The sequence below is a fragment of the Micromys minutus genome, assembly GCF_963924665.1.
Source record: "Micromys minutus genome assembly, chromosome: 28".
NCBI lineage: Eukaryota > Metazoa > Chordata > Mammalia > Rodentia > Muridae > Micromys > Micromys minutus.
In genome coordinates this window covers 6,447,806-6,519,894 of record NC_137963.1, presented here as the reverse complement: position 1 = coordinate 6,519,894, position 72,089 = coordinate 6,447,806, and positions in this window count along the sequence as shown.

The following is a 72,089-nucleotide window of genomic DNA, read 5'->3' as shown; positions in this document are numbered from 1 at the left end:
AAACAAGAATGAATTGTATTAGGGCGGGGAGCTAGAGAGGAAGCAGAAGGAACTGGAAGTGAGGACCATGAAGAAAATCTACCAATAAAATCTTATGCCACTAAAATGGGTGAGCATAACTTGCAGAAGAGCAAAGTGAATGTAAGAGGAAGCACACGACTTCATTCAAAAACTAGAGCTCCAAGACAGGACTTGAATTAATTTCTGCTCTGCTCTATTCCACCCATCTTAATAAAAAATGATTGGAAGTTCTGAATTTTTGTTTTTTTAATAAAATTTTATGTCTATTAGAGATAAGCAATGATAACCTACAAGTCATAAATAAATATCCATGTGGATTTGATGAGCAATATAGTCATGAAGGTCATGTGGGTGGGATGTAAAGGAGAAATTAAAGGTAAATCAGCAAGGCAGGAGCATTCTTTAAAAGTGCTTTTAAAATTGAGCTTTTAAAAGTATTTTCTCCAGTGATTCATCTGGACAATAGTTTAACATTGGGTGAAGAGAGCCAATGAAGAAGCAGCTAGGAGTCTTAAAAAAGAACATTTTATTGAGCTCTATACATGCCACTGGAATTCCTTACTTGAGAGAAAAGGGGAAAGGACTTAAAAACCATGCCTGAAAATGAATGACAGATACATACAGTTTACTCTCTCCATGGTCTCTGATTAAAATATCTGCTTGCCTCTGACAGCAAGTTAAGAGAAAAGTCGGAATCTGCAACAATTTATTTCTTTTGTCATTATTTTTATTGGATATTTTGTGTATTTATATTTCAAATGTTACCCCCATTCCCCTCTGTCCCATCCCCACAGGAGCCTTGCCCAGTTTCTATGAAGATGCTCCTACCCCCAATCACCTCAGCACACTGGCATTCCCCTAGACTGGAGAAACGAATGTTCACGGGAGGAAGGGCATCTTCTATTGATGCCAGTTAATGCCATCCTCTGCTACGTATGCAGCTGGAGCCATGGGTCCCTCTGTGTGTGCTCATTGGTTGGTGGTTTAGTCCACGGGACTTCTGAGGGATTCAGTTGGTTGATATTTTTCTTCCTATTGTTGCAGACTCCTTTTGCTCCTTCTGTCCTTTCTCTAGCTCCCCCATTGGGGTCCCCATGCTCAGTAGGTTGGTTAGCTGCAAGCATCTTCATCTGTATCAGTAAGGCTCTGGCAGATCCTCTCAGGAGACATCTATATCAGGCTCCTGTCAGCAAGTACCCCTTGGCATCAGCCATAGTGGTGGTGTTTGGTTGCTGTGTATGGGATAGACCCCAGGTAGGGATGTCTCTAGATGACCTTTTCTTCAGTGCCTGCCCCACACTTTGTTCCTGTATTTCCTCCCATGAGTATTTTGTTCTCCCTTCTAAGAAGAACTATAGGATCCACATTTTGGTTTTCTGACTTCTTGAGCTTCATAATGTCTGTGAATTGTTTATTGGGCATTCTGAGCCTTTTGTCTCATATGCTTTTTTTTAATTGAACAACTTTATTTTAAAAAACAAAGATAAATATACAGATTTTAAGCATTTTTGCATAAAAGTATACAACTACATTTTTGTCATTACTTGTTTTTTTTTTTTAAAGTTTGATAATGTGCACGAAGATCTTACTAGTTACAATGAACATAAAGTACATGTAAAACAAGATGTAACCTGGAATTAGTCAAAGTTTTCTTGGTGTGCAAAGATTAAGCATAATGGTTTTTCATTTCTTTTTTTAAAAATTTTTGGCCTTTGTTTTGTCTTGAACTTCATATAGTCTGTAAGTTGTTTCTGGGGTGTTCTGAGCTTTCTGGGGTTAGTATCCCATTATCAGTGACTGCATATTATGTCTGTTCTTTTGTGACTGGGTTATCTCACTCAAGATGATATTCTCTAGATGCATCCATTTTCTTAAGAATTTCATTAATCCATTGTTTCTGATAGCTGAGTAGTATTCCATTGTGTAAATATACCACAATTTTTGCATCCATTCATCTACTGAAGGGCATCTGGGTTCTTTCCAGCTTCTGGCTATTATAAATAGAGCCGCTATGAACATTGTGGTGCATATATTTTTGTTGTGTATTAAAGTGTCTCTGGGGTATATGCCCAGAAGTGGAATAGCTGGGTCTTCAGGTAGTACTATGTCCAATTTTCTGAGGTATCGCCAGACTGATTTCCAGAGTGGTTGTATTAGTTTGCAACCCCACCAACAGTGGAGAAATGTTCCTCTTTCTCTGCAGCCTCGCCAGCGTCTGCTGTCATCTGAGTTTTGGATCTTGGCCAATCTGACTGGTGTGAGGTGGAATCTCAGGGTTGTTTTGATTTACATTTCCCTGATGGCTAGGGATGTCATGGCTCATATGCTTTCACGCATGAGTGCACACTGTGCTTGTTTTTTTCTGTAACTGGGTTACATAATTCAAGATGGTATTTTCTAGTTTCATCCATTTGCCTAGGAATTTCATATAGTCACTGTTTTTAATAGCTGTGTAGTATTCCATCATGTAAATGTACCACATTTTCTGTATCCATTCTTTTATTTCAAGGACTGAGTATCAATATTTTCAGAATTGACATGGAACTCTTTACCTCTGGAAAGTCTCTAAACAGCTTCTGTAAACCTTCAATACACACAGTCTCACTGTTCCCATCTTTATGGAGGCCACCAAGATTCATCTTGCTGCATATACTTTTCTTGTTTATGTATATTAACATTAGAAGCCCATGCTTTCCTGCTCTGTTTTAAAATACACTGTGATTCAGAAAACCATTATCTGCCCATACTTTATTATATTTGGATTTTCTTCATGTATTTTGTCTGTTCTACTTGTTCATATATGTTTCATATTACACTGGTCTAATTTGGATTCTATTTTTTTTGTTTTTTTATTTATGTTGGTCTATGTTTTTCTTTCCCAATAAACAATCTTCTAAATGTTAAATGCTCAATAACTATTGGAGAAATAAAAAAGCGACATTAATGTTCTTATATAATGTTGCAGAGATTATGTTAGAGAATCATTAAGAAATGATATTAGCAACCAACTTGTTTAAATATCCCCCTTGAAGGACTTTGTGGATTAGAGGAAATCATATACTATCAGGAAAGTCAAGGAAAGTGAGTTAGAGTGAGGCACTTATATGTATCTTTGTTTTCTCATTTACATACCAAGGGATTGATTAAATTTCTCAGGCCAGCTACTCTTAGGCAAGATTATATGATTAGGGTTGTGACCAGCTGAGTGTACATGAAACTGTTATGTTTCAAGTTTATATTGTAACAACTATTTCAACTTTAAATGTAACAGTCAAAGGAATATTTATTCTTTTCTGTCACATTTTAAAATATAACATATTCCATACATTGCAGATGGGGGTTAAAGATTCTGCATCAGCTCAGATTAAAAGGGAAATGAATAAGAGATGGTTGCTATAGGGAGGCACCTAACTTGCAATGATATTTTTTTCCTATGAAGAAAATAACTTTTTGTTATATCCGTTGGTAAGAAGCTGAGATCGAAACAGTTTATTCCTTCAGTAAAACCTCTGTTATTTTGATTAATGAAAGCACTATAGAAGATATCATCTTTCATGTAGTCAAATTTATAGCCCATATCTTGACACAAGCTTGAGGATTATCACAGAGCATTTATAAGTAAAAATATCTTCCAAGGCCTGGAAACCTGCGCGATAAGTTTGTAGATTTACAGGAGGAAAGAGATACATAACTTTCACAAATGGACATTATTTATTTTCTTCTATGACTTTAGGATGGCATATGAAGTGAATGGAAGCTATTAGAAAGGTTGATGAATTAGACCATTCCTAACAGTAATTCATCTTGGAATAATATAAATTCACAAGGGTTTCCTATCTATTTTTTACCCACCACGAGGTTAGGCCTGGGATGAGATGCCAAAGCAACAGAGGTTATGCTTTCTAGTCTGCTGACAGCTATGATCACCACTGTATATAAAAGCTAGACATTTCTTATTAGTTATGAGGATTTTAGTAATGTTAAGGTAATGGAATCCTTGGAATTCTAGAGAATTCTAAGAATTATTTCTGTAGATGATTGTGCTATCTTGACCTTGAAGAATGTGGAGGCCTTCACATTCTTAAACAATTTATTGGACTGATTAAGAACTAGATTAATAACTATTCAATTTGTCAATTTGTCAACAACATTCTACATACTCTTTTCTAAATTTCAGGAAACAGGCCCAGAAATCTTAAATATGCATTTAAATCACAAAACAGAAAAAGTTATAATAACACAGACTTCTTTCCTGTAAAATATTAAGCATGGTTTTGAGGTAGAGAGATGGAACATGAGTTGTTGAAATCTAATGGTGATTTAGAGTAACTCTATTTTCCAGCTGATATTTATTATTTTTATTTTTTGTCTAGTTTTAGAGAAATAATTTTATAGTCTATAAGTACATTTAAGTAATGTGGCTTTTCACATATTCATTTTTCTAAGTGAGTAAACTCTGTATTTTCCAAATATTAGTGCACATTTCAGTTTTTTATTTACGTAAATATAAAGTTAGATTGTAATAAGCAGAAATATTCCAAATTTATCCAAATAGACCCACAGTCTTCCTGGGCTGATTACCCTCAGGTACTGGGAACATGAATGATCTTTAACAGAAACCTAAATAGTCACTTGTAGAATTCAAGAATATTCCAGGCACACATTTTCATGTTATATAGATTGAGCCTTTAACTATTAGTCAAGGAAATCATATGGCATGTTCAAATGGTTAACTGAAGATAATTTAATTTAAAAGCTTTTGCAGATCTAATGGTATAAAGTACCTTTTCAAAGATAGCAGAATTTAGTTTTATGATTATACCACTGTCACTTTTGACATTCAGTGGCAATTAAAAGGAACAGTAGAGCCAGAAATGATGGGATCTAAAGCTTTATCGACATAACAGCTCCTCAGAGAAATCAAACTCTAGTCATGAAAATATATGGACCTGTTAAGTTAAGTAGCCAAAATAAGTAAGCAAGTAAAGAAAGAAAGAAAGAAAGAAAGAAAGAAAGAAAGAAAGAAAGAAAGAAAGAAAGAAAGGAAGGAAGGAAGGAAGGAAGGAAGGAAGGAAGGAAGGAAGGAAGGAAGGAAGGAAGAAAGAAAGAGAAAGAGAAAGAAAGAAAGAAAGATAAAAGGAAGAGAAAAACATAAGACATTCTGTAGATGGAATTAAAGTTGAAGACCTTGTATTAAAATAGGGTCATTATTACTAATTATCAATATAGATCTATCCAATAACCAAGCTTCTTAAGGTAGAGTATGTTTTCTCTGCTTTTGTCAGAAAAAAATGTGATGAAGGAGGGTAGGTCAAAGAGCATTGATATAATACTGCTGGCTTTGAAGCTGGAGAGGGACCTTAGCAAAAGAATGTGGAAAATTTTAGAATCTGGAAGTGGCAAGGAGATTCTATTTTACCTTCAGTAGTCTGAAGTGTACCTGTGCCAACACTGAAATTTCAATTACTGAGAATTGTATCAATTACAAACTGTGAGGCAGGTAATTTACCTTGTTAAAATGTCTGGTGTTAATAGTAGTTTGTAGGAAATGATCTTATGTAATGGGCTACTCAATAGGACCTGTGATCTTATACAAAACCTGTAGGCCACTGACCAACAATATTCTGTCTCTGGCTTTCTAAGGTGCTCACAGGGTTTTCCATGAACTAAACTCAATATCTGAAAGTGTAAGGAAGGACTAAACTGAGTAATGTAATTTTTAACTATTAATTTTCAATGTTTAGAATCTGGCTGACATGAGTGGAGAGTACATATATGGTAAAAAGAAATGTCCCACCATACCTGTCAAATTTGAAGGTGAAAGTTTCAATTGGGTATGGGTTAAATTCATTATTATAGTAGGAAAAATGTGAGGAATTTTGCCAAGCACCTTGCTGCAGGCATCATGCTGGATTAATTTAATATATTTTTATCAAATAGTCAGGGACAGATGTGTAAATGTATTCACTTGGTCATATCAATCAATTTAAACCATCACTCAACCAATCTATTTGAAAGATTTGCTATTCATTAGGTACAAATAAACAAGTGTGAGAGTTAGGATACAGAATATATGGGCACAACTTTGGCTCTGAAAGAATCTGAATTATGCAGGAAACTGCTAGAATTGAATATGATTGAAATCCAGGTGTCTATAACCATTTACAGTTCATCTACGCAGGCTGTTTGCATGTGTTTGTGAAGGGAAGGTAGTCAGGAGAATAAACACCGTGTTCACAGAATAGTGTATTTAAGTTGGCCTTACAATGTGTGGAGTTAGAGCCTTAGGAACGAAACAGCATCAAAGAAGGAAAAAATGAGATTAGCAAATGGAAGTCTGGAAGCTTTGGCATTTAGAGAAAGTAAGAAGTTCTCCATGGAACACAGGGTACATGGGGTATATGATACAATGGGGTGAGCGTTGAGACATTACACCGTAAGGCAGATTATAGTCCTCAAAATCTCTCTCTCTCTCTCTCTCTCTCTCTCTCTCTCTCTCTCTCTCTCTCTCTCTCTCTCTCTCTCTCTCTCACTCCCTCTCTTTCTGTCTGTCTGTCTGTCTGTCTGTCTCTCTCTCACACTCACTCTCTCTCTCTCTCTCTCTCTCTCTCTCTCTCTCTCTCTCTCTTGTGTGTGTGTGTGTGTGTGTGTGTGTGTGTGTTGCTTGTAGGACAATAAATGATAAAAGAAAACCCCTTCACCCAGCCAGATCATGTGCCCTGTGCATCCTTCCTAGGGTTTAGTACAATGACAGTACTTCTTGCCCCAAGTCAAAGAAATTTCTTTGCAACAGATGGAAAGCCTTACAGAAAACCACAAGCAATCAATTTACAGAGTTGTGCAAGCCAGTTCAAAGGGTAGATCTACAACACAGTTCCAGCACATAAAGCTCTGGTTCACTGTGAAAAAAGTATGGAAGCACCATAAGAGCCAGAGGAACAGAGCTTGCTATGTGATTTTTGTCTGGTGAGTATGTCAGAAGCAACATGATTGTTTGGCACTAAGTACACAAAGACAGCAAAAACAGACAAGCCAAAGGGAAAGGAGGCATAGCCACAAGGCTGAAAATTTATACAAAAGAGAATAATACCTTGGTTTGTGGTTTTTAACTCAGATTTGGAATATTTACAATCTTCAATTATATATGTATATATGTGCAATTTTATGTGCCTTGCTTCTATTCATGTACCATCTTTCTGCTCACACATACTTACATTATTGCTTTCCAATTATTATGATCTGAGAATGAATGAAAATATCTTCTTAAGGTTTTATAGCATTTTCAGGTGCTATGTTAATCAAGTGTTCTTGGAAGACTTTATGCATTCCCTTGCTTATCAGGATCTTGACTCCCTTCCATGGTATGCACATTTTAAAAAACTTGTTACTATTCTTGGGGTAGGATCTTTTCTCTTTCAAGTTTACATTTGTAATTCCTGCTGACTTTAACCCAGATGAGGTTACTGGCCACATCTGTCAAAACAATAGCACTATTTTTATTAATTATTTACATATTTCAGAGAAACTTCCATGGGCTCTGTGATGTCTAATAGATTTTCCAGCCATTACTTAAGTCAGAGAAAATGGTACTAGGTGTTCTCCAACCTTCAGCTTTATTGACTTGAGACAGACACTAGTGCTGGATTAGCCTGACTGTCTTCCCTAAGCAAAGATATTAGGCAGAAGTTGCTTTGGATCTGCTGAGAGCCAAGGGCACACCTCACTTTTTAAGAGCAAACATGTTCTGATCATCATGCGATGAGTAAAATATCACTTTATTTAAAATAAAAATGGCATGTTTGTCAATTCATATTTCAGATGGCAAGATATAAGGAAGTATTTTAGAATTTGTATTCTTTGATATGTTTGTTACTAATATTTCCTTTTACATTTTTAATACTCTGGAAACTTTATACACTATATTTTGATTATATTATTTCACCTCCCCAGCTGCCCACTGATTACCTGTCACCTTCCTACCTCCCAACTTTATGTCTTTTCTCTCTGCTAAAACCCCAAAGTAAGCACTATAAACTATGAGGTAAAACCCTTAGTAACACATATGGCTTATACCTTCTTAGTTTATTGGCTTTAGACTCCTCCAAAATATTAGAGCTTGCTGCAAATTCTCTTAACTATTCTTTATAGCCTTCCTGTAGTGCACCAGTATGTTACAGATCATGGAGAAATCAAAATAATGTACAACTAGAATGATCAGCCCCATTGGTTAATATTCATAGTGCTGGAAGAAAAATACTATTAAGAAGAACAAATGATTTTTCCATAAAAGTGAGATTTGGCAAAGATGCGTCATGCTCAGGAGTAGTAGATTAGTAAGAAAACACACTCAGTATTTATGTGTACACTTTTATTGTTTTATTGTTGTTGTTTAGTGGTTTTTTTTGTCATTTTGTTTTATTTTGTTTGTTTGAGACAAAGAAAAAGAATGACCATGAAGAATATAAAGTTGTTGGGTAGGGACATGAAGAGGATGTTGGAGCACTTAAGGGAGTTAGAAAATAGAATTTGTCTATTCATTTGCCCCGTGTCACCTGTGTACATCCTTGGATCATGATGACAGAATAATAACTGGTCCTGTCCTTCTTAAGCTTCAGCACTTGCCTTACACATCCCCTGGGCAGCACTGTATTGCTGGTTCTGGTCAAGACAGCATGGGAGAACCAGCCTTGAGGGCAAGTATGAGATGGCCTCAACCACTCACCTGTTTCAGAATGGTGTGGGTATGGGGATGATGCCCCCCAACCCTCCTTCTCACCACCTCTAGCAGTTGGAAGAGCTGGCCCCAAGGACATGAGAATGGGAGAGCTATCTCTGCCTCCATTAATGACACTAGCACTCAGGAGAACAAGCCTTGAATCTTACCCAAGCAAGAGGGGAGCTGGCTCTGATGCAAAGGCACAAGTGAGCCAGACACTGGGGTGTAAGAGCAGCAGAGCTGGCCCAGCCCCTGAGAGACTGCCATAATAGGGAGAGTAGATTCCCTCACCATCAGTGGGCATAACAGAAAAGCTAGCTCTGGAGGTGGCTGAGTTGTCTTGAGGGCCTGAGAGAAGGAAAGCTGAAGCTGCCTTTTGGCACTGGAAATACTGGTTGGCCTAGAAAGAGCAGTGTCTGAGAGATAAGGAAGCACCAGAGTGCTGACCAGCTCAGCTACTACCCAGGACAAGATCCCAGTCTCTGCTTTGGCCCACCTTCAAATCGATATCATTTGTGAATAGTTGGGAGTCAAGAAAGAGCCAGTCGTCTTAAGCCAAAGCTGCAGGAAATCCAAAAGGCATCCTCAGTAAAGGTGATTCTTAATAATCAAAGGGGAAGTCCATCTATGTTGCAGAATTTAATTGGTACCTTTCCCATACTAGGCGTTTTCTTGCCTAGTAGCATAATGTTCAAGATGACCACAGTGAGAAGAAAGAGTGACATTCTCTACCATGAGTACAAATTCTTTCAGCAAGTATCCTGATTGTCATAGACCCTTGCTAAACTAGTCAGGGTTTAGTCCTCAAATAGTGTTGAATTAATCTTCACTCACTACTAACTGACCAATGTGGTATTAGCAGTAACCACATTAAGTACTCAATATGTTGCTATTTCTGAGAGTAGACACCAGTTGTTTATACTAAATTAATTGCTGGAGATGGAATGGCAACATTTACTCAATGAGAAAGATACATATTATAAATCTGAAATTTGACATTCTTGCCACAGTTCATATATTTAAAAAATGCCTTACTCGGTGTCATGGATTTTTCACAAAACATTTTGGCCCATGAAAATTGTTAAGCATCAGATGTACTGGTCATGTTATAATATCAATATATTGGAAACAATTAACCTTATAAGATCATGAAGTATCAAAAATTGGGTGGTGACATCACATAAGGCATTACAGAGACGAAAATGCCACCTTATTCTCCCAACTAGAAGTGCATAGTTCTATTTCTTATCAAAATGAGCCTTATTGGTCCTGAATTTAAAGCTCCAGATGATTAGATGCCCTCTTCTTCCAAACCCCACAGCCATCTGATTCTCACACCCAGAGATCCACACATGGACATGCGTTTATATACATAATTTTAAATAATCATTAAAAAGTGAGAATGTTTGACCTGTCACACAAATGATCCCATGGCAAAACTTTGCACAATTTTTATCTCACCCATTTATGAGTTTTAGTATAAAAGATGCATATTTTCATCAGAAAAAAATATGAATAACACACTAAAATCTGTGTATATATATACATACATATATATATATTCAATTTGAATACTTTTTAGTAGTATTCAATTGTAAACAGTCAAAGTAGAGTTTGGGACTTCTGACATTATGGAGGTGTTTGATCCTAGGCAAGAGAAAATAAGCTCCTGCTACAAAACACATCAGGCAGAAGCATATATGGAAAGTAGGGGTTTTTATTTTTTGTTTTTTAGTGATCTTAATATTCCTCCTTGTCTTCTGTTAAAGTAAATGCAAAACTAGAGCAATCTATGGAATGAGTATACAGCTGTTAAAGAACAATAGCCATCTTAAGTGCAAATTTCATTGGTCATATATATATATGTCTATATATGTGTTTGTATATATATATGTATATATATATGTGTATACACATACATATATATATTGCTTCTGGTATACAGTAACATTGGAGACACTCTGCAGAGCAGTACAGATTCCTTTCTATAATGCAAATAGATCTTACTTGATCATCAATTTGACTAGAAGGAAAGGTCGGTATTATATGTCTATGATGCCTAAGTGTTGGAACAATAAAACTGTAGTTTTTGAAACATGCTTAGGCTACAGAGTCAGACCCTGTCTTAAAAACAGAACAGGGCTCAGAATTCAGTTGTATATTAACTATTCTGTATCTCTGGCTGGTTGTCTTATTTTTGTCTCCTGTTTCTATGATTTAAATATTATGACAGAATCAATGTATTGGAGGACAATTTTACTTTTGCTCAAAAGTCCAGGTTATAGCCCATCACAGCAGGAAAGTCACAGCAACAGGGCCCTGACAGCTGTGACCACAGGGACCCATAGTCATAAGAGAACAGTGCTTTTACACAGCGCATAGTCAGCATTCTGCACTTATATAGATTAGGATCTGTTTCTTAGGGAATGGTGTTTCCCACACTGACAGTGTCTTTCAGTTCCCGATAACATAACCAAGATGATACTCCACAGACAGACCAGTCTGATCTAGACAAGAACTCACTGAAACTGTCTTCGCAGATGTTTCAAGACTGAACCAAGTCATCAAGGGAAACTAACCATCACAGTTTCCAGATGCACATCATAAAACTTGCGAGACTCTTCCTCATAATAAATCTATTTAATTTATATTATCTAACTGTGCATAATCTATCAATCATCTCTCTCTCTCTCTCTCTCTCTCTCTCTCTCTCTCTCTCTCTCTGTGTGTGTGTGTGTGTGTGTGTGTGTGAGTGTGTGTGTGTGTGTGTGTGAGTGTGTGTGTGTGTGTGTGTGTGTGTGTGTGTGTGTGATTTATGATCCTTTTTGGAGAACTCTGATTAGTTTACCAAGTGTCAATGATGATCAAAAACTTGCTAAAGAAATATATAGTAGTGAGCTAAATATATATATTTTTTTATTTTCTTTAAAAATGTACTGAGCCACTGAGAACAAAATTTTCATGGCCTTTTCTTTTTCTCGTGCTACTATTCACAAATGTCTTTATAGTTGAGACATTTTTATTTGTAAGGTGTGAGATCCCAGGTCAGATGAGAGATGTAGAGAGCTGTCCATACCTTGGACAGCTCTCTGAGAACCTTTGGGAAACTTCACTCCATACTCAAACCAGACATGGGCCTACTCAACTCCATAGAGACTAAGGCCTTGTCGTAGAGATAAAGCCAGTTAGGCCTTTGTTTCCCTAAGAACAAAGAAACCACAGAAACTGGCTTCTTAGAAACCATATGACCAGCAATCGGCTAATCTCGCTTGGGAGGTCCCTTTCTCTTTCACAAAACCTCATCCTTTTTCCTTTTTCCTTTTTCCTCCTCCTCCCTGAATCAAGCTATATAATCTAGCCTCTCCATTTCACTAAATTGGCTGACATAGTCTCCCTGGTTGTTTATGCGTGCCATAAGCATTGTGGCCCGAGACATTGTTCTCCAGCTCCTCTTCAGCTCCTCAGCATCTTACGGCAGAAAGTATGTAATGCAAAATCCAGGACAGGGAACCACTGTAAGAAATATGACTCCAGAGGTTTTCAAACAAAAGTGAATTTCTTCTAGTAGTTTATGACAGCCACAGTTGTGAAAGTGTGGCTCTTCCAGAGAGAATGGCAAAGCCTTTCTGACAACGTGTTTCTTGCTTTTTTATGTGTACACATTTTGTCCCATTTCTCTGTATAATCTAAATTGTGCTCTTAGTGCAGTTTTGAGTTTTTACTTATGCAAATTTAATAGGTCCAGCAGGAAGAAGCCAAATGTCTATTAGAGCACATCATCCCTCAAATGGTGTCTATATCTATTTCTCTGCATTACAATTATCCAAGGAGAAGATATTATTAGTGAGGCCTGCTATCTCTACCACCTTTGACATGTGGTCATGAAAATCAATAGAAATAAAATAATAGTCATTTCTAATATCACTAACTCTCTTTGTCAAACTTATAACTTGTGTGTCCTCTTTAGCGAGTCACTGGATGCCTAGATTATCTATATATGGACATGTTTTGAAGACCCTTCTCTGTAGAGCATTGTCCAATGTATTTGTGAATGTACATTAATTTCTCCTTCATATCAATAATTGTCTAACTAAATTAGCACTATGGGGTTTTACCAGTATAACTGTGTGTCCAGGTTAAGTAACACAACCCCCTCAGACAATGTTTTTTTTTTTTTTTTTTTTTTTTTTTTTAGAAAAATGGTTTTTGATGTAAATGGTATTATCACTGTGAATGGAACATAGTAGTGTCTTCAGAGAAATGGAGATAAAGGAAGTTTCAGGCCAAAGCAAGTATTTAAAAATGTAGTTACACAGCCACACATTTACCAATAAAGAGAATTATAGACAACAGGCAACAGAAAGTTTTTTTTTAATATAATGACACATTGATAGCAAAAGTATATGATCCTGATTCATTGTTATTTTTTGTACACACAGATTTCAGTAGTTTATTTTACATTACTCAACTGCTTATCTATAAGTATTTAAGTGAAAAGTCCTAATGACTACTAAAGCAGTACAGAAAGCATGCCAATAGAAAATCAGGTAAAGGCACTTCGCTGGCAGAATGCCGAGATCATGTGGAAGGCGCAGTCCCACTGTCCGTCATATTGCAATCAAAGCTCCCACTGCTGAAAATCACAGCACGTCTGATCTCCGCATATCAGAGAAGCTGCCAAGAAACACCTTACATATTATTTAGCGAGATGCAGGAGTAGCGATAGCAATTACTTTCTTTGAAAGATCCCTACAAGAAAACAGAGCTGAAGAGAAGAACATCAGCAGTGTTGGCAGAAGCGCCAATGAGACAGATGTGAACGGTGCTACCCAAACAGAGCACGTGGGGAATCTTTGAACAGTCCTCACGTTTAAGAGCATTAAAAAAAACGGAGCAGAAGATTCCAACTTATATCTAGTGCATATACTCCCAAACAGTAACTACAGGTAAAGCAAGAACTATTCAGGATAACAAAAAGTATGAAAATGACTACATCTAAATGCAGAGATTTAAATCCATTGTTGTATCCATGTGCACGAAATGTCAGCAGTTGTACAGACTCTTAGGAGGAAAAGATAATGCACATGAATCTAGAAGGCAGAAATAATAATGTTATTCTATATTCTTTCTATATGTCTCTACACCCATGCTAAGCTCTCCAATCTGCCAGTCATCATCTCAAATTCTAGCCATTATTTTATATATGAGTCACTGAGAAACGTCTGGAATTTTCTGTCTTGCTGTTGCACTACTCTAATGTTGTTTGTGAACATTTACAGATCTCCCGATTAAACAATGATGCAACTTAATGGCCATATGCTCAAGCCTTTCTTTATCAAACACCTTACTAATGGCCTCATCTTCTCTATATATGATTAGAGGTATCTCTGCTCTTATTATTAAAACTTAGGCCATGACACATCCAGGCTTCATTTGAGTGAATCTTTTTGGGGTGTCAATATGTATTCGTCAATAAAAACATGTGGATGGAAAAATTATTCCTTCTAGAATAAAAAGTAGTAGATATTGATATGACCAAATGGTTGGGAGAGGGAGTACATTCATGGAGGTAACGGGAGGAGGAGGAAGAGGGAGGGAGGAGGAGGGAGAGAGAGGGAGGGGTAGGGAGAAGGGGTTGAATGAAAGCAGATAACATCTGAAATGTAAATACAGAGAATATCCATTTAAAAACAAGGAAACAAAAGAATTAGCTCTGAAGATAAGTTTTATGTGATAAACTATTATTATACTATTATAAACTATTATTGCTTTTCTATTACATAATGCATGAATACATATAAAATACATGATACATACATACATAATACATACATACATACATACATACATACATACATACATACATACATACAACCTTCAGGGAGGGCAGAAAGATCACAGCGATGTGAAGAAAATAATAAACTCTGCATTATAAATAAGGAGTCAATTAGGTCTTAAGATTTTTACTGTTTTCCACAACTGGATAACAGATTAACAAACTATAAATATACAGGCATAGCTAATAGATACATTGAATTCACCATGTAATTCCCAAAGGTCTGTTTTTATACTCCATATCTGTACTTGGCATTTACCCAGAGTTGAACTTTATAACAATAAATTTTGGATTACACTAGATTGGCAAGATTAACTATAAATAAGCCTTAACTAGCACTGCAATCAAATATTTAAGATGCTCACTTAAGATTTTTCATGTTCCCTATGATTAATGTAACATAGAAATGGAAATAGGAAAAAAATTTCTTTCAATGTTTTCTTATCAGTCTGCAGAAATAAGTCAATATTAGGGAGAGAGAGAAAAAGGGAGGGAGAGAGAGAGGGAGGCAGAGAGAGGGGGTGAGTAGGGAGGGATGGAGGGAGAGAGAATGAGAGAGTGAATGAGAGAGAGAACAGGAGAGAGGGAACTAAAGAGAGAGAGAACGAGAGAGAGAACAAGAGAGATAGAGCAAGAGAGATAGAACTAGAGAGTGAACAAAAGAGAGAGAACAAGAGAGAGTGAGAGAAAAAGAGAGAACGAGAGAGAAAGAGAGAGAGAGAGAGAGAGAGAGAGAGAGAGAGAGAGAGAGAGAGAGAGAAAGTTTCTCTCAGGAATTTTGGTGGTATATATTTATTATGAATGAGAACTTAGCTGGCACAGAAAACGTCTGAATGAATAACTTGACCATTGAATTTCATCTAAATGACTTGAGGTAGCCATAATTTTTATGTTGTTTTACTCCTCATACATACCATTTACATTTTGAGGAAAAGTACCAAAGTCAACAGAGATTTTAATTTTAAATTTTCACTCTTAAATGACTGCTATTTCATTTTGGACAAAGGCATAGCATTCTTTCATGGTAGAGGTACATTGAAAAGAAATTCACTCCTATAGAAATTTGAGTCTCTCAAAGAATCAGCACACAGTTTATCTTCTAGATTTTGGTTCTGCAGCTTTTACCATTTAGAATCTTCTCTGTGTCTTACAAAATGACTTACTAGACCACCAACAAAGAAGTGCACAGGGAGGGATCCTTGGCTCCAGATACATATATAGCAGAGGACGGCCTTGTTTGACGTCAGTTGAGGGGGGAACCCTTGGTCCTCTGGAGGTTTGATGCCCCAGCATAGGGGGATGCTGGAGTGATGGGGCAGGAGTGGGTAGGTGTGTAGGGAAATACCCTCATATTGGCAAATGGGAGGGGAGATAGTGGATGGAATCTGGGAACTGTGGACACGTAACTGGAAAGGGAATTATCACTTGAGATGTACATGACTGGAATGATTTATAAAAATAATAAAGAAAGCTCATTTAACACTCACACACAGGCGCGCACACACACACACACACACACACACACACACACACACACAATGTTGCACCACCAACTAGAAGAGTATTTGTCTCATGCCTACATTCTTGTCCCACTTTGGGACACCTCCTCCAGTTAGAGCACCAAAATATCACTGATAACTTTATTCATCTGAATTGAGTGCCATCATCTACACCCTAGACTCTACACATGAAACATAGACTTCTACCACTAGCTTCTTCTACCTCTTCACAACCCCCTAGCTCAACAAATACCTGCCATTTATATCTGTTCCTTTCTCTAGACATAAAGACAAGACTCAAGTCATCAACTCAGTTCATTCCCAGGATCCAAAGAGACTGCTCCTTTTCAAGAAAAGGCATTAAACTGACATTATTAATTCTACCCACACATGTAGCCTACCTGAGAATCACAAGTCTCATGCCTTCCCCCTTATTGCGTCTCTTCTCACAGGAGGCCAAGACTCATATCAGCAATTCCACAAATACTTATAGTCTAAGGAAAACTCCTTAGTACCTCTCTAAGATTCCTGATGAATGGCTCTGAGAATCTTTAATATTATAGAAAGTATAATTTCATCTGTGAAACCTAAATCAAGTGGACCCAAGACTACATCTGATACCCTATTCTAACTCTTGCACTGTACTTCAAACACAGAAACCCAGAATCAACATAATTGATCAATCACCTGACATATTGGAGTAAAGAGAAAGAGAGGTTTAAACATTTTCTCAACAAAGTAAAACAGAATTAAAATACCAAAATACTGCCAATGACCTAAGTCCATATGCTTAGTTCCTACTGCAAACACACAAATACGAATAATCAAAACAGTACATTTCCTCCAAATTTAGTAATGCTATTAACGTGTCTTCAGAGAATATTATCTTAGTTGCTAATGATGCACAAGACAGTAAGTTCAAAATATTACTAATAAACATGATAAAGTAACCCAAATGAAAGTGCAGAATAAAGACTTCAAAACATAAACAGTTGAACAACATATTAAAAATAATTCAAGATATAACATAAATTTCAATAAAAAACAATATCTGAAAAATAGCCAAAACAAAATAAACATTGACCTGAAAATTTCAGGAATTTGAACAAAAAATGATAAAATATATATACCGATAGATTTTCACAAATTTATAAAACAGAAGACAGAGTATTGTGTCTTGACAAGAAGGTAGAGAAATTAAGTAACTCAGCTTAAAAAAAATGTCAGATTAAAAAAAACCCCATGATTTATAAACAGGGAATCAGGGACACCAGGAAAAAGAAAACATATGAATATTTGATATAAGAGAAGAAAAAAAAAGTTTTTGTTTTGTTTTGTTTTTATACTCTCAGGGTTCACAATGTGATAAAATATCCTGCAATGATAATAGGCCCTGAAAAATGTAATGCAGCTGAAGCAAAAGAGAGTATTCAAAACTCTACTTTTGGTAGAAAGTTTATTTTATTAGTTATGGGAATGGTGACTACCACATGTATTTAGAGTCCATTTGATTGGAAAATCTTTTTCCACTCCTTTATTCTGAGGTCCTGGGGCAGAATGATGAATACTTTTAAGCATCCACTCTGTTAATCTGTATCTCTTTATTGGTGAATTGATTTTATTGATTTTCAAAGATATTAATGTTCAATGATTTTTAGATGTTAGATCCTGTTATTTTCATGTTGGTGGTGTTTGTGTGTGTGTGTGTGTGTGTGTGTGTGTCTGTGTGTCTCTGTGTGTGTGTATGTATCTGTGTGTGTGTATACAAATATGTGTGATAGTGTGTGGCAAAACTTCTTCCTAATGAATAAAGATTACAAGGGACCAATCCAAAACCAAAAACTAGCAAAGAGCAAATAGTTCAAAGGGCACAATGCATCAGAGTTCTTTCCAGATGTTGCAGTTGTTCTGAGCTTCTCCTCATCATAGCTCGCCTTTGTTTACAGTGGGCACTTTGGTTTCTCTTTGTTCCTTTCAGGCTGCCAGATGGACCTGTACTTCTTTCATCAAGTAGCTAAATTTATCTTTGCTTCTTTCAGGTGGCTAAGCTTCTCTAGGAGTTTTTTTTTGTAGCTTGGCATGTCTGAGAGGGAATCTAGGCAATCATTTCTGCTTAAACATTCATCAGGAGGGGAGATTCAAAGGAGCTGATCAGTTTCAGGGACTTCCAAAAGGTATTTTGAGATGCTAACTTCTAAAAATTTCTCTGCAATGTTTGATTCCTTATAAAACTATGTGATTGTCTTACCTCCCTGTAAACATTTCTGTTTTAAAAAGTTTCACTCCAAGTTGGAAAGTGTTGATCTTGGAGGAAATTTTTATACAACTGCTGTCTAAAACACTGAGCTGTCAAAATGGCAGCCAACAGAGTGGGAAAAGATCTTTACCAACCCCACATCTGATAGAGGCCTAATATCCAAGGTATACAAGGAATTCAAGACGCTAGACACCAGAGAATCAAACAACTCTATTAAAAATGGGGTACAGAGCTAAACAAAAAGTTCTCAATTGAGGAATATCTAGTGCTGGAAAAGCATCTAAAGAAGTGCTCAACATCATTAGCCATCAGCGAAATGCAAATCAAAACAATCCTGAGATTCCACTTCACACCAGACAGAATGGCTAAGATCAAAAATTCAGATGACAGCAGATGCTGTGGAGGATTCAGAGAAAGAAGAACACTTCTCCACTCTTGGTGGGGTTGTAAACTGGTACAACCACTCTGGAAATCAGTCTGGAGATTTCTCAGAAAATTAAACATAGTACTACTTGAAGACCCAGTTAGTCCACTTCTGGGCATATACCCCAGAGAATGTCCAACATACAACAAACACACATGCACCACAATGTTCATAGCAGCCCTATTTATAATAGCCAGAAGCTGGAAAGAACCCAGATGTCCTTCAGTAGATGAATGGATACAAAAATTGTGGTACATTTACACAATGGAGTACTACTCAGCTATCAGAAACAATGACTTTATAAAATTCTTAAGAAAATGTTTGCATCTAGAGAATATCATCCTGAGTGAGATAACCCAATCACAAAAGAACAGACATAATATGTAGTCACTGATAATTGGATACTAACCCCAGAAAGCTCAGAACACCCCAGAAGCAACTCACAGACTGTGTGAATTTCAAGAAAAAAAAAAAACTGAACTGTCCCTGCAAATAAAATAAAAAAATACAAACAAACAATAACTTACAAACAAAATTTCTTCCATTCACATACAATTCTGAAACTGATGATTTTGCTCCACTCCTGTCAATTCTTTCAGTATGCCCATGTATCCAGAAGCTTCTGGTAGAGTAACTAGATCTCCTGATTATCCATATCATTTTTATTTAAAGACCTTTGGAATATCAGCTACAGGACTGCAATTTTCCAGATTATCAGTAAATAATACAAAATATTTGTGAAGACGCTTTAGAAAACTAAACTATAATCGTTCAGTTTTATGTTAATAGAGTACTGAAAACAAAGGTAGGCAGAACCAAATGCAATTCAAAAATGTTTGTTGTGTAATGGAGTTGAAATGAAATGCTTAAAATCTGTCCCTTGATCCTGTGCCAAAATCCTAATGGGATGAGTTGATGGAAAATAAATTGAATGATGATCTAGCTCTAATGAGTAGAGGAGGAAAAGTGACTTAAGTAAACAGCAGAGAGTTAAGGTAATTTTTCTTGCCTTTGTAGAAATTTTTTTCTTGAAGTACAATACTGCGGTTATTTAATTTTGTGTAAAATATTTAAAAACAAATATGTTTAGAGTATCTCACACAGTCAAAGGGGAGTGGGGAAGGCAGATGTGGGATGGGGGCTGGTGGAGGACAACCAGGAAATGAGATATCATTTGAGACGTAAACGAATGGAATGATTAATAAATTAAATAAATAGTAAAAGTGTTTAGAGTTCACCAATATGGATAGTCGGTTCTACAACTCTACTTGCAATCTGGAATCTACACTACACTCTCAAGGTCTCCACGCAGCCTACAGGTAGAGATGCTGGTTCCTAATGGCAGCAGATCTCTAGTTAGTTGTTTGGGATGGCAGCAGGCCGCCAGTGAAACAAGAGAGACAGTTGTTCTTGCTGTCCTGTGTACTCTGGGGAGTACAATTACATGCTGCATGCCTCCCAGAAAAGTCTATAGCATAACACCAGTACCCATAGGTTGCATAGGTTGTGTTGCTATTCTTCATCTGCCATGTTCTTGCCCATGGATTGGCCTCGATTTAGGCCAATCATCAGTTGACTATTCCATTAGTCTCTATTCCATCTTTGTCTTTGCACATCATATAGGCAGGACACATTTTGAGTAGAAAATTTCATGAGTGGGTTGTTGTTGTTGTTATATTTTCATTGTGAGTCATGCATGGCTAAAGACAATAACAATTCAGGCTCAATACTGTAACAAATATTTATTATTCGACTATATTATACATATATGTAAATATATTTGACTATATATGTAGATGTCCAATTTAGAGTTGAGCACTCAACAGTCACTTATTCTCAGCATCTCAAACACTTAGGAATCTCTTCTTTAACTGCAACTAAGTAGAGAAAGGAATCTCTGGACAAGAAGGAGACCACTAAACTCTGAGTACAAATATAAGCATTTAGGAGTCTGTATAAGATGTTCTTTTAACAAAACTCAGTGGTACATTCTCCCATATGCCCTAGAACTCTGTGACCATGGGCTTTTTCCAAAGTTAATATTACCCAAAAATAATTCCCTTTGTCCAACATGCTGCAAAATTAGTCAGAAATCAGTTTATTACCTAACAACATCTATGCAACATTTGTACTAGTGGGTAATTACATTTTTTTTTCCAACAGCAGCATGGATAACATCTTCTATTACTTCAAAAATTAGCCATCAGAGAGGAAGTATATAGGTAACTTGCTTTATTTTTGGCAAACACCATGTTTGTGCCTTTAATAAAAATACATTTAGTTTTTAATAGGAATTGTCTGATTAATATGCTTTTTAAATAAAAAATATTTTTTTCCTTTTCTTATTGGAATTTTTTTTGCATTTACATTTCAGGTGTTATCCCTTTCCCACAATTTCCCCTCCCCTTCCCATTGTGTCCACAAAGATGCTCTCTCTCCAAACCACCCACCTCAGCACCTTGGCATTCCCCTATATACATATATATATATATATACATATATATATATATATATATATAGCAGTTTGGCATGTCCACTTATATGTGTCATTGTCATTGCTCATGTCTTACATCTGTAGTGATGTTGATAAGAATTTATTAGTAAAACCCTTTGAAATATCTAGAAAACTTGATGCAGCCAACTTTCTGTTCCTTCATTTTTCAGGATTTTGACACCTCCTCTTTTGCAATGATTCCTAACCCATGAGCACATGAGTTGTATTATGGGTATTTCAAGGTAAACAAGGCACCTCATAATATCTTTTCATATGCATTTTGAGCAGCTATTGTTTTTTATATTGTACCCATCTGTTGCAAAGAAAGATTTATTTGATAATACATGAGAACTTCACTTATTGCATGAGCTAAAATAGATATTCAGAATGTAATTGTGATAATTATATTTCAAGAAAGTGTAAGTTGTAGGTTCCCCACTAAGATTCATAGCAGCACTACCATTAAGAAAATTGGATAGGTTTCTTGCACTTGAATACATCATCAGGTTTTTCATATATTAACAAAAAACACACAAAGAAACAGATATGGACACCCTCCCATCCACAATAACCTCAAAGAAAATTCTATATTCAGAGAAATAAATCTTTAAAAAAAGGGAGATAATTCTACAATGAAAAATTCAAACATCTAAAAATATTTGAGAGTTAGAGAAACAGAGAAGAAAAGGGAAAGATAGTCCATTCTCTAAATCCCCATCTCATTGTTCATAGAAACAAAAATGTACCCCAAATGAAATATTAGGTTATGACACTTTCACAGAAACAAACAAATCCAACATCAATACAACATTACCATGTGATTTTTGGTCAAGGAACTAAAAGCAATGATGGCAGCTTGTGCCTTCTGTCGGTATTCTAAACCTTCATAACCAATAATACACAGGACACATACAATATATGGCACAGAGATTTTAATTAGATAATCCAAGTCTTCTGAGAGAAGCTTTGTTCACATATGCAGGATACCATGGGTGAGATTCCCTTGATTTAATTAGCAAACTGGCTAATGCATTTTCTTTATCTGGGAAGAAAAATGAATGCTGCGATATGAATATATATGACTTCCTGAAGATATGCATCACCAGACGATCTCAATATTTCTGGTTCTTGCAGCCTAAAAGAATACACTGGTATTCTTTTTTTAATGCCCAATATTCTGCAATCTGTAAATATGTCCCTATGAACTATGTAGAACATAGTGATGAGTAAGCAAACATTAGCAAATATGATGTGTCTCTAAGAAGCCTCTCTGACACCCACTAGGGACAGTCATAACAATAGCTTCAATGACAGTAACAGGTGTCATTATAGAGTCTATGAAGGTGGCTTCATAGACTCTAAGCATCTTCACATCATCATCTTTCTGAGTCCTCACAGGTGTCTGGAAAACAGACAAGAAATGTAGTGTGTTCCAAATTTGTAGAAAATGTCATAACAAATGACTTCTGGTTCATGTGTTTTTAGAACTTTACTCTGCGTGTTTGGCTGCTTTTTTCATTACTATACTTTTAATGAAAGATGGTTAATATCACTGCTAAGTTAATTTAATAAACATTTTAATGAAAGTCTAATTTTGAACTTTCAACTATATTCATTTTAATGGGGTAGCTTAGGTTAATTCTAATGTATATTATATGTGTGTCTTATTACTTTAACTCAGTGAAACATGTTTTGTTGAAAGAGTAAAGCTCTCCAGACTAAGACTATAAATCAAGAACCATCAGTTGACAGCTTAAACCAAATGCCAATATGGCCTCTGGATGAAAATAAATAACCCCTAGGATATCACTTCTAAAAGCCTTGTGGGTTATTGTCCATGACTTGAATGGATCACTCTGTCTTAGCTACAGAAGAATCAAGAATGGTAAGTGTCCTGGTTGATTTATGTTGAGCTTGCTACAAGTTAGAGTCATTTGAAAAGAACTGAGAAAATACCTCCCCCAGCTTTCACCTGTGGACAAGCCTGTGGTATATTTTCAAGACTGCCAATTGATGTGGGAGGCTTAGGTAACTGTGAACAATGCTAAGCTTTGGCTTGGTTTTAGGTTTTATTTTTTGCAAGACGAGAAAACCCTGGGGAACAAGCCAATAAACATCCAAAACAAACAAACAAACAAAAAAACCAAAAAACAAAAAACAAAAAAAACAAAAACAAAAACAAACAAACAAACAAAAAAAAAAAAACCCAACCACCTATGGCTTCTGTATCAGCCTGAACTTAATGTTTCTGATCTGAATTCCTTAGAAGTTGAAGTTTAAGCAGCAAAATTAAACATACCTTTGTCTCTACAAGTTGATTTTGGCCATTGTGTTTTATCACAGCAGTAGAACCCCAAATTAAGACTCAAATCTACACTAGGTTGTAAATTATTGGCAGACCTAGCATTTCTATGGCATTTGAAGCTATGGATAGAAAAACCATTGGGTATACCAATATTAGTAATCTGTTGTGGGAACTAAGAAAATAAATCTGAAAAAATATAGGATATGGAATCCTAATTTATGAAGTTCCAGGTGGGGAAATTTGCAACCCTTTTAAAGACTGTGTTGAAAACATTCAATATTTTGAATTAAAAATATATGGTATCTGATTAACTGGAGCTAATAGTTGTCTATGGTTAACACATAACCAGCAGGACTGAAGTAAAACCTTTACTTTACTGAAGTAACTGATGCTAATCAACTGGAGCTACGGTATTATTCCTAATTAGAGAGACACAGGGATCACTAAAGTGTGTACATTTGGGAAAATTTCTGCAGGGTCATCACTCAGGACTTAAGCTGAAGTTGTGACAAAGGGTACATCTACTGGTTTTTAACTTGATGAGGAGTTGTTCAGGAGCTACTATGTTGATTATATGAAGGGATCAGGACAACAAACTGGAGCTTGGCAGCTTTTGCCAAGGCTAGAATTGCTAAAGAAAAGCCAGGATAAACTTTTGGTGAGAAACAACCTCAATTTCAGTAGAAAACCCAAGATCAAATAGGTCATAGGAAAAATTGAGGCCTGGCACCACATGTCAGAAGCACAGTCCCTGAAGAGGTCTAAGAGAATCTTTTGGTGATGGTCTAATGCACATATAGAAAAATTTCATGGAGACCAAAGTATCATGGAAGGGTCAGAGACATCAAAGTACCACCCTTTTTTATATTGTAGGAATTTAGTATTTTCCCCTGTTGGATTAGGCCAATGCACTGTTCTTTCCCTGTTGGAATCGGAAGTTGTGGGACATGTTTTTTTGTTGTTGTTTGTTCTGCTTTGTTTTAATTTTAATAGGTTCAATAGTTGTGAGAACTTGACCCATTAAAGAGATGATTTAGCTATTTTTAGAAGCTTTTGGTATTTTAAAAATATTTTGAGTATCTTTAGACAGCACTTGAATATTTTCGGGAGGCTTTGAACTTTAAAAGAAATAGGATAGTTTACAGAAAGTAAAAATTTGACCACCTAAATCTATTCCCAGACTCCCTCTGTCTCTTTCAGGTTATAGTGTGATGAGTAAATCCTGACCCAATATGATATTTGCTTTTCTGCATTACTCTGAATACAGTCAAGACTCCAAACCCCATGTTTTGGCCTAGTCTGGCTACGAGAACATTCTTGACAAATTGATCTAACTTCATACTCCATGTTTGGAACACAAATATCTTTTAATTGATCACAATTCCCAATGCCAAAGAGACTCCTTTCACCCAAACCATTTCCAACCTTTAGATTCAATGTACCCCACATGTATTCCCTCTCATACCTCATGTTCCATCCATAACAAACTTAAAAATAATAAGACCAGCTGTCCAAACAGATCACATTGCAAGAATACCAGCCATGTGAAAAATGAAGGAAGGGCCTTCTTTACAAAACCTGAAATAAAGATAGAGTGAAAAGAAACCAACCCAAAATAAAGCACAGTTAAAATTTGCAAGGGAAACCCACCAAGTAGAAGGAATCAAGCAGAAGAAGCAACATTAGATATCAAAAGTAAAATAGAGAAAACAGAACGCATAATCAAGGAACAAAAAATTAAAACAAATCAAACAAAACATAGGAAACAAACATGCAGAAACTATGAGACACCATGAAAACAAGAACAAATAAACAAAAAAGCAATTTAAAACAGCAACAAAACTATCAGATTTCTGGCCAGAAGTAAGGGAGAAAAATCTCAAGAAAATGGCATAGATCAGATCTTTAAGAAGATGGTTGAACAAACGTCCCTAATGTAAGAAAACGCACATCCATACAGATACGAGGAGCACGGAGAAAACCACATAGATGAGACTGGAGAAGAAAATTTCAACATCTGGTCACAGTTTAAAGCACTAAGTATACATAACAACTAAAGGATACTGAAAGTTTCAAGAGAAGAGTTGCAAGCCAAATCTAAAAGAAAACCCTTCAGAAACAGCTGATATCTCAATGAAAACTTTGACAGCCAGAAGAGACTGGAACAATGCATTTCAAATCATAAAAGACTATAACAGAAAGTGTAAAATTATATACCTACAAAACTATCTGCCATTGTTGAAGGAAAAAAATTACAACAGAAAAAAAAGGATTTTAAAAATGTATATCCAAGAAACTTAATCTAAGAAAGGTAGAGATTGCTGTATTTTGCATGGACAAAAAGAAAAGTGAGCATGGAAGAGAAGGTGTGGGAAGAAATAAAAAACTCCAATTTCTGAAATACAAATTACTATTTCAAATAGAAGCATCACCAAAAATCAAAACACAATGACAACTAACATACGCTTCAAAAATTATTGTAAATTTCAAAGTCTTCAATTCTCCAATCAAAGACACAGGGAGGCTAAATAGATCAAGGAACAAAATGCACATATCTGCTGCCTACAAGAAAAAAGTCTTAATTTTAAACATAGGAAACAACTTAGAGTAAAACAATGAGAAAACATATTCTAATTGAAGGCTAGAAGAAAGTCAAGTGGCATATGGATTGGTGTAATTGTGGCGTCATAGAACAAATTGGGTAGTGTTCCTTCTGTTTATATTTTGTAAAATCATTTGAAGAGAATTGGCATTAGGTCTTCTTTGAGGTCTGATAGAATTGTATAATAAATCCTTCTAGTACTGGGCTTTTCTTGTTGGAAGACTTTTGATGGCTGCTTCTATTTCTTTAGAGGTAATGGGACTGATCAGATGGTGTATCTGATCCTGATTTAACTTTGGTACAATGGTCTTTCCATAGAAATTTGTCCATTTTATCCAGATTTTCTAGTTTTGTTGAGATTTTTGTAGTAGGATCTGATGATTTTTTAAATTTTCTCTTTCTGTTGTTATGTCTCCCTTTTCATTTCTGATTTTGTTAATTTAGAAACTGTCCCTGTGCCCACTGGTCAGTCTGGCTAGGGGTTTATTTATCTTGTTTGTTTTTTCAAATAACCTGCTCTTAGTTTTGTTGATTAATTGTATAGTTCTTTTTATTTCTACTTTGTTGATTTTATCCTAAGTTTTATTATTTTCTGCCTTTTGGTCCTCTCGGGTATATCTGATTTTTTTTCTAGAGCTTTCAGGTGTGCTGATGAGTATATCTGATTTTTTTTCTAAACCTTTCAGGTGTGCCAACAAACTGCTCATGTATGCCCATTTTAATTTTGTTTTGGAGGCACTCAGAGCTATGAATTTTCCTCTTAGTAATTTTTTATTGTATCCCATAAATTTGGGTATGTTTTTGTGCCTTCCTTTTCATTATTTTCTAAAAAGTCTTTAATTTCATTCTTTATTTCTTCTTTGATCAAAGAAAGATAACTTCAGACCAATCTCTCTTATGAACATTGATGAAAAAATAATATTCTCACAAAAAACTGAATTCAAGAACACATCAAAATGATCATTCATCATAATCAAGTAGGTTTCATCCCAGGGATGGTTCAATATATAAAAACCCATCAATGTAATCCACTATATAAACACACTCAAAAAACAAACAAACAAACACATGATTATCTCATTAGATGTTGAGAAAATATTTGGCAAAATTTAACCCCTCTTCATGTTAAAACTCTTGGAAATATCAGGAATTCAAGGCTTTTACATAAAAATTGGAAAAACAATACTCAGCAAACCAGTAGTCCACATCAAACTAAATTGAGAGAAACTTGAAGCAATCCTACTAAAATCAGAAACTAACAAGGCGGTCCACTCTTTCTATGCCTGTTCCATATGGTACTTGAAGACCTAACCAGAGAAATTAGACAACAAAAAAGAACTTCTGGGGGAATCAATATCCACAAACTAAGGCTGTATTACAGAGCAATCATGACAAAAAACTGCATGGTATTAATACAGAGACATTCAAGTTGAATAACAGAATAGAATTGAAGACTCAGAAAGGAACCCACACATCTATTACTTGTTTTTTGACAAGAAGCTAAAACTATCCAGTGAGGGGAGGCAGCATTTTCCACAAATGATGCTGTTCAACTGGTGGTCAGTACGTAGAAGAATGCAAATTCATCTAGTATCATTTTGTATAAAACTCAAGTCCAAGTGGATCAAGGACCTCCACATACAACTGGATACACCAAAACTAATAAAAGAAAAAAGTGGGGACTATCCCCAAATGGGGAAATTTTTCTGAACAGAACACCAATGGCAAATGCTCTAAGAGAAAGAATTAACAAATAGGACTTTCTAAAATTGTAAACTTCTGTAAAGCAAAGGACATTGGCAATAGAAAAGACCCACAACCAACATATTGGGAAAAGTTCTTTACCAATCATACATCAGATAGAGGGCTAATATCCAATATATACAAAAAACTCAAGAAGTTAAACTACAGAGAATCAAATAATTCTATTAAAAATGGGGTCAGAGCTAAATGAAGAATACTCGACTGAAGAATATCAAATGGCTAAGAAGAACCTAAAGAAATGTCCAACACCTTTAGTCATAAAGGAAATGTAAATCAAAACAACCTTGAGATTCTACCTCACACCAGTCAGTATTGTTGAGATCAAAAACTCAGGTGACAGCAGATGCTGGCTAAAATGTGGAGAAAGAGGAACACTCCTCCATTTTTGTTGTGATTGCAAGTTGGTAAGACCACTTTGGAAATCAAACTGGTGGTACCTCAGAAAATTAGACATATTGCTACCTGAGGACCCAGCTATACCTTTTCTGGATGTATACCCAATCACAGAAGAACACACATTGTATGAACTCAAAGCTTGGATTACCCAAGATACAATCCACAGACCACAAAAGGCTCAAGAATTTGGAAGAACAAAAAGTGGATTCTTCAGTCTTTTTTTAAAAAGGAGAACAAAATATTCACAAGGGAAAATACAGAGACAAAATTTGGAGCAGTGACTGTAGAAAAGGCCATCAAGAAACTGCCCCACCCAGAGATCCTTCCCATATACAGCCTCCAATACCAGACAATATTGTGGATGTCAAGAAGTGCATGCTGACAGGTTTCTAATATGACTGTCTCCTAAAAGGCTCTTCCAGAGCCTGAGAAATATAAAGTTGGATGTTCTCAACCAACCATTAAACTGAGAATGGTATCCCAAATGGAGTTAGAAAAAGAACTGAAATAGCTGAAGGTGTTTTAAGCCCCACAGAAATAACAACAATATCAACCAACAAGACACCCCAAGGCTCCCAGAAACAAAAACCAAAGAGTAGACATGGAGGGACCCATGGTTCCAGCAGCATACTTAGCAGAGGATGGCCTTATCAGACATTAATGAGGGGAGAGGGAAAGGCTCAATACAGAAGTGTGGGGGAGTGCTAGGGCAGAAATATAGGAGGAAGTGTGTGGGTAGGTGAACACTTCCATTAAAAACAGGGAGAGTGGAGATGTAATAGGGGAATTTAAAGAGGAAACTGGGAAAGAGTATAACATTTGAAATATAAGTAAGTAAAATATCCAAGTTTTTATAAAAGGAAGAAAAATTAAAAAGGAAGTAAAAAGGTATCTTCATCTTTATATCTGAAAAAGACTACATAGTAAAAAGAATAAGAGATAAACAAGAACACTTTATTCTAATAAAGGAAACAGCTAAATAAAAAGGCATTATTATCCTAAGCTATTCTGGGGTATACAAGTTCTTAAAACCTTTTTAGCACTTGAATTAAAGGTACAAATTAACTACAATCCAATGATAATGATCTCACACTCCAACTTCCTCTAGCAAAAAGGTTATTTGGACAAGAAACAAGGAAACATCAAAACTAAATGGTATTATACATCAAATAGGCTTTATGTTCATTAAATATTCAATCCAAAGAATATACATTTTACTCAGTACCCCATAGAAGCTTTTATAAAGAAAAACACAGTCTTTACAAATTCAAAAATATTGAAATAATTCCTTTTATTCTTCTTGAGAATAACATAATAAAACTTAAAATGGACAAATAAAGACAAATAAATAACTTCTTGTCAACAAGCAAACTCATAGATATTAAAGAACTCTTTACTAGCTTACTTGATAATGACATCATCAAAGAAGAATTAAAGAAAATACATCCCAGAATTACATGAAAATGAAGACACAACACAGAAAAACTTCTGAGATACAGTTGGTGGTTGCATGTTGTTAGAGAGAAATTTATGTTTATAAGTGCCTACACTAATAAAATTTTAAAAAGCACAAAAATGACTTAATGATAAGACTCAAAAAGTTAGAAATGTAAGAAGAAACCAAATCCAAAATCAGTCACCTGCAAAAACTAATAAAAGCCAGAAGAGAAATAGAAATGGTAAAGAGAACTTACAAGTTCTTTGAGAAGATAAATAATATTGTAAAGTGCTTAGACCAGGAACAAGATAAAGTGCACAGCCAGTATCATCTTAAACAGAGAAAAGCTCGAAATAATCACACTAAGGTCAGACATGAAACAGGGATGTTCACTACACCCACTCCTTTTCAGCATTTTCTCAAAGTACTAACTGGTGCAATAAGGCAAGGGAAGGAAACTTAAGGAATATTGATATAGAAAGAAGACATACTAACCCCATTTGAAGATGCTATGACATCATACACAATAAACTCCAAATCTTCTATCAGCAATATTGTTAAAATCACCATTCTACCAAAACTATTATACAGATTCAGTTCAGTCTCAATCAAAATTTCCATTTCATTCACAGAAAAAAGAGAAAATTAAAACCTATACTAAAATCCACATGCAACCACAAGAGATCCCAAATAATCAAAAGAATCCCGAGCCAGAGACTAAAATACAATGCTAAAGGGATTAACATTCCAGATTGTAAATATGTTACTGAGGAATATTAGTAAAAACAATATGATATTAGGTTAAAAGCAGACACATTGAATAATGAAACAAAATTAAGGACCCAAATATATTTGTCACTTAATGTTTGACAAAGATGCCAAAAGCGTATGTTGAAAAAAATAAAACATATTCAACAAAAAATGCTGATAATACCACATGTCCAAATGCAAAGCACAAAATTAGTCCATATGTATCATCTTCTAGAAAAATACCATCAGAATGAACACGAGGACCCCAGTGAAGGAGCTGGAGAAAGAACTAAAGGAGCTGAAAAGGTCTGCAACCACATGGGAAGAATGAAATGATCAACTAACCAAATCCACCACAGTTCCCAGGGACCAAAACACCAACCAATGAGTTTACATGGAGAGACCCATGGCCCCAGGTGCATATGTAGAGGTTGGCATTTTCTGACATCAATAGGAGGAGAAGCCTTTGGTCCAGGGAAGGCTTGTTTCCCCCTGAAGGGGAATGCCAGAGTGCTGAGGTGGGAGAGGGTGGTAGGGAGAAGGAGCATCTTCATGGAGGCAATGGGAGGGGGAGAGGGAACGGAATTGTGGGAAAGTGATAACATCTGAATTGTAAATGCAGAGAATATCCAATTGTAAAAAGAAAATAAAAGAAAAATACATTCTAAATGTGTAAAATACATAAACCCAAGAGTTAGAACTTGAAACATTAAAAATCCTAGGTGAAAACATAGCCATTGTAGTAGACAAAGTAGGTTTAGAAAGAACTTCTCAAATAGGACTCCCTTTATCCAGTAATTAAAGTAATCAATTGACAAATGGGACTTTGTGAAAATAAAAGCTATTGACAGCAAAAGCAACAATCAATAAGACAAAACATTCGAACAAACAACCTCACAGAATGGAAGAGAATTTTTGCTAATTATACACTTGTCAGAGATTTAATATCCAGAATGGTAGGATACAAGTGATTTAATACAAATGAGAAAAAGAGGGCTCTATATGGAAGGGGACAAAAGTAATCCAAGAAAAGTGTGTGAAGAGGGCAAAGGGGAAAAGCAGAATACAAGTGATCTGATAGGGGAAAAAGGGAAAGGAAGCATCTTGGGGAAGAAGTTGGATGCTAAATAAAGAAAAAGAATAAGAGGCACAAGAAGATGTATATCTTACAAAGCAACATGAAACCATAATATTACCTATTTACCAGCACCCCCAAGCCTACATTTTTAATGCATGCAATTCAATATTTATGTTTCCACTATTGGATAATATTGCTCTTCCCAAGACCCAAAACAAAGCAATTTACTAAGCCTAAATAGCAGAAGACATGAAAAGCTATTTTTTGAGTTGTTGGCTAGGGTTATCTATAAGACCCAAAATTGGGATGCCTTAGTTCTTCTTCTTCTTTTTTTTTTTTTATTGAAAAACTTTATTTTGAAGTTAAATGTACAAATTTTAATCATTTTTGCATAAAAGTATACAAATACATTTTTGTCATTGCTTGGCTTTTTTTTAAGGTTCAATAGCATGCATTAAGATCTTACTCCTTACAATGAGCATAAAGTACATGTAAAACAGGATGCAACCTGGAATTAGTCAAAGTTTTCTTGGTGTATAAGGAGTGAACATAATGGGTTTTTCTTTTCTTTTCTTTTCCTTCACACAGTCTGTGAGTTGTTTCTGGGGTGATGTTCTCAATTGTGGTACATATACACAATGGAATACTACTCAGCTATCAGAAACAATGACTTAACCAAATTCTTAAGAAAATGGCTGCATCTAGAGAATATCATCCTGAGTGAGATAACCCAGTCACAAAAGAACAGACATAATATGCAGTCACTGATAGTGGGATGCTAACCCCAGAGGCTTGGACTGCCCCAGAAACAACTCACAGACTGTGTGAAGTTCAAGAAAAAAAAGAAAACAAAACAAAACAAACAAACAAAAAACATTATGCTCAATCCTTACACCCCAAGAAAACATTGACTAATTCTGGGTTACATCCTGTTTTACATGTACGTTTTGCTCACTGTAACTAGTAAGACCTTAATGCAGAGTATCAAACCTTAAAAAAAAAGAAAAAAAAAGCCAAGCACTGACAAAAATGTATTTGCATACATTTATGCAAAAATGTTTAATTTTTTTCTTTTATCTTTGTTTTTTAAAAGAAAAAAAGAAAAAAAAATTCATAAGGTCATTGTTTCTGATAGCTGAGTAGTACTCCATTGTGTAAATGTACCACAATTTTTGTATCCATTCATCTACTGAAGGACATCTGGGTTCTTTCCAGCTTCAGGAAGAACAAAACAACCACGGGAGAAAATACCGGGTCAAATAGAGAAATACGGATTGAAGAAAAGATCATTCAGAGACTGCCTCACCCAGTGATCAACCCCATATGCAGTCACCAAACCCAAGTACTATTGCTGATGCCAAAAATCCACTATAAGCCCTTACATTTCTAATTACAATAGAAAACTGTTATGTCTTTGTTTCTCATAATTAAACCATCATGTTTCTGAGAGAGCAGTAAAGTTTTGTGCATGCAGTAAAATCCTGCAGTTCATAACAGTTCATAAGATAAGCACTGTGTGTTTCAGTTGTGTGAAACTACGTATTTGGAAGCTTACTTGCTGTGTGTGCAAAGCAATCACAGAATCTGTTGCAGCCAGAAAAACCTGGTATTCGTTATAAATTTTATTTTGAATTATGATTAGTTCATTTCATATTCAACACTCTTTATCTGCTTCCCAATTTTCCATGACGTCCATATTTAGTTGTTTGGCATATCGGACTTTGACTTCCAAATCTAAAAAGCTAGATTAATATCATCAATATCTTGAAAGCAAGGCTCATATTTGGTCCATTGTGGTGTAGTCTAAATCTTAAAGTACAGTGTTAGATGGGTGACACTGAAGACATGAATTAGGTTTGACTTGTTTGGGGGACAATTGCTTGTTGCGCACCCCACGTCCTGCTAGCAGGAAAAGGTGTGCGACAACAGGATTCTTCTGCGAAAAACATTTATTGTACAATACTCCGAGCAGGGGACCCATGTGGACGGAAAATGCACTGTTTATATATGCCCAGGAGACTCGTGTCACTACCTGATTGGTGCGCCCTCCAGTAACTCATTAGCATTCCCCAAGAGCCGGCTGTGACATCTGTGGCACATGAGCACTACGTCCACGGGGCTGGACAACAGCTGTTTGCTGAGTCATAAGTGGAAAGCCAGCGCCATGTTTGGGCTCTCAACAATTGCTCAATTCCTTCCATTGTCACTTGTACTTCAGAACACTTAATCTTCCCAGTGTAAATAGTGTTTTAGCAGCTGTGCTCTTGCATTTCTGTGAATTAACTCACAGACTTTTTATTTTATTGTTCTCTCTCTCTCTCTCTCTCTCTCTCTCTCTCTCTCTCTCTCTCTATCTGTGTGTATCCGAGTATCAATAAACATTAACTTTTCACTCAAAATGAAATTTAAAAAAATAGTAAATATTTCTCTAATTTCATATCCTTAATTTCTTCAAATTCATCAGACACACCAATTCACATTCACAAACACACACACACACACACACACACACACACACAAAACACACACACATACAAATTCACGTGCGTACAGTACAGCCCACATAGCCATATGTCCTTAAGCAAACCAACAATAGCAAAACAACAACAGAAATGATCTGAATGCACGCTGACCTTTGACATTTTAAACGTTGCAGTTGTGAAACTGAGGATGTACATCTCACCTAATCATTTTTCTCACTACAGTAACCTGCGGCTCAATAGAACTGAAAACGTGTTTCTATTATCTTGGAATTTCTAATAACAGAATTTTGAACTATGATCACATCCTCTGTCCACTGAACTTCCTTACCAGCTCAGGCAAGACACCAGCAAGTGATAGAGCACTTTATTTATCCCAGACCCACCCACAGGGAAAAGGAAAATCCACACAGATTAAAGGACCTCAGAACCCAGATTTTCTCTTGCCTGCTTTTCATTTTCTCCTCTCACAAATTTTAAACTGAAAACCAGCATTAATTCACATATTTTTAAAATCTTAATACAATAATCTCTGATGCAAAATTGCTTTCTGGAAACTGTTTTATTTTTGTCTGAGGCATTTTATCCATTCAGTCAGGGGTAACTTTTACTTTAGCCATCTTTGCAGGCCTATGATAGCTTCCCAATGGGAGGAAACGGTGTGGTTGAAAAATCAGTAATGTAGTATACACAGCATCAGCTGTTATGTTGTCCTTGAGCCAATACACAAAACCTCAATGTTACTTAATATTCGTAGTAAGACATACACCAAACATTATATACCACGACCAAGTTATATTTATCCATGAAATTCAGGTATAATTCAATATATACAAGTCAATAAATGTAATAAACCACACAAATCGCCCTAAAATATAAATAACATGATCATATCAATAACATGATCATATCAATAGATATAGCATTATCCTTGGACAAAATCCAACATGCTTTCACAATAAAAGTTCCAGCAAATATAAGGGTAGAGGAAAAAAACACCTAACACCATATATATGTACACACACACACACACACACACACACGTGGCCAATATATCATTTTAGATAAAATAAAGGCTTGAAAAAAATCCCACTTTAGTTAAGATGAAGACAGGGATGAGTAGTAACTACACTCCCGTTTGATATTGTCCTGGAAGTACAAGCTGTAGATTTAAGCAAGAGCAGGAAACTAAAGAAATGCTAACAGGAAAAGAAGTCAGACTATCTCTATTTACAGATGCCATTTTATTATAACTAGAGCTCCCACCAAATTTAAGAAATTGCAAACAAGTTCAACAATGTAGCAGGATGCAGAATCAATTTTCCCAGATACCAAAGCAGTTAAATAAAGAAGGGGATAGTGGACACTATCACATGATTTTTATTAGTTTGTTTGTTTCACTGTGTTTATATGGTAGATTATATCGATTTTCATATATTGAACCTTCCCTGTATCCTGAGATGAAGCCTACTCGATTATGATGAACTATACACTCACTGATAAATGTATATTAGCCAAAAAGGACAGAACACCCATGATACACCCCACAGACCTGAAGAAGTTAAACCATAAAGAAGACCCAAGTGAAGAAGCTCAAATCCCACTTAGAATGGGGAAACAAAATAATCATGGGAGGCAAAGGAAGTAAGGGATCTGTGTGGGAGAATGGAGGGAGAGGGGAAGGGAGAAGGGTCAGGCATGGGGTGAGGCAGGAGAGAGTTCCAGAGTTCCAGGAGAATGAGTGGAAATATGGCTCTGCCTGGAATAGGAGGAATCACTAGAAAGTCCCAGAGACCTGGTGTGGGATAGGATCCTAGGACTCAGTGTGGGTGAATTTAACTTAACACCCAGGGAGATAGTACTTGAAGAATCTTTGTCTATTAGTCAGACAGGCCTCCAGTGGAGAGATGGCAATGGCAAACTACCTTCAAATAATGCCACCCACAATTGTTCCTGTTTAAGATAAATGCAGAGAATAAATGGGACACAGATGGAAGGAATGGCTGAACAGTGACAGACCAAGTGAGTATACATCCCCATGGGCAGGCACCACTCTGTGGCATGATTACTAATGCTATGTTGAGCTTGTACAATGGACCGTAGCATGGCTGTCCTCTGAGAAGCTCTACCAGCAGCTGACTGGGCCAGCTGCAAATCCTTACAGCTAAGCATTGGACTGATGTCTTGGATCCCGATGGAAGAGTTGGGGAGAGGATAGAAGTAACTGAAGAAGCTGGCGACCCAATAGGAAGACCAACAGTGTCAGCTAACCTGAACTACAGGCATCAGCCAGAGACATAGATGCACAGGGCATAGATGGGCTGATCCTTGGGCTCAGGCACATATGTAGAAGAGGAATGCCTAGTCTGGCCTCAGTGGGAGGGAATGGGTATAAACTTGTAGAGACTTGATATGGCAGTATGGGAGGATAGACAGGAAGGCTCCCTCTCAGAGGTGAAGGGGAGGTTGGATGAGGGATGGGGTAAGAACTATGCAGGAGGAGAAGGTAGGGGAGGCAACTATTTGGTTGTAAATAAATAAAATAATTAATTAACAAAAATTTCTCACAGATGTGCCAATAGCCCAACTTGGAAAATAAAGATGATTACTTTAATTGAGATTCTTTTTTTCCCTCTAGATGATTATAGTCTGGCAGGCTGACAGTTAATGCTAATTAAGATAAGGACTTAATAGGCCTTAGCTTTGTTTAACTGCTCTTGCTGTTGGCTATGGATGAAACATAGAGTGAAAAAATGTGTGAAGTTGGGAGTTTATAAAAAGCAAAGTTTGAAATGAAAAGAAGAACATGGTGCAAATGAGTGTTTGATATATAAAGGTATGTTGGAGATGAATAGGCCAAAGCAGACAGAATATTAAATCACAGATTGGTATGTCCAGTTTATAAGAAAATGCGAAAAAGATAAATCTAATGGGAAGACTATGAGGATTTAAAACATGACTGGCATTAGTTCAATGGTTAGGTGTGAGTAAGTGTGTGTCTCAGTCTGCTGCTTGTTGGGCCTCATGAAGTGAGGTCATACTAGGCTCCTATATGTAAGCAACCATAAAATCAGTAATAATGTCAGACCTTGGAGTCTCCATTTGAGATGGATCCCATTTTGGACCAATCACTGGGGTTTCTTTGTTCCTGCAGTTCATGTAGACAGGAACAATTCTGGGTCAGAGTTTTTGACTATAGAATGGCAACCCCATACCTCCACTTCATGCCCTGTCTTGCCACTGGAAATAGACTCTGTGAGTTCCTTTTCCCCACTGTTGAGCATTTCCAACCCCACAGGAAGACCAGCAGTTTCAGCTAACACAGAGCTCTAAGACCTCTCAGAAACTGAGCCACAAACCAGGCAGCACAAATGAGCTGGTCTAAGGCCCCCAACACTTATATAGCAGAAAACTGACTGATCTGGTCTCAATGGGAGATGTTGCTAACCCAAAGAGACTTGATTTCCAAAACAACCAGAGCTATATAGTGAGGCACTGTTTTGAAACAAAACAACAGGAAGAATATAAATGCTATGGCCATTTTGAACCATTATAACCAAAGTTAAGGAGACAAAAGGAATTGAAGCTTTCTGCATTCAAATGTTCTTCACCATGGAAGTCACTCTGGTTAAAGCACTGTGAGGGATATATACCATCCAGATCAGCATAGCCTTATGCCATGCAACATGTTAATGAAGTGACTAAGTTCAATTGATCTGAGGTTCACCAATAATGTCTCTAATTAGGACATCTTGGACCTAGACGTGTTCCTGTCTAAAAGAAATGCAGGATGAAAAGTGGCCAACCAATATCCTGCTCAACTTGAGACCACCCATGGCCAAGCATCAATTCCTGATGCTATTAATGATACTCTGTTAAGCTTGCAGACAGGAGCCTAGCATAAGAAAACTAAAAATTTTGTTATGTCAAAAAGTCCTAAAAATAATTCTAGGCCCATGACAAAACCTTACAGTATATTATTAGCTCACAGTATGGGGTGTGTGTGTGTGTGTGTGTGTTTGTGTGTGTGTGTGTGTGTGTGTATGTAAAAGAGAAATTTTATGCATCTTTGTAGAGTGTACAATAAAAAACACACACATAGAAATAAATATAAATAGATATATTGAATTCAAAAATGTTCATTGGGTATCTAATGGTAACAAGGTACTGCTATGTTGAGTATTTAGCTACGACATCAGAAATAGGTAGGGCTTTGGGAAATACTTTCAGTGTCTATTCGGGTAGATGGATGAGTGCTCTTAATCACCTCCTTTTCAATTAATGGGTGTCTAGCTTTCCATGGATATTTCCATAAAGTGCTGTGAGATACGGAGAACTAAAAATATTTTGCTTGTTTTTGATCAACCATACCCTAACTTGCTGGATTTTTCTTCTTGTTGGCTATTTTGAGTAAAGAAAATGACTGTCAGTGTTCTACAATTGGATTTGTACAACAGTGTAATGAAATTTATCCAAATAGCATAAATGGAACTAGAAAATTGCTAGTGAATATAACTTTCTCAATAGTGAAACGTGGTCTTCTGCTCTAGAAAAACTTTCACTTTAAGAAAAAAATTAGTATTTTGTCTCTCACTGGAAAACTGTGAAACAACTTTTGGCACTGTCTTTCCTAGTTTCTCTGTCTGTCTCTGTTTGTCTGTCTGTCTGTCTCTCTCTCTCTGTCACTCTGTCTCTCCCCCTCCCCCTCCCTCCCTTCCTCTCTTCCACTCTTTCTCTCTCTCCTCAAAAAAAGGCCATTTTTTATTACTTTCAATAGGCTTCTTCTTATAGTAAAGTGAAGAGTTCTATTGTCCTTATTTTTCAAAGACCTAGAAATTCTGAAAATGAATTTTAATAGCAATATTCCCCACCTGCCAGCTTTGCTTTAGTGGTAACACACTGGCTGTCTTTGTGCCCCTTTCCTCCAATCACATGGAGATGCAAACACATTAGGCAGTACAGGAGTGGATTACATCCACACTTGTCTCCTTGACATCAACATACAATGTCCTTTGTGATAATGAAGATAGTAATTAGTCTTTAATTAGAAGTTAATAACAAATCTATAAAAGAAAATTTAGAATATTGACAAAGGCTTTTCTTGAACTGACATTTCTATGTGTAGTTAATTAATTGCTGATCTCAAATTGGGTCACTGAAAATGCGTTTTGATCTTTAGTACCTTTTCAGCTAGAAACATCCTTTTTCAAAAAAATCAGACTGCTCCTTTAAAGACTTCCTGTGCAGCTAAGTTCTACTGGAGTGGAGAGAAGAGAAACCATATATGATAGTTACCATATTTGTGAATAAAATAACTCTAACATAATGGATGAATCAGTGGGATCTGCATTATAGATTACCAGATAGACCTACTTATTCATTGGCAAATGATATTTATATCTCAGTTCCTTAAGATAGCCAATTAACTAGAAACAGCTTCAATGTTCCTGCACAAATCTGACATATCACTAAAGATTGACAATGAGAAAAGAAATAGAGTATATATTTTTACTAAATGCATATATGTATATATATTTATATTTTGTAGATATATGTATACATATACAATTATATGTGTATATAAACATACATCGTGTGTGTGTGTGTGTGTGTGTGTGTGTGTGTGTGTGCATGTGTTCTATTTTTCAATAAAATAACACTCTTCTAGGATTTTCTGTATGTGATTTTGAATCCATTGTGATTTTCATAGAAAACAACTGTTATGGAATTACACTGGTGTTATATTCACTAATCCAAAATGCATTAGTTACAGTTAATACTATTATCATTCTAGCTAAACATACCTCCAATCATCTAAGTAGATTTCATAGAGACATTTTATAAGAAGGAATAAAATGTGAAATGCTTCTTAAGGCTCCAGTGACTGGAAATGATAATGTTCACTATTGTGACTTAAGCCTGAAGAAATAATCATGTCCCACATTTATCGGTTCATGTAACAGCTGTAGAAAGTGCTGCAGACAATTTTCCTCCATAGCCTGAGCATTTGATATGTGTTCTATACAGTTACACTGAAAATATCAGTCCCCAGTTCAGAAACCATGCTATTTCTTACATTGCTACCCCTCCTTTTATGAATGGAAATCTTTCTGGTCAATATATTATAAATCTCAGGATACTGAATAAGAGACTAGCTATACTCAATGTCTCTGCCTTAGGCTTCTGCTTCAGAACTGCACTGTTATTTTGATTCTAAGGCTCTACAATTGTGCTTATGATCCCACAGTACTGATATATTCATAAGGAAAACTGGTCTGAAGTTTCATTCTTTGTTGGGTCTTTGGGTAGTTTAGGTATAAGCATAATTGTGACTACATAGAAGGAACTGGGCAGTGTTCCTTTCACTTCTATTTTATAGAATAGTGTGAATAGTATGTGTGTTAGAGTTTGGACTGTGAACTTGTGTATCTTAGGTAAGCAGCAAATTCCTTTATTTTTATAAAGTAGGTTTTCAGCACTAGAACCACGTAGAAAGTTAATATGCCAAAATGTTAAAGGTTACACAATAAAGAACTTGGCAAACAAACAACAACAAAAAAAAAAAAAAAAAAAAAAAAAAAAAAAAAAAAAAAAAACCCTCAGGTGACAGCAGATGCAGTCAATGATGTGGGGAAAGACGAACATTGTTGGTGGGATTGCAAGCTTGTCTATCCACTCTGAACATCAGTCTGGAGGTTCCTCATAAAACTGAACAAACTGAATGTAGACTGACAGAGGACCCAGCTATACTACTCTCAGGAACATACCCAGAAGATGCTCCAACATATAACAAAGTCACTTGCTCCACTATGCTCATAGCAGCCTTATTTATAATAGCCAGAAGCTGGAAAGAATTCAGGTGTCCTTCAACAGGGAATTGGATACAGAAACTGTGGTACATTTACACTATGGAGTACTACTTAGCTATTAAAAACAATGACTTCACGTAATTCTTAGGCAAATGGATGGATCTAGAAAAAAAAAATCATTCTGAGTGAGGTAAACCAACCACAATAAAACACACGTGGTATGCATTCACTGATAAGTGGATATTAGCCTAAAAGCTCAGATTACCAAAGATACAATTCATAGACCACATGAAGCTCAAAAAGATGGAAGACAACATGCAGATGTTTCAGTCCTTAGAAGGGAAAACAAAAGTATCCGCAAAACAAAATATAGAGACAAAGTTTAAAGTAGAGACAGAAGAAAAGGCCTTCTAGAGACTGCCCCTCCTGGGAATTTGTTCCATATGTAGTCACCAAACCCAGTCATTATTGCTGATGCCAAGAAAGAAGTACATGCTTACAGGGACCTGATATAGTTTAGTTGACTTCTGAGAAGCTCTGCCAGATCATGACAAATACAGAAGCAGAAGCTCACAGCCAACCATTGAACTTAGACTGGGGTCCCCAATGAAGAAATTAGAGAAAGGATTAAAGAAGCTGAAGATGTTTGCAACACCATAAGAACAATACCAAACAACCAGACACCCGGGCATTAAACCACTGTCCAAAGAGTACACATGGACAGACTCATAGCTCCAACCACATATGTAGCAGAGGATAGCATTGTTTGGCATTAGTGGGAAAAGAAGCCCTTGATCATGGCAAGACTCAATGCTCCAGTGTAGGGGGATGTCAGGGCAGGGAAGTTAGAGGGGGTGGGTGGGTAGGTGGCACTCCCATGGAAGCAGGGGGAGGGAAATGAGATTTATAGAAGGAAAACCATGAAATGAGATAACATTTAAATGTAAGTAATATATATCCAATAAAAAAGAGTAAGAATGACCCCACAGTACTTTATGATTATTAGTAAATATCAATCAATAAAAAAACAGTTCTTTTCTGACTCTGCTGCCCCAATTTATTTTATATTGCTGTGATAAACACCATTACAAAAGCAACATGAAGAAAAAGGAGTTTATTTTGCCTATACAACCTGATCACTGCCCTCAATTGAGAAACCAGGCAGGAATTCAAGCAGGAACAACCGCTGTAACTATGTAATAAATCTCTTTACTAAGTTACTTTCTATGGTTTGCTTATCTTGATTTGATAAAGCCCAGAACCACCTGCTCAGGATTGTTACTGGAAAAGTAAATCTTGGTTTAAAATCACATCTCATGGTGTTAGAGAAATTTAAGAAGGACATAAATAACTCCCATAAAAAATAAAGGAGAACACAGGTAAACAAGTAGAAGCCTTTAAAGAGGAAACATAAAAATCCCTTAAAGAATTACAAGAAAACACAACCAAACAGATGAAGAAATTGAACAAAACCATCAGGAATCTAAAAATGGAAGTAGAAATAATAAAGAAATCATAAATAAAGACAACAGTGGAGATAAAAAAAAAACCTAGGAAAGATATCAGGATTCAAGAGCCAAGAATACAAACATTGCCAACAGAATACAAGCGATAGAAAAGAAAATCTCATGCATAGAAGATACCATAGAAAACATTGACACAACAGTCAAAAGATGTAAAAATGCAAAAAGATTCTAACCTAAAACATCCAGGATATTCAGGAAAAAATGAAAAAAACCAAACCTAAAAATAATAGAAATAGATGGTTCTCAACTGAAAGGGCCAGTTAACATTTTAAATGAAATTATAGAAGAAAACTTCCCTAACCTAAAGAAAGAAATGGCCATAAACATTCAAGAAGCCTACAGAACTCCAAATGGATTAGACCAGAAAAGAAATTTCTCCTGTGAAATAATAATCAAATCACCAAATACACAAAACAAGGAAAGGATGTTAAATACAGTAAGGGGGAAAGGTCAAGTAACACATATAAAGGCAGACCTATTGGTCTTACAGCAGACTTCTCAACAGAGACTCTAAAAGCAAGAAAATCATGGAAAGATGTTATTCAGACCATAGAGAACAAAATTGTCAGCTTATGCTACTAACACAAGACAGTCCTGCCACATTTCCTTTTAGATTTTGCTGTCTCCTTTATTTGTGTGTGTGTGTGTGTGTTTGTTTGTGTGTGTGTGTGTGTGTGTGTGTGTGTGTTCATATACAGTGAACACATTCAAGAAGGTTAATTCTTTTTGTATCCATTCTAAAATATACATTTCAATCCTAAGTATTCTTTAACTGCACACTAATAGTTGAAAGACAAGTTGTCTGTGTTCATTTTAATTTCCCATTTTCAGTGTTTCAAGCCATTGTGCTCCTATACACTAATCTGGGAAAGAAAAACAAAGTTTAATCAAACAATTAGACTTTTGCAGGATAGACCTCATAGTGATGCAATTTATTTATTTATTTATTTATCCATTCATTCATTATTTGTTTATCATAGAAATTACTTCTCTATAGCTAACTGAAGGGATGCTAGAAAAGGTAGTAGAGAAAAAAATATTTATCCAGAAGAGAAAAGAAATTTATATTTTTATTAAACTGTCAGCTGTCTTCACATCAGCTTCAGTGAGCTGCTATCTACATTTGGTTGATATATAGGTATGTCTCTGGGTATTATAAGCTCCAGCCCCAATGGGTGGCATCATTACTTAAGAAGAAGATAAGAAGATTTTAACCTGTGTAAGAGTGAATAAATAAAGCTGTTCATCAAGCAAAAAAAAAAAATCAAGAAGTATGCATGCATGAATTTTTATATTATTGGCAATGGATATGATATAACCTGTTGCAATTTCCTACTTTAGTGTCCCCTCAATGATGGACTCTTTTTTAGAACCCTAATGTGGGTTTTGTCCAAGAACTTTATTATTTCAGCATTAATTAAAGCAAGACCATGACAGTGTTTTTGAATATTCTCTCCTGATAACTTATATTCCATGATAGTAAAAATTTATTTTAAGAGGCATAAGTTTATTTATGTAGGCTTCACCACCATTACTCAAGTACTTCTTATATTGGCCAAACTTCTCAGTAAAAGTGCATTGAATTACCAAGACTCAATAGAGTATTACTGCTGATAAATAATATTCAAACTATAATACATGACTATTTCTTCCACATTAAAGAAATTCTATATGGAAAAAAGGAATTCAGTTGGTTAAAGTAGAAGACCAGCGATGAGAAATAACTTGAAATGAGGATGATTAAGTGGGCTAAGAACTGTTTTCATTTGATGTGTGATTAGTTATTTTTCCAAGTTTACATGAATACATTGTGTATGCTGTATGAAGTATTGAATACTGAGGACTGAATATATAGTACATTTTGGGAAGAGAACAGTTATAGGCAAATAAGTTAGACAATAACACAAACTATAACATGCTTAAACTATGTGAAATGTGAAGGAGAGTAGCAATTCTGCTTAGCAAGTCCAGGGTTGGAACTGAATCAAAATGACACTTCTAGGAGAGTAGACATTAGGATAAGACACCAGAGCTCCCAGGGATTAAACCACTATCCAAAGTGCACACATGGACAGACACATGGCTCCAGCTGTACATGTAGCAGAGGATGGCCTTGTTGGACTTCAGTGGGAGGAGAAGCCCTTGGTCCTGCCAAGGCTTGATGCTCCAGTGCAGGGGAATGTCAGGACAGGGAGGTGGGAGTGTGTGGGTGGGTGAACACTCTCATAGAAGCAGGGGGTGTTGAGATAGAGGCTATAGAGGAGAAACTGGGAAAGAGAATAACATTTAAAATGTAAATAAAATATATCTAATTTAAAAAAGAAAATAACAGCATAATCAAATGAGTAGACATATAGAAGGGAGTAGAACATCACAGATTCATAAGTATATGGATTTTGCCATCAGAGCCTAATTAATTAGAAATGAGGCCAACCTAAAAGAACTTCTGAAAGTATAAATGCAGTGCACCTAGAAAACAGTAGAAGTTGTACTTCAACATTGATCAAAAAAATCATCACCTCTCATATGTTCAAAACTTAAAGAACCTCCCTCCCAGGGCCTGTTAGATTTCCTAGATCTGTTTTCATTTTGAAGCTATAATGTTTTTCAGAATGTTTACAAAATGCGTAGATTAATAAATTATCAAAAGGTTCACGGATAAGAAATATTATCTGATATGGTAACTCTCTCTGAGAGGAGTCCTTAAGATGTTTAGCAGGTTGATAGAGTCATTGATTCCCTAACTCAATATTTAATGATTCAGCAATATTTTCACGAATGTTTTCATGGGTCCTTCCTTATGGTTCCTGAACATGTCATTTTCTTGTTCTCATGTGACCATATTTAAAGGTGAGAACAAAGATGATTTTCCCGTTTCCCACCATGGATCTCTTATTATGAAATAAATGAATATCTTCCAGAACTATTCCTCTGTTTCTCACTGGCAAGCATGTGGCCATATAATAACCTCAGAACCTATAAAAGGCAACAGGGAAAATAATTATAGTCATACTACATGTGCCTTGGTTTATCAGCAAAAATTTTAAAGGTACTTTGAGTTGTAAAATATATTGTTTATATAATATATAACTAAAGAATAATTGTATCTTAAAAGTTTAGGACTCTTATTTATAAGACTATCAGGTCTCAAAGATTTTTATTTAACTCATTATTTACTGAGGAAATTGAGTACCTTATAACTCTTAACAATCATAGGAAAAAAGTCAAAATATTTATGATCTTCATGATTATAGATATAAATGTAGTTAATCAATGGAAGCAGTTTCTTCAGAGTAAGGAGAAAGAGATTTGATTCTCCACTGAGTAAAAATGTATTTGTATATCCATAAACAAGAATTGTACTATATGCTATTTGTTAACTTTTTAGTAATTAATTATTTTATTTATTTACATCCCAAATGTTTCCCCCTCCCTGTCCCTCCCTAAAGAATTCTTATACCCACACCCTCTTCTCATTTACCTTGAGAGGGTACACCCTCCGTTATCCCCAACCCTGGGGTATCAAGTCTGTATAGAATTAGGCACATCCTCTCCCACGGATATTAAACTAAGCAGTCCTCTGTTACATACGTGCCTAGGGCCTTGGACAAGCCCATATATGTTCTATAGTTTTTGTCTCAGCTTCTAATGGGTTGAGGTTAACTGACACTTTTGGAATTCCTATGGGGTTGCCATTCTCTTCAGTTCCTTCTGTCCTTCCCTTTACTTTTCCATAGGGGTCCCTGACCATAGTCCAATGCTTGGCTGTAAGTATCTGCATCTGTCTTAGTGAACTGCTTGTATAGCCTCTCAAAGGACAGACATTCTAGGCTTCTGTCTACAAGCACAGAATCACATAACTAAGATTAGTACGTGCCCATGGGATGGGTCCCAAGGCACTGTTTGGCCATTCTTCAGTCTCTGCTCCATTTTTATCCCTGCATTTTTGTTAAGACAGCAACAATTTTGGGTTGAAAGTTTGGTAGCTAGGTTGATGGAAAGATTCCTATTCACTGGCTGGCCTATCTGACTACTAAAGATGGTCTCTTCAGGTTTCATATCCCCACTGTTGGGCATTTCTACTAAGATCACCCACACTGAATCCTGGGAACCTCCTAAGTCACAGGTCTGTGGATTTTCTAGCGGTCCCCCTCACCTCCCACCACAAACACTAGAAAACATCTGCATAATTCCATTCATTCTCTTGGACCATTCGTCCACTTTTCTGTCTCTGCCCCTAAATGATGCTGATCCCCTTTCCCCTCCCCCAAACTTCTTTCACCCAGATCCCTCCCTACCTCTGTCTTTCCATGATTATTTTGTTTCCCCTTCTAAGTGGGATTTAAATATCTTCACTTGGGCCTTCCTTCTTTTTTAATTTCTAGAGTTTGTAAGGTATAATGGATTTTCTATCATTTTTGTCCAATATCCACTTATCAGTGAGTACATTCAATGCATGTCCTTTTGGTTCTGCGTGACCTAACTCAGGATGGTATTTTCTAGTTCCATCCCCTTGCCTGCAACATTCACGATGTCCTTGTTTTTAATCGCTGAATAGTATACCATTGTGTAAATAGACCACATTTTCTGTATCCATTCTTTGATTGAAGAAAGAGTAATTCTCAACTTCCTATAAACAAAGAAACAAACAACCAAAATACCCCAGGATAGCCAAAGCAATTCTGCATAGTTAAAGAACTTCCATGACCTCAAGCTATACTACAGAGCAATAGTGATTTAAAAATAATGGTATTAGTACAGATACAGAGAGGTTGATCAAAGGAATTGAGTTGAAGACCACCCTGAAGTAAATTTTTATACCTATAGATACTTGAATTTTGACAAAGAACCAAACAATGTGGTAGAAAAAAAAGGGAAATATCTTCAACAAATGGTGTTGCTCTACATGGATGTCTGCGTGTAAAAGAATACAAATAGACACACATTCATCACCCTGCACAAAGATCAAGTCCAAGTGGATTAGGGACCTCAGCACAAAACTATACACACCTAACCTAATAAAAGAGAAAATGGGAAATAGACTTGAGTGAATTGGCACAGGAAGACATTTCCTGAACGGAGCACCAATGGCTCAGACTCTCAGATCAACAATTGAGAAATGGGACCTCATGAAACTGATAAATTTCTGTAAGGCAAAGAATACTGTCAATGGGACAAAAAGGCAACCTAGAGATTGGGAAAGGCTCTTCAACAACCCTACATTTGACATGGGGCTAATATTCAAAATTTATAAAGAACTCAAAAAATTAGACATCAACAATCTAATAATCCAATTTAAAATCCCAGGTATAGACATAAACAGAGAATTCTGAACAATTTACTTGTTAATAAAGCATAAGGAATAGTTCAAAATCTCTACATCATCATTTTGATGAATGTTTGGAGGAAAGTTGGTATCCTAACTTATCATTCACACTTCTTTATCAGGAGGCAAAGGATGAATCAAGCAGTGTTTGTCCCCAATAGGAAAGCTTGGCAATTTGCCTTGAGTTTTTAAGTCTGAGAGGTGGCCAATGGAGCAACAGCTTAGAACCTCACTCCATGAAGTCTTTATCGACTTACGTATTTGGCATTGCAACTAGATGTACTTTTGTCATGGAGGTCTATGAGTGATCTTTGTTTGACAGTGGACAAACTTAATTTTCTAAGTCTGTGAACAATCTCTGTTATCTTCCTACCCCCTTCATTGGCTCTTTCTATACTTAGTATATTTTGTGTTGAACTACCAGGATATTAGAACACATATCATATACTATTTGTTTCAGTCTGTCAACCAGCAAGTCTTCATCAGTACCCTGCTGGGGCAGTTGATATCTAGAAGGGAAAGTGTGAAATGTGTTAAAGCTTTTGTTTCCAGGCTGTCATTTATGGGCTACTTTATGTCTACAGACTTTGAAGTACTATATTTTGTACCTTAATTACTTAAAATCTAATAGATGAAATGTTTTTTTTCTTTCATTTAATGTTCTAAATTAGATAGCATACTTGCCAGCACTGCTTGTAGCTTGGCAACCCTGTAACCCTCACTGCTTCAGATGTGTCAGGTTGGCCTCACCTTCTCACCATGTTGAACTATAGTCATTGACAACTTTCAGCCAAAATATATCTTTTATCTTCCAGACTAATTTTTGTTGTGGTAGTTTATTAGAACAACAGAAAAAATAACTCACCAGAAATTTGAACACGAGTGGGGTCATTGTTTTACTAAACCTGACCATGAGGTTCATAGCTTTTGAAGCTAGTTTCTGGAACAAATGTAGAGGAGTTTGAAACTTTGGTCGAGAGTGCCCTCAAATATTCTAAGTGGTCACTGTTGGCTGAATAGATGGTTTGTAAACCTGCAGACAGTATATATCTGGCTCATGAGACTTCAATGAGTATTAAAGACTCTTTTGATATGGGCTAGAGGGAAGTTGGGTTACACTATTGCGAGTGACCTAACTTCATTCTGCTTTGGTGCTGAGAATTGTATTATACTAATTTATTTTCTGAAGGAAATTTCAAGACAACATATCACTAATTACTTCACCTAAGTTGTACAATAAAAAAGAACAACTGGAAAAGAAAAGAGCATGAAGATGTTTAAGGTTCCTACTAAGATGAAAACGAGTCTGAAGTGAAAGTGATTAGAGTTGTTACAGACAGAAGCAATGTGGACAATACTCTAAGGATAAAATGCCAAAGTCTCTAACTTGTGAAAAAAAAATGAAAGAAAGCCTGAAGGGCTTCTTGCCATTAGGAAGCAACAACTAACAAAATTATTCACCAGCTTCAGCATACAGAGTATACTGCAACTGTGGTGCAATGGGTTGTGGAGGAATCCATTCCAATCTGATAGCTAAACTTGGAAATGTCCAAGTCTTACTACATTGAGAGACATGATAAATACAAGGTTATGGGAATCATCTATTTATCTTGTGGCATGGTTGAAGTCCCTGAGAAGCTTCTCTATAAATCTGTGAATGCGATGCCTAGGTTGCTGTGGAGCTCCTAAGATGTTGGAAGTGCTAATCTAATAGGCTTTCTGCCATAAAGAACTACAAACTAAGATTTGAATCATCTCAGGATAAAGAGGTATGTTAAAGGCAAAAAGGTTCAATTCACCTAACTCTTCCAAACTGAAGCCACATACATTAATGTTTCAGGAAATGTGTTAGATGTTTGTTCTGTAGGTTTTGGTCTTGGGGTGGTTTAATTTTTCTTCACTATGCCCTTATTTCACTTTTGAAATGGGTCTAAAATTTTCTATTTTATATTAGAAGTATGTAATTAGGTATTTATTTTATAAGGCTCACAGTTGATAGCTTGCCTTTAGTCTTCAAATAGACTATGAATTTTGAATTTTGAGATGTTTTGATTAATAGTACTAAACAGGCCAACTATGGAGATATTTGGACCTGAAATAAATGCATTCTTTGTCAAGAGATGTACCTGAATGACTGGGAGTAATGTGTTGCTTTATTTTAAATATGAAAGGTCCTACATAGGCTCATATTTAAATACTGTTGTCTAGCTGTCTATTTGGGAATGTTAGGGACTCTTTACTAATTGGAGTCTTGATTGAGAAATTATGTCACTGGGGAAACATGAGGCTATTTATAGTCTGACCATACTTTCTATTTCTCCTCTCTCTCTCGACCTCTCCTATCATTTCTCAGCTCTTTCTCTCCTTTTCTAGTCATGTCCCCACCACTGCCTCTAGTATGTAAATAATATACAATTACTCTGATTCCTGATTGCTGGGCTGTCCTCATGCTCCTGTTGTCATGCTTTCTTTGCCATGATGGAGTATTTCCTTGCAAAAACTGCCAGCCGAAATTACTCTTTTTTTCCTATAAGTCATTTAAGAGAATCTACCATGACAACAGAAAAGTAGATAATAGACCAAATAATGGTAGAAGTAGAAAATGAACTCCACATCATCGTCTGTGACTTCTACACATGCAGAATGGCATACATGTAGACCACACACTCAGTTAAAAAATAATATCATACATCTATTTGGCACACAAACAAACATATGTGTACATGTACATTTCATATATACATATATATAATTTGAAGACCCTCATATTAAGGTTGCAGTCTATAATGTCTGAATAAGCTCTCTAAGATTTGTATAAGATAGACGACTCCCTTTCTCATCAGATTTCCCCTCTCTACCTGATCTTATCTAGAGAGTATCTCTAAGCCCAGATTCCTGACCTTATCTAGAAGATGACTTGGTACAAAGATTCCTAAATGCACTTAAGTTCCACTCAGCTCTTGCTATCCTATGATATTTAGGTACCATGTTATGACAAATCATTAATTCATGCCTATAACCTAAAAAAAAATCTAAGTAAAATTGTGTAGCTTATAGTCAGATTACAGGTTCAATGTCCTCTCTCTTGATTACAACCTGACTTGGTTCTTGGGATTCCTCTTTATGCAAATGAAGCATTCCTGCCCAAGCCAATAATTTATATCTACCTTGGGAATCCCTACCCACTATCCAAGATCTATGTAGCCCTTGTACTTCACAAATAAATCTAAGCTGTCTCACTGAAGCTGAACCTGGAAGTCAGTCTTTTGGTACTCACTGTCATCTGAATATTAACTCCTAATACTTCTTCCTTTGTGTGCATTGTCCAGTGCTCAGTGGCCACAGAGATAAGGGAGAACCACAAAATACAAATAGATGTATAAAAATATTAATTTCTCTAGCTGAGTACACTGGAATTCTAGTTTGTATCATAATGCCAAAGAAGGACTTTCTAAAGTACATCTCACTGAGCCTCAACACCTGAGTTTATAATTATGTAGGTATGAGAGAACCTGAGAATTCATATTTACTACAAATTGTAAGCTAGTATACCACTGCCTTTGAGACTATAATTTAAGAACCATGCAGTCTCATATCTGAAGACATTCCCTGTCAAGAAGGCAGCCACAAATCTGTACATAGGGAAAAAATGTTTTGAAAGCTATATTTTACCTTTAAAAAAGAAGCTCTTCTTTTTTCATATTATCTCCATCCAATAACACTGTTGATAAGAAGAATATGAAGGTCAGATCACTAAAGTCACTGAAAAGAAATCCAGCTGACTTTAACTAGATGACATAGGCAATGCAATCAACCTGAACAGAAGACCAACATACTCATAGAAATAATGGCTATGCTTTCTCGAGTTTGAGCAAAATCCATATTACTTTGTAGTAAAACTGCTTATCTAACTTTGATCTATAGACAGATTTTAAAATACGTTGATTGCTTTGTTGCCTTTTAATCTTAATCTCTCATGAATATGATTCTAACCAGAGATTTAAAATATAAAAGAACCCATAGTATAGACCATTTCACCAATATTTCCCAGTTTTGTAGAATATAGGTTTTTGTAGTAGTATCTGATGATTTCTTTAATTTACTCAGTTTTGTTATGTCTCCCTTTTCATTTCTGATTTTGTTAATTTAGACAATGTCTCTGTACCCCCTGGTTAGTCTTGTTAAGGGTAACTTTATCTTGTTGACTTTTTCAAAGAAACTGTTGTTGCTTTTGTTGATTCTTTGTATACTTCTTTTTGTTTCTACTTCCTTGATTTCAGCCATGAGTTTGATTATTTCATGCTGTCTACTACACTTGGATATAAATGCAAGCCTACGCTACTATGCTCAGCAAAACTCTCAATTACCATAGAAGAAAAAACTAAGATATTCATGCCAAAACCAAATTTACACATTATCCTTACATAAACCACCTACAAAAGGTAATAGATGGAAAACTCCAACACAAGAAGGGAAATTATATATTAAAAAAGCATGAAAGTAATCTTCTCTCAACAAACACAAAAAAAGATAGTGACAAAAACATAAGTCCACCTCTAACAACAAAAATATAGGTAAGCAATAATCACTGGTTTTTAATATCTCTTAACATCAATAGACTCAATTTCCCTATAAAAAAAGGTATAAACTAACAGGCTGGAAATATAAACAGAACCCAGCATTTTACTGCATACAGGAAAACACATCTTGGTGACAAAGACAAACATTATGTCAGAATAAAAGGCTGTTGTACTGGCTGGTTTTATGTCAACTTGACACAAGCTGGAGTTATCACAGAGAAAGGAGCCTCAGTTGGGGAAATACCTTCATGAAATTCATCTGTAAAGCATTTTCTCAGCTAGTGATCAGGTGGGGGAGGGTCCAGCCCATTGTGGGAGGAGCCATCCCTGGCCCAGCCCATTGTGGGTGGTGCCATCCCTGGGCTGGTAGACCTGGGTTCTATAAGAAAGCAAGCTGAGCAAGCCAGGGGAAGCAAGCCAGTAAGTAACATCCCTCCATGGCCTCTGCATCAGCTCCTGCTTCCTGACCTGCTTGAGTTCCAGTCCTGACTTTCTCTGGTGATGAACAGCCATGTGGAAGTGTAAGCTGAATAAACCCTTTCCTCCCCAACTTGCTTCTTGGTCATGATATTTTGTGAAGGAATAGAAACACTGACTAAGACAGCTGGAAAAAAATTTCCAAGCAAATGGTCCCAAGAAACAAGCTGGAGTAGCCATTCTAATATTGAATAAAATTGACTTTCAAACAAAAGTTATAAAAAATATAAGAAAGAATACTTCACACTCATCAAAGGAAAAATCTATCAAGATGAACTCTCAATTCTGAATACCTATGTTGAAAATGCAAGGCCACCCATATTCAAAAAGAAACTTTACTAGGTCATAAAAGAAATAAAGAAAGAAATTAAGATCTTTTAATAACTTAATGAAAATGGAGGTAAAACATACCCAGTGGGACACAATGGAAGCAATACTAAGAGGAAAACTCATAACTCTGAGAGCCTCCAAAAAGGAACTGGAGAGAGCATACACTAGCAGCTTTTAATTTTAACTCATATTATTCACAAGTATTTAATTACATTTGTAATATTCTCATTTGATATTGGTCTGTTTTCGGTGTTGAGTCCTTGATATAATTTTAGTCTTTAAGCTTAATTCAGCAATTTGTGCTATTTGTTTATGTTTTTCAAACTCAGACTGATTTCCAAAGTTGTTGTACCAGCTTGCACTCTCAGGAACAATGCATGAAAAGGAAAACACATTTCTCCACATCCTCTACAGCATCTGTTTTCACCTGAGTTTTTGATCTTAGCCATTCTGACTGGTATGAGGTGTAATCTTAGGGTTGTTTTTGATTTGCATTTCCCTGATGACTAGGGATGTTGAGCATTTCTTTAGGTGTTTCTCAGCCATTCGATATTCCTCAGTTGAGAATTCTTTTTTTTTTTTTTTTTTTTTTTTTAGCTCTGTACCACATTTTTAATATGATTATTTTATTCTCTGGAGTTTAACTTCTTGTTTTCTTTGTGTAGGTTGAATATTAGCCCTCTATCTGATGTAGGATTGGTAAAAATCCTTTCGCTTTTTGTTGGCTGCAGTTTTGTCTTCTTGACAGTATCCATAGATTACAGAAATTTTACAGGTTCATGAGGTCACATTTGTCAATTCTTGACCTTAGAGCATAAGCTACTGGTGTTCTATTCAGGAAAATTTCCCCTGTGCCTATAGGTTCTAAGCTCTTCTCCACTTTTTCTTCTAATAGTTTCAGTGTACCATTAGGGTCACACCAAAGTATTTTATATTGTTTGTGACTATTGAGAAGGGTGTCATTTCTCTAATTTCTTTTTCAGCATGTTTATTCTTTGAGTAGTGAAAGGCTACTGATTTTTTTTTTTTTTTTGAGTTAATTTTATATCCAGCCACTTTTCTGAAGTTGTTTATATCATAGAAGTTCTCTGGTGAAATATATGGATCATTTAAGTATACTATTATATTATCTGCAAATAGTGATATTTCGACTTCTTCCTTTCTGAGTTGTATCCCTTTGACTTCCTTTTGCTGCCTAATTGTTCTAGCCAGGACTTCCAGTACTATGTATTGAATAGGTAGGGGGAGAGAGGGCAGCCTTTTCTAGTCCCTGATTTTAATTAGATTGCTTTAAGTTGCTGGTCATTTAAAATTTTTTAATTATATTATTTTTGTTTGTTTTTCTTTTTCCTGGTTTTTGTTTTGCAAGGTAAAATCTTAGTCTTTTTATCTTTATATGCTTTTTTAAGAACCAACTCTTTCTTTCTTAAAGATTTATTTACTTTATATATGTATGAGTACACTGTAATTGTCTTTCAGACCCACAAGAAGAGGACATCAGATCCCTTTACATGTGGCTTTGAGCCACCATGTAGTTGCTGGGAATTGAACTCAGGACCTCTGGAAGAGCAGTCAGTCACTCTTAACTGCTGAGCCATCTCTTCAGTGTGAACCAACTATTAATATGTTGATAATTTTTGTTTCCTTTGTTCCTGTTTCATTTAATTTCTACTTTTTAAATTTCTTTCCTTCATATAGGTTTGGATTTGCTCTGTCCTTGTTTTCACAAAATTTTGTGATGTATTATTCAATCACTTATTTTTACTTTTTCTGATTTTAAATATGTGCATTTAACAGTGTATGTTTCTCACAGAAGTTTAAGTTTGTCCCCAAAGGTTTTTAATTGTGTTGTGTTTTCATTTTCATCCATTTTGGGGCATTTTAAGAAAATCTATGTTTTTTTCTTTTTTTCTCTCTCTCCCTTTCTTTCTTCCTTCCTTTCTTTCTTTCCTTATTCCACCTTCAGTGTTGAGTAGTTTTATCCCCACAAAATGGTGTATTTATTAGAAATTTATTTGCTGTTAATTTTATATTTTACTACATTAAGTTCTGATAAGATATATAGATTTATTCCAATCATTGTCAAGTTGTAAAAATGTGTTATATGTTCTTGGATATGGTCTATTTTAGTGAAGTATCCATATGTTTCTGTGTAGAGTATGTATTCTCTGGTATTTAAAGGGAACTTCCTACAGATATATGTTAAGTGCATTTCATATATGATATCGTTTAACATTGATATGTTTGTGTTGCTTTTTCAAACATATCTACTGGAGAATGTAATATATTGAAATTATCTGCTGTATGGGCCAGCGTTACTTAGAATAGAATCTGATGAAATGAATATATTTATTCAGAGACTGAAGTGTCTCCCCTTTTAGTTTTACTAATTAGTTTGAAGTTTATTCTGTCAGATATTTAGCAGAAATGTCTGATTGCTTCTTGATTCCATTTGCTGGCATCCTTCTGTTTGTCCAATTACTCTATGGTAATGTTAATTGCCAATAATAAGATTTATTTGTTGTAGATATTCCATAGATGGATTTTGTTTCTTGATTTAGTCTGTCAGTCTGTATTCTCATTGATAATTAATGACATTAAAATTTATTGTTGTTATTGAATGATATCTTCAACTTTTGACATTGAATCATTATTTTGTTGTTGTTTAAAATCTAAAAGGTACTTCTGTTTTAGTAATGATGGTTCATTAGTCATTTCCACTCTATTAACTATGCCCATTCCTCTCCTCACCTTGAAAAACGGGTTTCTGTAAATGTGTTTAGGTTGAATTTGTTGAATAGAGCATATTTTAGACTTTTTTTTTTATCATGGAAAATATTACCTCTCTTACAATCTGGTTGATAGCTTTGCTTGTAATATTACCCTATTTTGGTCATCATTGTCTTTTCGTACTCAAAATACTTTGCTCTTGGTTCATCTGGCTTTCAGGTTATCTACTGAGAAATCAGCTGTTATTTCCATGGATTTTCCTTCATATGCAATTTATGTTTTTTTTTTCTCTTTCAGCTTTCAATACCCTTTCACTGTGTTGGTTACTTAATGTTTTAAGTAAAATATTCTGTGGATTTTATTTTCTAAATTTTAAAATGTAACCTGCTCACTCTCTGTAATATTCATATATATATATATATATATATATATATATATATATATATATATATATATATATATGTTTTCAGGGCTAACCACTTGGTATTGTGTAACCAATTGGCATGCATTATTGTGGAAAACTATTTCTCATGCTTTTCATATTACTTGCATGTCTCTAGTTTGTTTGTTTGTTTTTGTTTTTGCTCTCCTGTAATGTTGAGACCTACCAAACTTTTACCTTTCTACATTACCATATCCATTTATTTTAGTCCCTCTCTGTTCTTGTTTAAATAGAAGTTTCATGTCTGGAACTTCCTTATGAGCCATCAGAGATACAATCTCACATCAGACATTCTTTCTTTGGCTCTCAAAATCTTTCTTTTACATTTTCTACAATGAACCCTGGGCCTTAGATGCAGGAGTTGTGTTGTGAATTTGGGACTGCACACCATACCTCTGCAATTTGATCAGTTTTGGTTTTCTATAATGGTCTCTATATTTTGATGAGAATTAAGAGCTACACTTGCCTATAGGTATTATTGTACATATTTAGAATGAAGTTAGGGATTATGATGATTTACTAAAGTGATAGTTATGTGATCTACAATACCCATTACTTCACTAGGTATCCGAATTGGTTCCCTGGAAAGAAAATCATTTGCATATTGATGAGAAGGCCTTAAGTTCAATGAGAGAATTATTAATAACTACCAAACTATATGTGACACTACTGTATCCTTCAGATTATTGTGTAATACTGGTCCTTGGTGTATGATATTATTTATTCTGATGTTTTTCTATTTTCTTTTGATCAAATGAACTCTATGTTGAAGAAAGCATGATTTAAATCAATTACAAATAGTGAGCTGATATTAATTTATGCCTTTCATTCTAGTAGTGCATTTTTACTTTTAATTTTTTAATCAGATAATATATACCAGAGTTTAGAACATATGTATTTTGCATAGTAATAGTGTCTTAGTTTACCACTTCCTTGATGAGAATGAAGTGTCTCTCTTTGGATCTTTTCTTAGTTTTAGTTTGAATGTCAGATGTTACAATTGCAATGCCTGTTTACATCAAGTGGCAAGTCAGATTATAAACTGACTGATGGTTTATAATTTTTGCATTCTGAAACCAAAGTCAATACAATTGAAAGTTTTAATCTATGGCAGGTTAAGCAATAAGAGCTGATCTCAAAAAAACAAGAGCAACACTAAAATCCTAGAATCAGGCCTATTGTATAACAGTGTCTCATTGCCAGATATACATCCAAAACAAATAAAACAAGATGTCAGAAGACAGTCCTAGTCATCCCATGTTCATTTTGTCACTTCAGTTGTGAAAATTAGAATAAATCTCATCTCCTTTGAGATTTGAGATACGTGTCTATTTTTAAAAGTCTGAGTGGTCATTTGTTGCCATAGCTGTAAGGAACAAACACACAGCTTATGTGACCAGATGATGACACGGTCTGTCCCTGCTATGAAGGTGGAATCATGAAGACTCACAACTTATATGGTGAATGCTTTCATATAGCTTCTGGTTTTGAAACTCCCAAGATCAAGTGACTAATTTATTTATCAGTACATAAATACATGTCATTTCAAGAAGCGGTTGTCATTCCCCAGAACATTCACAGCAATTAAAATAGCAGGCAGACTGAAAATTGCTATAATAGCACTTATTCTTGTCCTCACTTTGACTTATAAAATGACATGTTCACAGAATATATATTTCTGGAATGAAAGAGAGACAGAGACCGAGAGACAGAGAGAGAGCTAGAGAGATTCTTCCCCCTTTTCTTTTGTTTCTTCCTAGAGATTTTTTTTCTTTTTCATTAAGATTTGAGATCCCTTATCATGTTTCTCCTTCACTGACAGGCAGTGTGAGTGTAATTTTTCCCTTTTGTTTGATTTACCATATTTCCCACTTTTAATTGTTTGTAAAGTATATATTTGATGAAGATGATGGAAAATTTTGAAATGGTAAGCATATAAAGGAGATAGTGATTGAAATTCCTTCTGTATCAGTGAGACAATGGTTGAATACTCTTTATGTCCATATAAGTTACAGAATGAAGCAACTGTGGTCAGAACTTTTAAAATGTGAGATTATTATCTCCTGAACTTAGGTTATATATTGAATATTTCATGCATAGTAGTTTATTACTTCAGACCATCTGTAAATGGTAGCTGTTATTTCTACTTTTTGAATAAAGATACTGATTTTAAGAAAGAGGTTAAAATGACAATTACATGAATTCCTAACCAAAATGTAAAAGCAGTTCTTATGAGAAGCCTACACAACTGCCAAACTCATAAAGAACTGATACACTACATATAAGGTTGAACACCTCTTTCCTACTAGTTGCTAGCAAAATCCTACATATTCACTGACACCTGGAAGTTGTAGGGGCTCTAGAGCTATGGAGTCTGTTACTTTTATTCATATACTTTCCAATAAAATGTTGGAAATTTTGTTCTGACTTCAGGTACCCCTTGCTACTTCTAAGTTTTCTCTCTTCTCTTTCTACAAAGGTGGTGTGGTAATTCTTGGGTAACATTTTTGTAGTCTGTAGAAGGTGCCTTGTCTATTGACATGAATCTTTGCCTGCACTCTTTTTCCACATGGACAAGCCAGTTTACGAAATTCACATTTCCTAGAGAAATTCCATGGGATGATGCCAAAAAAAAAAAAAAAAAAAAAAAAAAAAAAAAAACCTGTCCTATAAAAACTCATGCTATATTTCTAAAACTGTTAAGTTCTCCTTCACTAGCAAAGATTTCTTGGTTCCCTGGCCCATCATTAATATGGATTCCAAATGGATACCCACTAAAAATAGTTCTAGCATTAGTGAGGTCATTTGTAATTGTTATTGGTGATTGGTATATTCAAAGAGATAAAGAATACATTTGGAAAAGCAAGACTAAGGTATAAGAAAGAGCTATGAAATGAGAAAATAGAAATTCTGCAAAACAAAAGCTTAACACTTTTAGACAAAGTTAGATAAATCGAAAGGCATGTTAATGGCAGTCCTACTGGCAAAGATGGGTCACATTTTCCATTGTACTTTGCTTGTACATATAAGCAGCACTGATGTCTGAAACCAAATGCAGCCCTTTCAAAGTTGAAAAAGAAAGTGTGGTACACAAGAAGGTTGTTCATCCATATTCCATACAGTGTAGATTTATGTTAAGGTGATACATGATTGGACATGAGAGAGAGAGAGAGAGAGAGAGAGAGAGAGAGAGAGAGAGAGAGAGAGAGAGAGAGAGAGAGAGAGAGAGAGAGGTGGAGAAAGGTTGAGGAGCAGTAGAGGCAGGTGGGGAGAGGGATTCCATGATGAATAAAGATGGAGCCATATGTTTATGTTTCTCTCTGTGCATCTCTTCATAAATAAGGTAGTAATGAATGTTTTATAAGAAATGGAGTTGTGCAAGACTTTAAACTTATAAATGTTGGCAAACTATGTTATGCCTGTTGGATCAGAGTAGTTTGGTGTGTCCTTTGTTGTGAATACTTGATTGAGTTCAGAACCCATACTGGCAGAACACATAAAGCCCACCACAAAGTTGGAATGTTTGTGTCTAAGGTTTGGCAACAACATGCGAAGGGGAATTGTATGAGAACAACATGTCAGGGTGTTTGTATCCACCCGGGACAGAAACATCAGGGGCAGACAGAGTGAACTGTGCCTAAGTTCTCAGTTTTAAGTTTTTTTTTTTTTTTTTTTGCCACTGGTAATAATAACCTCGTTTGTTTCACAGAAAGAAAAGTAAAGTAGTACCTCTTTAAAATGCCATGGGTTTTGCTCAGCTCCACGGTAAGATTGGTGTATCCCTGAAACTCAACTTTATATCCACAGCCTAGCTATACTCAGGTCTCTTACCTCAGGGAAAAATCTGACAAGGGATTTTTATCCCATAAAACATGAGAACTACAATTGAGCTTCATTGTGCTTTTAGTAGACACCACATGGCCACATTTATAGCTTTGCAATAACATGTTTCTAAATGCCCCAGACATCTTTAAAGGCTTTATTTTAGCAACCAAATTTACAAAGAGTTAGAATTTCCTCTCAACCAGAACAATAACAAAAACATACCTGACTAAAAGATCGTGTACTGACCATGAAGGTCAGTATTTATGTTACTCTATTATTTATAAATAAAGTGAGAATTATTATAGCAATAAAAGTTTGTGTTGCAAGAAATGGGAATATTAAGAGTGGCTAAATTATGATGACATTGAAATTATAGGTTGTATCCAAAGCTTCACTGAAAACCAATAAAAAATTACCACCAGTTTGACTGCAAAGCTACAAAAGGAACTTGAAATACATTAAGAACAGAAAAAACTCCAAACACCAAAATAATTAGTAATATTGTATTTATTCAGTGTTCAAAGTGGGCAATATTAAGATTTTCTGCACCTGACGAAACTCCTATGGCAATTAAAACACTATAATCTAAAATCAAATATACAATTGCTATATGTACCAACTGTGTACACTCAGAGAAAGAAACTAGAAAATATATACCACTGGAAATAATATGAAAAATTAAATATTTAGGAATATAACTAACCAAAGGAGGAAGAGCTCTACAATGAAAACTTCAAGGTATGGAAATTGTCAATCAATCAAGATACTAGCTGCTGAAAACATCTTCAAAACTCCTTTATTGTCAGAATTAATATTGTGAAAGGACTGTCTTACCAAGTTAATTGGCAGATATAATAAAGTAATTATCAAATTTCTATGTCATATTTAATTGATTTAGAAAAAAAAATCTAAGTACCATGTGCAAACCCAAAGATCATGAATAGTCAATGTGCTTCTGAACAGTAAGAACAATGCTGGAAGCATTGTGATGGCCAAACTCAAATTATACCAGAAGCCTGTAGTAATAAAGACAGTCTGATAATAGCAAAAAAATAGACAAATATAATAGAAGGCCAGAAATAAAATGACAAATTATACCCACTTAATATTTACAAAGGCTGAAAAGACATACCTACAAAAAATGACTGAACATATGACAAATGCTGTTGGCAAATATGACATTTTACTACAGAAAGTGACATTAGATTCATGTATTTTACCTGGTACAAAAAGCACTTCAGCTTCTCCCTCCAAATACACAAAATGGCACATGACACCTGTGCAGCAATGCAGGCAATTTAGAGGTACAGAGGAGGAACAGGAAGACAAAGGGCAGAGCAGGCATAAAGGCTGTGCCTGCTTCTTCGGAGGATTCTGTGGTGGTCTTAGCAGGCAGTGTCATGGTAAGGATGTGACCATGTCTGCAGGATTTCTAAATCTGAAATAAAAGATAAAAAGTGGATCCCATCCACTAAAATCCTCTGATCAGCGAAGGAGAAGATAAGACTTTTCTCCCAGAGGAGAAAAATAAGGTTTGTGTACAGCAGAGGAAACTATCATAAAACACAGCCATCCCACAGACCAGGAGAAGCTCTTTATCATCTTCCTTTAGACAAAGGGCTAACAGCCAGTGTATACAAAGAATTTGAAAAATTACATTATAACGAAATAAAACCTACCATTCAACAAATGGATGAATGAATTTAATGAACAATTCTCAAAAAGAAAGAAAAAGGTATACAATGTCCAGTAACTATTTTTAAAGGTAGTTGATATCCTTAGCCATCAAGGAAATGCACGGTGACATGACTTTTGAGATGTCATCAGTTAGAATGTATAGATCTCAGTTAAAATAGATGTCACCAAGAAATCCCAGGAAGAAGAAAATACAGGCCATGGACACATGAGCCATGGAAAATGATATACAGATAGTTATAAAGTTATTTTTATTACTTTTACCTCTGTCATTGACTGATGATGGAAAAGTGAGTATAAATACAATTGTCAGTTAAATTGTAAGACCTGTGTGAAGTCCCATGGCTTCAGAATGACTGTTCTAACACCTATCCTGAGGATATACTTTGGGTCTACCGATATATTGATATATAATTTTATATTGTATTTACAAGTTCTTCACAATGAAGTTTTAATGAAAAAAAAAATCCAACATAAAGAAATCGTGCAAATGAATGGAATTCAAAATTGTTGACCTTCCATAAGGAAAAGGAATGCATATTTGCTTATTCATCATGTTGAACTTTAGCCCACAAACACAGCTTTTCCCTGGTGGACAAGTAAGATAGTGAATGGTGAGGGTCAGGTGGTTCTAAAAGCCTGGTGTGCACAGCTCTACCTTCTCTTGCAGGAACACTGTAGGACCTCAGAATTCCTGGAAGATCCTCAGTCACTACTTATTTGAAGACAGAATATTCTTGATTCTTGGACAATAGAGCTCAGACTTATGCTTTCTTAAGAAACATTCCAAACAACACAATTCTACTTCTTCATTCCTTCTCTGACTTAAGTACCTCAAGCCCAAGCAATCATTTTTCTGATAAATAAGAGTAAGAGTGTGCTCCTGAGCTGTACACCCAGCCATCTATCAATTAACAAGTATTATTATATCAGGGTCCTGGTCAGTTTAAAACATAAATGATTTCTTTTTACACATTCACTAATTCTGAAATTTCTAGAATGAGGAGTCTTCTGATTTTTTTTTTCTTTTTACTCTGACTGTTCCATTTCAAGTATGTCTGTGCTGCATGCTGTGGTCTCCATGGGCAAGAGGGTCATAGTTAGGGTGGGTTGTTTTTCCTAACTCATTTTGTTCCTGTTCTGGTTTATATTTCCTTTCATCAGCTCTGATAAGCCAGAAAAAATAGAGTTGAGCAAAGAAATGTGTGGGAACCCAGCCAAAAAAAAAATTCAGGAGGTTCTTGGGGGTGCTTCCTTAAGCATTTCTTTTTTATTCCCGAGAGTACGACCAATGTAGTTGACCACAGATTTTAATTTAAGATTTTTTGTGTGATAAAACATTGCCAGTTTTCATTCAGTAAATTTCATCCTTTGAACAATAAAGTCCCTCCTTATCATTTTTTTTAAATTATTGTCTTTATCTTTTTATTAAATATATTTTATTTACATTTTGAATGTTATCGACTTTCCTGGGTCCACCTCCTCATTAACACCCTATCCCACTCCCCCTCCAGCTGCTTCTCTGGGGGTGATTCTCCTACCCCCACCCACCTGCTTGTGCCTCCCCACCCTGACATTCCCTACCCTGGGCACTGATCCTTGACAGGACCAAGGGCTTCTCCTCTCACTGCTGCCCAATGAATCCATCCTCTGCTACGAGTGCAGCTGGAGCCATGGGTCTCTCCATGTGAACTCTTTGGATAATGGTTTAGTCCCTGGGAGCTCTGGTTGGTTGGTATTGTAGTTCTTATGGGGTTGCAAACCCCCATATGCTCCTTCAGTCTTTTCTCTAACTCCTCCATGGGGGACCCTGTTCTCAGTTTAATGGTCTGCTCTGAGCATCTGCCTCTGTATTTGTCATGATCTGGCAGAGCCTCTCAGGAACCAGCCACATGAGGCTCCTGTAAGCATGTACTTCTTGGCATCAGCAATAGTGACTGAGTTTGGTGACTACATATGGGATGGATCCCCAGGTGGTGCTGTCTCTTTGCTTCTGTCTGTGCTTCAAACTTTGTCTTTGTATTTCCTTTTGTGGATACTTTTGTTCCTCCTGAAAAGAAAGAATGAAGCATCTGCACTATGAAGCATCTTTATATGGTCAGTTTTGGAGAAGGTACCATGAGGTGCTGAGAGGAAGGTGTATTCTTTTGTTTTAGGATGAAATGTTCTATAGATACTGGTTAAATCCATTTGGTTCATAACTTCTGTTAGTTTCACTGTGTCTCTATTTAATTTCTGTTTCCATGATCTGTCCATTGATGAGAATGGGGTGTTGAAGTCTCCCACTATTATTGTGTGAAGTGCAAAGTGTACTTTGAGCTTTAGTAAGATGTCTTTTATGAATTTAGGTGCCCTTGCATTTGGAGCATAGATATTTAGAATTGAGAGCATGAAGTATCCTTCTAATTTTGTAATAGGTCTGAAAAAGTTTCAAAGAAACATTGAAATTATTAATTATATGAACATTCCTGATAAACCAGCAGCATGTACTTGGGAAAAGAATGAGAAACCACATATCTGTGATTGATGGTCCTTCTCTTTTGGGAATAATATAAAAATAAAATTCTAAAGCATGTTTTCTTTTTGTTTGACATTCTGCATTCTTAGGATCATTGACAAATTAATACACATTTAAAATTTGTAAGACAGTATTGTGGGACAGAAACAAAGCCACTGGTAGTGATTGGATCAAAGAAAATTGTACCCTAATTTTCTGTGATATATATTACTGTATTATTTTTTTAATTATTCACATAATTTTATTTTGGGAATAGAGAAAACTATCAGTTTTTCAGATTAAGAATTTAAGGTTTTATTGTTTGATTATTCATTGGGTAACAACTTTAATTTCTTTCACCTTGCTGTAATAGTGACTTAAAATGTACTGAGAAACAATATGTAGAAACTAGCATGTAACAGAATTGTTTTTTCATCTTGCAATAGGGAGAGCTTCAAAGTTTCATAAAGACAAAAACTGTTCCTGTTTCAATAGTCAAACAAAGTTTTATAGTTTTGCCAGTGTCAAGGAATTTAAGTAGTCTGTTCTATCTTGACAAAGAGAAAATATGTAATTTATTCTCTTCAAATAGAGAATATATAATATCTACTTTATTAGTCCTTTCCATGAAGATGTATAATGAGCCTAAACTGAAGCATTTTCTCCTCACCCACATATATTGCTTAACAATATGAAATATACCATATACTACTTTTTCTTCTGCCTAACTTTTGTTAATATTAAGCCAAACTGATAAATATTTAAAGCATGTATCCCCTATGATTTATCATGCTTTAGCTATGTTGGAGCAAAGAACATTCTAGCATCTTCCACATAGCTATATTTATTTCTTCTGCCACACAACCCTTGTGGAGATATGTGTAATTCAGCTTTTCTTTGTCTTTACCTGGATCCAGGGCAATGGTGTAATCTTAATTAAGAAGGTTGCTTACACTGGGGGGAAAAGAAGATTAGGCACTGAACCTTGTGTAAGTTCTTACAGTTTCCATTTCACTGGGTCCTATACCACTGCCTTTCACATTTCATTTATCAGGCTAAGTCACATGACCGCTTTTGAATTATACAAAGGAGAGATGTATAATTATTCAGAGATAGGCAGTGGAAGAAAATACAGTATTTTGGAGATGTTAATATACATTCTACAAAGATGGAAAGATTGGTAGAAAGAGATACTAAGGAAGTACAGAAGATTACATGTATACTATGAAGTTCCAACCTCAGGCCAGGCACTTGGCAACCATTGCTCATTACTTTCCTGTCTCTGCTAACCTTGGATATGATTAAATTAATTGGTTAAGGAAAGCTGGGATGTATTTCATGTGATTAATGCCTTGGAAAACAATTGCAGTAGATTGCACTGATTCGTTTCATTTTACATACTTGAAATTAAAGGCTTCTGAAGTCTGCATGCAAATTTATGCAAAGTGAGATGCAAATTCACATTGTGAGCCTTGAGCCCTGGCACCCCCTCCCTTCCCACAGGAAGAACTACACCACTGAATATGCATGTGCTGCATATGGTACTGCTCTTTTCAAACAGCAGCTTGAGCTGGCAGCCAAACAAATCCCAAAGACCTCAACTGAGCACCACAAAGTATAAAACCACTTATAAACAAAAACTGATCTCCAGTGTTATAGTGTTTTTTCGGTCAACATCTTTAAGCAAGATCTGGGTTATTGAGTACACTGGCCCCTGTCCCTTGAGCCTTGCTCTGTAATAGACTAGAGTTTTGTAAGCTTTCTGAATAAAAGAAATACTTGTGGAACCCTCCCTGGAAATTTGTTCTTTTGATTATTTGCTTCTAGTGATCACTTGGCTGGCTAGATCTAATAAATCTTCATTGTGACACGCTGATTCCTATGTGCACTGAAATACTTCCCCTGTCATTTTAACCCATCCATGGGAGACTCTGATTCCAAGATTCAGAAGGGGACTAATTACTAAGATGTTCTTAAAGACAAGAATGAATTTCGCACCTGAGTGCTTACAAGTCAAGCATGGGGAAAACATTAACCGCTTTTAGGAATAGCAATTAGAAGTAATATTATCTTGATTGGCCTGCAAACACCCAAATGATTCACTGAGTGTGTTCTAGTCTTGTGAGGCACTAATTCTACTTTCATATTAAGAATGCATAAAATATTTTGGTGAATATTTATGAATAAACATATTTCGGTAGAACCTCATGTGTGTTTTTCTAAGTTGATCTAATTAAGTCAACACTTAGTCATTTAGTTATTCATTCATTTATCAAATATTTTTTTATTTCTTTTGTACCTAAAAGACGCGTAGAAGAACAAGGATAAATGATGTCTGCTCTGTCCTTTAGGAGCACAGACTATCCAGAAAGCCACGTGTTTCTCTGAATCAGTGTCACTGTCTCCTGAATTTTCTCAGTGTATATGAATCACTCTGAAATTCCTCAGATGAGAGAAAGAAACAGCAATACAATAGTTCAAAGTGAAGCTGCTAAAACACTCCATTCTACCTATACAAAAACTTATGCAGGAAGTTTTAGAGCTGTGGTTGAGAAGTCATATGGACTATAGAAACATGTTTGTTGGTTTGTTTGTTTTTAAAGACATTTTAACCATTTTGTATCTTGTGTATTTGTGTGTCTGTTTAATAGGAGTGTAAGCATATTACTCCAGGTGCCCTCAGAAGCCCACAGTGTTGAAGCTCTTGAGGCTGGAGCTACAAGCATCTTGGAGCTACCCAATATGGCTACTTGAAATGAAATGTGAGTATTCTGAAAGAGCACTTCAAGCCCTATGTCTCTAGCTCCGCAACTCTGTTTCCATTTTTCCTCAGATTTATCATCAAGATATTTGATCCATGAATATTTAATATATGCATATTGTTAATAAATACTTTATTTATATACTGATATTTTTCTGATATAGTGAAAATAGAAAAAACTATGTTGGCCATATTATGAGCAAAGGGTTAATAGATAATATGTTGTCCCTTACTCCCTTTAGGCCAAGGTTTAAGAATATTCAAAATTAACCTAGACAGATATTAATAGATAAATATCAAAATCTAAGAACCAAGGATTCTAAGGAAGCAACAGCAATCAGAAACAGCTGTTATTAAACAATGTTACATTAACTATTCTTGTGATACAAGCTATTGTTCACCTGCTTATGTATTTACTAAATACTTAATTTAAAAAAGTTTAACATAATACCATCGAACCATAATGCTCATTTTACAGATAAAGGAAGGACAGCTCTGTTATACAAAGAAAGAGAATGGTATTTAGTTTGGCTCTTGAATTTACAGAATTTCATCTTCTGCTAAAGATAAGCTCCTTTATTCAGATGGGACCAATGCTGATGAATGTCAGAAATGGTCAGAGTTTGACCCCATGAAACAACAGAAATCAGCTCATGTCAGACATGATCAATGATTGTGGCTGACAAAATCTAAAGATAATAGAGAACTGTTCCTTTTTATTACTTTGACTAGAAAAAAAAATAAAACAGAGACCTGAGGACACAGTTCAGTTGACAAAGTAATTTTCTAGCATGTTTAAAGCCCTGGGTTAGATTCCAGAATAGCATAAAACTAAGGATGGTGGAACAGGACTGCAAGATGAGCACTTGGGAAACTGAGGCAAGAGAGCAAGAAGTTCAAGGTCATTCTCTGACATAAAGAAACTTGTGAAGAAGACTCTTTAGAAAAAAATATATGAGTAGTGAAAATTAAGAGATCATTTTCTGACACCCCATATCATGTCTTTCAAGTTTCTAGATACATGTCCTGGGTCAAATTGTTCAAATTCCACTTGAAGTACCTATGAATGGAACCTTATTTATAAATCATTTCTTCTGATATAGATAAATTAAGATGATGTAGTTTCACTAAGGTCAACATAAAATGGTGACTAATAGTTTTATAAGAGGAAGAAAAGGGGTATTTTAATAACAGACAAATATATCCCCATGGAAGATATTCCACACATAGGATCTACTCAGGGAAAAGCATTTGCTTTTTGCAGTTTATTTTAATGGGATTTGGAGTTTCAAATGATCAAGTCAGCCCCAAGTGTCTGTTCTCATCCGGCTGTCTGCAGCTCTAAATGTAGAACTCTCTGCAATTTCTCCAAGGCCCTGTCCATGAGATTCAATAACCTAATCCAAGTAGTATTAAACATTCTGTGCTATTGTATGTTGGATGTATGTGATATGTTTTATTTTGATTCAGTAGAGGGTTACAGTTAAGAGACTGCTATTAGTCTCAAACTATACTTTGGACTTTTAACTGTAAGAGAGTATAGGAACTTTTGAAGCTGGACTGAATCCATTTTTCCATTAAGAAATGACTACAAGCCTATAGGGGCCAAGAAGTAGAATATGGTAGTTTGTTTCAATGGGAATAGCCCCCAAAGGCTCATATATTTAAATGCTTGGTCAATAGGGAGTGGAACTATTTGACAAAGATAAGGATGGGTGGCCTTATGAGAAAAAGTTTGGGTGGGCTTTGGAGTTTCAAATGTTCAAGCCAGGTCCAGTGTTTCTTCCCATTCTTCTCCGTGCAGATCCAGATGTAGAACTCTCAGCAACTAGTCCCATAGCATGTCTGCCTACATGCCATTATGTTACTTGCCATAACAACAATTAACTAAATATCTGGAGTGTAGGAAAACCAGAATTTAATGTTTTTCTTTATGAGAGTTTCCATAGTCATGGTGTTTCTTCACATAATAAAATACTGACAATGACCCATGACAATCTCTTTCGTTATCTATAAGCCCATAACTGTTTTCTTTTACCAGTATTGATTAGCATTTATCAGGTTCTTGCCCTGGTTCAGACATAAGTCGGAGTATAATGACATGGCCTATCTCTATTCTATACTAACAAGACTTTCAGGTTAATTATACACCAAAGAAAATTATCATTAAAACTGGCTTGCTGGATATATGTGGAAGAAATATTTGACCATGAAATAAGCTCCAGTCTTTTGAAATTGTGCCAGCATCCAGCTTGACATGAGTTGGAGGCCATCAAGGACTAGGAATTCATGGTCAGTGAATAAAAAACACATAAATTGAGGAAAGTGACAGGTTTGTTCATTTTCATGAGAGTTTTCTCAACTCAGGAGTCAGAATGCTCATATAGACTTGACTCTGCCCCAGGTTTTATTCAAATCACACGAGGAAGTTGGGTTACAAAGTTCAAAGGGGGGTGGGTAAATGCTTCTCTATTTTTCCGTGTCAACATTTTCTTCTGATACACAGTAGTACAGATTTATATCAGGAAAAAAAAAGGAACCATACAAACTCAATCATAAAAGTTTTCTACCAAGCACAATTTTACTTCCAACATACAAGAGCATAGAGGACATAGATCATACATTATTATTTCTAAAGCGAGGAATGAAGACACAGTGGGGGAAATACTGGGCCGAGCCAAGACTGAAAGCCAGCAGGACAAACTCCATATTCTGTAGTTCTCTGTCTGATGTAAGATGGCTAAGCTGGCTCTGCCTTTCTGACTTTACCACTTTCATAATACTTGTCATTCTTGTGCTGACTCTACAACCAGTATGCAGCATTCTTTGAAGTCTTCTCACAACTAGGCATTGCCAAGATATTAAAGTCTCCAACACAATGGAGCCTTCACCATGACAGCAGCATCACGTTTGGGGTCTCTTACCATCTCAGGACCTTCATGCAGGGTCTCCTTTATCAAATACTCAACCTCACTCATTTACATCAAAGTAAGGTACCATAGCTTCTTCACTCACATGTCCTTCATGACTCTAAGCCCAAAACCTCTTGGGTGAAACTGTCATGCGTGGCTGCCTGGTTGGGAAGGAACCTGGTGTCAGTGAGTAAAATTCATGGTAGCTTTCATTTGTTGTGGGCTTAGGAGGAGAAAATGCTGTAAACCTCTCCTTCCACAAGTTGGACTCCTAAGCTAATGTGCTTTGACCCCAAGGCTACCACTCCTTTTGCTCCATTGAAGACCAACATCTTCAGCTCATGATCACTTTCCGACCAAGCCTTATCTCCAGTGCTACCTTTTGAAATGCTTATATTCTCCTCAGTCTTAAATTATATTTTTAGTTTTTTTATTAGATATTCTGTATTTACATTTGAGATGTTATACCTTTACTCCTCCCTTTCTCTCCCCCCTCCCCCTTCATATGCCTTCACAAAAGTGCACTCCCTCCTGATCCCCCTCTCCACCCCATTGCCTTGGCATTCCCCTACATTGGAAAAACGTGCCCTCTCTAGAAGAAAAGTCTCTTCTCACATTGATGTCAGACACTGCTATCTTCAGCTACATACGCAACTGAATCAATAGGTCTCTCAAAGAGCACACAAAGGCTGGTGTTTTACATCATGGGAGTTTTGCAAGGTTTGGTTGGTTGATAATGTTGTTCTTCCCATGAGGATGCAACCCCCTTCAGCTTCTTAGGTTCTTTTTTTAGCAACCTCATTGGGATCCCCAAGTTCAGACCGATGGTTAGCTGCAAGCATGATCGATCAGTCTGCAAATTATGTTCTTCTTTTTACTTTACTTGTTTTCTTTCATTGTAGATCTGCATAATATTGATTTTTAATAACCATGTGAAAGTGTCAGTATTATCCTCTCTTGAAATCTCCTCCTCCAGAGAAATTAGTCAATTAGTCTCTTTTTTTTTTTTTTTTAGAACAAGAGCAGAAAACAGCCCTTTCTTTGCTAAAATGTCATAAGAATGGTCTCAACTCCAGTTGTTTTCATTATTTCTCTTGGAAAACTCTTGATCAGGGCACAGTGCTCTCTGTCCTGGTATCTTCCTTCTGTTCTTTTTTGGTTTTAGAATTTATTTTACATATATGAGTGCGCAGTAGCTGTCTTCAGACACACCAACAGAGGGCACTGGATCCCATTACAGATGGTTGTGAGCCACCATATGTCTTCTGGGGACCCCTGGAAGAGCAGTCAGTGCTTTTAATGCTTGAACCATCTCTAGTCCCTATTGTACTCCTATCTTCCCAGCCTCCTTGAGGTTTTCTTTTAGTATAGCGCCCTCTCAGAGTGTGGTATACCTAGACCTTAAATCATTAATAATTCAAGAGCTAAGAAGTCAGCATTGTGGCATTCCTGGTATTTAAAAATCATTATGTTTAACTTTTACACACCAAGAGAACTTTGACTATTTCCAAGTTAAGTTTTGTTTTATATTACTTTAGGCTTATGGTAACTAGTAAGATTTCAATGCATACTATCAAACCTTATAAAAATCAAGTACTAACAAAAATATATTCATATAGTTTTATGCAAAAATGCTTTAAAATTTGTACATTTATCTCTCTTTTCAAAAAATAAAGTTGTTCAATTAATAAAAGAGTAGTTTACATGCAAGTGTTTATAACACTACTTAAGAACCTTAAATGGTTGCAATCTGATCAAATGTTGAAAAGTCTGCAGTCAAAAAAATAAAATAAAATAAAATCTGTCAAGTAAAAATAAAAAGAGCCTCAGATCATCAGATCATTTTTAGTGATTTTTCTTTTGAGAAAAATGCATTTTTGCTTTTATTTTTAAATGTTATTATTAAAGAAGTACTTGCAAATAAAAATATTACACAGCAAAATTAATTTGACCAAAGTCTATAAAAATCAATGAACTTCTATATATTCAGAATTAAAGCTGCGAAAGTTCACATTAAATTTTACACTCACTTGCAGTATCAAATATATTTTATGCACTTACCCATCATCAAAATTAATCAACCAATCAAACAAAAATGTCTTTTGCACATTTCTAAAAA